The sequence below is a fragment of the Oncorhynchus keta genome, chromosome 35 (genome assembly GCF_023373465.1).
Source record: "Oncorhynchus keta strain PuntledgeMale-10-30-2019 chromosome 35, Oket_V2, whole genome shotgun sequence".
In the NCBI taxonomy this organism is placed as follows: domain Eukaryota; kingdom Metazoa; phylum Chordata; class Actinopteri; order Salmoniformes; family Salmonidae; genus Oncorhynchus; species Oncorhynchus keta.
This window is the reverse complement of record NC_068455.1, coordinates 44,196,725-44,268,813: the sequence shown is the minus strand read 5'-3', so window position 1 is coordinate 44,268,813 and position 72,089 is coordinate 44,196,725. Positions and strand designations below refer to the sequence as shown.

At 43.5% G+C, this 72,089-nt stretch overlaps 2 protein-coding genes across 3 annotated transcripts; both read left to right on the top strand.

The window, feature by feature from the left end:
• Positions 1 to 29,188: 29,188 nt before the first annotated feature.
• Positions 29,189 to 45,697, top strand: grhl3 (grainyhead-like transcription factor 3). Of its 2 annotated transcripts, none has more exons than XM_035752716.2 (15): positions 29,189 to 29,353; positions 33,026 to 33,137; positions 33,239 to 33,303; positions 34,143 to 34,419; positions 34,627 to 34,712; positions 34,898 to 35,048; positions 35,702 to 35,813; positions 36,110 to 36,204; positions 37,974 to 38,132; positions 38,311 to 38,392; positions 38,924 to 39,054; positions 40,133 to 40,259; positions 40,455 to 40,540; positions 40,680 to 40,744; positions 44,288 to 45,697. In XM_035752716.2, the coding sequence occupies exons 1-15, from the start codon at positions 29,337 to 29,339 to the stop codon at positions 44,403 to 44,405; spliced, it is 1,683 nt and encodes a 560-aa protein (XP_035608609.1). In that variant the 5' UTR covers positions 29,189 to 29,336; the 3' UTR covers positions 44,406 to 45,697. The 2 variants fall into 2 exon arrangements, with proteins under 2 accessions (XP_035608609.1, XP_035608608.1); XM_035752715.2 differs by having other exon boundaries at positions 34,624 to 34,712.
• Positions 45,698 to 47,298: 1,601 nt separating this feature from the next.
• Positions 47,299 to 67,931, top strand: cldn23l (claudin 23-like). Its single transcript, XM_035753609.2, has 2 exons — positions 47,299 to 47,407; positions 66,162 to 67,931. The coding sequence occupies exon 2, from the start codon at positions 66,380 to 66,382 to the stop codon at positions 67,034 to 67,036; it is 657 nt and encodes a 218-aa protein (XP_035609502.1). The 5' UTR covers positions 47,299 to 47,407; positions 66,162 to 66,379; the 3' UTR covers positions 67,037 to 67,931.
• The last annotated feature ends 4,158 nt before the right edge of the window (positions 67,932 to 72,089 follow it).

The window sequence follows — 72,089 nt, the reverse complement described above, 5'->3', positions numbered from 1 at the left end:
AATGTTTGTGATGATATTACTCTACTGTCCTGTTTATATGTGTAACCTCTGCCTGCAGGCTATATGTGTCTGGTAAGACTATTATTTGTGCCTAGTGGGTCTACTGTGTTTTCTTTGTTTATTGAACCAATCCAAAAAAGAAGTTCCCTAATGGGAAAAGTAACAAGAATCTAATCTAATAAACTTTTCTTTAAAAGGTTTGACTCAAAAGAGAGCTTCCTGTGTCAGCCATGTGTTCAGCAGTTGACAAGAGCAGCTTATGGAAACTATTGGTTCATGTTTGTGACGACTGTGTTTCCATCTGCAGGAGGTCAAAGGTCAAATGTAAGCAGTGGTGGAAAAAGTACCCAATTTGTCATACTTAAGTAAAAGTAAAGATACCTTAATAGAAAATGACTCAAATAAAAGTGAAAGTACTACTTGAGTAAAAGTATAAAAGTATTTGGTTTTAAATATACTTAAGTATCAAAAGTAAATGTTATTGCTAAAAATATACTTAAGTAATCAAAAATAAAAGTATAAATCATCTCAAATTCCTTATATTAAGCGAACCAGATGTCACAATTTTATTTTTTATTTTTATATTACGGATAGCCATGGGTATACTCCAACTGCCATGGGCATACTCAGACATCATTTACTAACGCAGCATTTGTGTTTAGTGAGTTAGCCAGATTATAGGCAGTAGAGATGACCGGGGATGTTCTCTTAATAACTGTGAATTGAACCATTAACCTGTCCTGCTAAGCATTCAAAAAGGTTTTTGGGGGTGTCAGGGAAAATGTAAGAAGTAAAAAGGGAAATATTTTCTTTTGGAATGTAGTAAAGTAAAAGTTGTCAAATATATATACAGTTCCAGTCAAAAGTTTGGACACACCTACTCATTCAAGGGATTTTCTTTATTTGACTATTTTCAACATTGTAGAATAATAGTGAAGACATCAAAACTATGACATAACACATATGGAATCATGTAGTAACCAAAAAAGTGTTAAACAAATGACAATATATTTGAGATTTTTCAAATTAGCCACCTTTTGCCTTGATAACAGCTTTGCACACACTTGGCATTCTCTCAATCAGCTTCATGTGGTAGTCACCTGGAATGCATTTCAATTAACAGGTGTGCCTTGTTAAAAGTTAATTTGTGGAATTTTCTCCCTCCTTAATTGAGCCAGTCAGTTGTGTTGTGACAAGGTAGGGGTGGTATACAGAAGATAACCCTATCTGGGCCAAGTCCATATTATTGCAAGAACAGCTCAAATAAGCAAAGAGAAACAACAGTCCATCATTACTTTAAGAAATGAAGGTCAGTCAATGCGGAACATTTCCAGAAAGTTTTTTCAAGTGCAGTTGCAAAAACCATTAAGCTCTATTATGAAACTGTCTTTCATGAGGACTGCTCCTACTTTGAAAGGAAGACCCAGAGTTACCTCTGCTGCAGAGAATAAGTTCATTAGTGTTAACTACACTTCAGATTGCTGCCCAAATAAATGCTTCACAGAGTTCAAGTAACAGAGACATCTCAACATCAACTGTTCAGAGGAGACTGTGAATCGGGCCTTCATGGTTGAATTGCTACAACGAAACCACAACTAAAAGACACCAATAAGAAGAAGGGACTTGCTTTGAACAAGAAACAAGAACAATGGACATTAAACCAGTGGAAAACTGTCCTTTGGTCTGATGAGTCCAAATTTGAGATGTTTGGTTCCAACCGCTGTGTCTTTGTGAGATGCAGAGTAGGTGAACGGATGATCTCCGCATGTGTGGTTCCCACCGTGAAGCATGGAGGAGGTGGTGTTGCTGGTGACACTTTCTGTGATTTATTTAGAATTCAAGGCACACTTAACCAGCATGGCTACCACAGCATTCTGCAGCGATACACCATCCCATGTGGTCTGTGCAAACTTGTTGGGGCCGTGGTTCCGAGGTGGGAACATAAATCAGCGGAAATTTCAAGTGCACCACGTATAGTTTTTGATAAAACTCAAACTTTCATTTAAATGCACATACAATGTACTGAATTAAAGCTACACTCGTTGTGAATCTATCCACCGAGTTAGATTTGTAAAATGCTTTTCGGCGAAAGCATGAGAAGCTATTATCTGATAGCATGTATCCCCCAAAATACTTCAACGTCACCTCACGACAGATTTTGCGATAGCCGGGGGCTACTCAAAACGCAGAAATAAAATATAAAACATTCATTACCTTTGACGAGCTTCTTTCTTGGCACTCCTAGATGTCCCATAAACATAATTTTGGGTCTTTTTTCGATTAAATCGGTCCATATATAGCCTAGATATCGATCTATGAACACTATGTGAACAACGGAAAAAAATAGCGTTTTCTAACGTAACGTCATTTTTTTAAATTAAAAAAGTTGACAATAAACTTTCACAAAACACTTCGAAATACTTTTGTAATGCAACTTTAGGTATTAGTACACGTTAATAAGCGATAAAATTGATCACGAGGCGATGTCAATTCTATAGGTGTCCGTCTGGAAATGCTGTCCGGATAAATCTCAACAAAATATCCGGTCGGAGACCGGAAGAAATGTTCTGCCTTGCGTCTGTTTGACCAAGAAACAAATAGTTGGCAAATGACAAGACTCTAGACAACGTGTGGAAGCTGTAGGTATTGCAACCTCGACATCATTTAATCAGGTTCACCTTTAACAATCCTTGGAAGTGGCGCATGGATATTTTTTTTCAATTTTCAGTGATCAGATTTTCCTGCACTTTTCGATGAAACGCACGTTCTGTTATAGTCACAGCCGTGATTTAACCAGTTTTAGAAACGTCTGAGTGTTTTCTATCCACACATACTAATCATATGCATATACTATATTCCTGCCATGAATAGCAGGGCGCTGAAATGTTGCGCGATTTTTAACAAAAAGCTGCGAATTTCCGCAGCTTCCTAAGAGGTTTTAGCCAAATGGGTATACCATTTGACTACCAATAGCCCTTACACACTTCCAGGCTGTGTAAGGGCTATTTGACCAAGAAGAAGAGTGATGGATCAGATGACCTGCATCAGATGACCTGGCCTCCACAATCACCCGACCTCAACCCAATTGAGATGGTTTGGGATGAGTTGACTGCAGAATAAAGGAAAAGCCGCCAACAAGTGCTCAGCATATCATTTAACATTACATTTAAGTCATTTAGCAGACGCTCTTATCCAGAGCGACTTACAAATTGGATATGAGGGAACTCCTTCAATACTGTTGGAAAATCCTACTCCCCCCTCCTCCCTCTCTGCAGATGACTTCGTCAACCATTTTGAAAAGAAGGTCGACGACATCCGATCCTCGTTTGCTAAGTCAAACGACACCGCTGGTTCTGCTCACACTGCCCTACCCGGTGCTCTGACCTCTTTCTCCCCTCTCTCTCCAGATGAAATCTCGCGTCTTGTGACGGCCGGCCGCCCAACAACCTGCCCGCTCGACCCTATCCCCTCCTCTCTTCTCCAGACTATTTCCGGAGACCTTCTCCCTTACCTCACCTCGCTCATCAACTCATCCCTGACCGCTGGCTACGTCCCTTCCGTCTTCAAGAGAGCGAGAGTTGCACCCCTTCTGAAAAAACCTACACTCGATCCCTCCGATGTCAACAACTACAGACCAGTATCCCTTCTTTCTTTTCTCTCCAAAACTCTTGAACGTGCCATCCTTGGCCAGCTCTCCCGCTATCTCTCTCAGAATGACCTTCTTGATCCAAATCAGTCAGGTTTCAAGACTAGTCATTCAACTGAGACTGCTCTTCTCTGTATCACGGAGGCGCTCCGCACCGCTAAAGCTAACTCTCTCTCCTCTGCTCTCATCCTTCTAGACCTATCGGCTGCCTTCGATACTGTGAACCATCAGATCCTCCTCTCCACCCTCTCCGAGTTGGGCATCTCCGGCGCGGCCCACACTTGGATTGCGTCCTACCTGACAGGTCGCTCCTACCAGGTGGCGTGGCGAGAATCTGTCTCCACCACGCGCTCTCACCACTGGTGTCCCCCAGGGCTCTGTTCTAGGCCCTCTCCTATTCTCGCTATACACCAAGTCACTTGGCTCTGTCATAACCTCACATGGTCTCTCCTATCATTGCTATGCAGACGACACACAATTAATCTTCTCCTTTCCTCCTTCTGATGACCAGGTGGTGAATCGCATCTCTGCATGTCTGGCAGACATATCAGTGTGGATGACGGATCACCACCTCAAGCTGAACCTCGGCAAGACGGAGCTGCTCTTCCTCCCGGGGAAGGACTGCCCGTTCCATGATCTCGCCATCACGGTTGACAACTCCATTGTGTCCTCCTCCCAGAGCGCTAAGAACCTTGGCGTGATCCTGGACAACACCCTGTCGTTCTCAACTAACATCAAGGCGGTGGCCCGTTCCTGTAGGTTCATGCTCTACAACATCCGCAGAGTACGACCCTGCCTCACACAGGAAGCGGCGCAGGTCCTAATCCAGGCACTTGTCATCTCCCGTCTGGATTACTGCAACTCGCTGTTGGCTGGGCTCCCTGCCTGTGCCATTAAACCCCTACAACTCATCCAGAACGCCGCAGCCCGTCTGGTGTTCAACCTTCCCAAGTTCTCTCACGTCACCCCGCTCCTCCGCTCTCTCCACTGGCTTCCAGTTGAAGCTCGCATCCGCTACAAGACCATGGTGCTTGCCTACGGAGCTGTGAGGGGAACGGCACCTCAGTACCTCCAGGCTCTGATCAGACCCTACACCCAAACAAGGGCACTGCGTTCATCCACCTCTGGCCTGCTCGCCTCCCTACCACTGAGGAAGTACAGTTCCCGCTCAGCCCAGTCAAAACTGTTCGCTGCTCTGGCTCCCCAATGGTGGAACACACTCCCTCACGACGCCAAGACAGCGGAGTCAATCACCACCTTCCGGAGACACCTGAAACCCCACCTCTTTAAGGAATACCTAGGATAGGATAAAGTAATCCTTCTCACCCCCCTTAAAAGATTTAGATGCACTATTGTAAAGTGGCTGTTCCACTGGATGTCATAAGGTGAATGCACCAATTTGTAAGTCGCTCTGGATAAGAGCGTCTGCTAAATGACTTAAATGTAAATGTAATGTAAATGTAAAAGCATTCCTCATGAAGCTGGTTGAGAGAATGCCAAGAGTGTGCAAAGCTGTTATCAAGGCAATGGGTGGCTACTTTGAAGAATCTATCATCTAAAATATATTTTGACTTGTTTAAGCCCCTTTTTTTCCATTTTCGCCTAAAATGACATACCCAAATCTAACTGCCCTGAAGCAAGGATATGCATATTATTGGTGCCATTTGAAAGGAAACACTTTGAAGTTTGTGGAAATGTGAATGGAATGTAGGAGAATATAACACAATAGATCTGGTAATAGATAATACAAAGGAAAAAAAAACGTTATTTTGTATTTTTTTGTTCCATCCTCTTTGAAATGCAAGAGACAGGCCATCATGTATTATTCCAGCCCAGGTGCAATTTAGATTTTGGCCACTATATGGCAGCTGCAACGTTTTAGACTAATCCAATGAACCGTTGCATTTCTGTTTAAAATATTGTATCAATACTGCCCAAATGTGCATAATTTGTTTATTAATAACTTCATGTTCAAAATTGTGCACTCTCCTCCAACAATAGCATGGCATTATTTCACTGTAATAGCTACTGTAAATTGGATAGTGCAGTTAGATTAACCTCTCTGGGATATGTGGGACGCCACTTGGCCAAAAGCCAGTGAAAATGCAGAGCGCCAAATTCAAATAAATTACTATAAAAATCTTTCATAAAATCACACATGTAAGATACCAAATTAAAGCTACACGTGTTGTGAATCCAGCCAATGTGTCAGATTTCAAAAAAGCTTTTCGGCGAAAGCAAACAATGCTATTATCTGAGGGTAGCACCTCCGTAAACAAAGAGAAAACATTTCAACCCTGCAGGCGCGACACAAAACGCAGAAATATAAATATAAATCATGCCTTACCTTTGACAAGCTTCTTTTGTTGGCACTCCAATATGTCCCATAAACAACACAAATGGTATTTTCTTCAATTAATTCCGTCGATATATATCCAAAATGTCCATTTATTTGGTGAGTTTGATCCAGAAATCACCGGTTCCAACTCGCGCAACGTGACTACAAAATATCTCAAAGGTTACCTGTAAGCTTTGCCAAAACATTCCAAACTACTTTTGTAATACAACTTTAGGTATTTTTAAAAGTAAATAATTGATCAAATTGAAGACGGGATGATCTGTGTTAAATACAGGAAGAAAACAAACTGACGTTACCTTTCTTGTCACATGCCTCTATCTAACAGTACACTTGAAGTGACCCTCGTTTTGAACAGGGCTATTTCTTCATTACACAAAGGAAAAACCTCAAACAATTTCTAAAGACTGGTGACATCCAGTGGAAGCGGTAGGAACTGCAAGAAGGTCCCTTAGAAATCTAGATTCCCAATGAAACCCATTGAAAAGAGGGTGACCTAAAAAAGAAATCTGAATGGTTTTTCCTCTGGGTTTCGCCTGCTACATAAGTTCTGTTATACTCACAGATATCATTCAAACAGTTTTAGAAACTTCGACGTGTTTTCTATCCAAATCTACTACTGATATGCATATCTTATCTTCTGGCGGTGAGTAGCAGGCAGTTGAATTTGGGCATGCATTTCATCCGGTCGTGAAAATACAGCGCCTTCACCAAAAGGTTAACACAATAATTTAAGCTTTCTGACAATATCAGATATGTCTATGTCCTGGGAAATTGTCTTGTTGTCTTGTACAACCTCATGCTAATTGCATAAGCCTACGTTAGCTCAACCGTCCCATGGAAGGAACAGCGATCCCGAAGAAGTTTATCACTTTTTTGGTTACTACATGATTCCATATGTGTTATTACATAGTGTTGATGTCTTCACTATTATTCTACAATGTAGAAAATAGTAAATAATGACATCAGTTTTTGTGAATGAACAATGAAGATGTCACGCCCCACTGTGGCCCAGGAGTACGATTAACATGCACACACACGTACACACAGATTTATTTAACAAGATTGAGAAGAAAGGGAGTGTGTTTCTCATTCGACATCAGGACAAGACGAGACACGTAGACTGAAACTGGGTGCGAGCATCTCGAAAGAAGCCCTCGCGATAGAGCGAAAGAGAGAGAGTATAAAGTGTCTGTTTGAGGAGGAGGAGGGGATCACCTGTGTCCCACGGCCAGGTAAGGGCCCGGTTTCGAGCAGTGATACTGTACTATTCCAGATGGTGAGGTGGTCTGACTGAACATGTTCCCTGCAGGTGATTTGGGATGAGGCAACAACGAGGCCATGGAAAGCCTGGAAAGCACTCTGGCCTCACTATCCCACGGGAATATCGCAAGTCATCCATAAAGAAAGTGGAGGGGTGGAGGGAGGGAAGGGGGGAAGAAGAAGAGAAGGAGGAGGGTGATGGTTATCGTAAGAGGGAGAGAAGGAAGAGCAGAGTACTGCACGCTATGTCTGAATCAGTGGGTCTTGCTTTTGGTCCATTTGACAGTGTGATAAGGAGTTTCACACAGCACTCACACCCACACGCCTGATTTACAGCCATTTCCCAGAAAGATGATTACACTGTCTATTCCATAACACATCTGGTCATTTGTAAAGTTTTTGTTTATTTCCCTTTCTGTGCACAAACATGTAAATACACATGTACTCACACACACAATGCATGTTTTTTTTAAACTCATAACAGGAAACAAATGCACGGACAATTCATTTCCATATCCTTTAACGCTTCAAACATGCCAACTGTCAAAAAGGTCATTTCACCAAATTCCTGCATGTAGTTGGAATTTTATATTTTTTCTCAGTGGAGTGTGTGTCGAAACACCAGCTGTCCCTCTCACATTTCACTTAGAGAACAATATATTTTAAGTATCTGCTGCTGCAAAACCAAGCAGAAAATTGGTAGTAATTGTTGTAGCTAGTTGTCTGTGCTATCACAGCATTTTGCCCTCAGGGTTGCCAGATTGGGCCTGTGGCTGCAGGCTGTTGACTTGGATCATGTTAACTACTGCAGCCTGGAGCCAAGTTCCTTTAGGGCTGTAATAGGGAGGGCTCTATGGCTCTGCACTGGACTGAAACCAGCCAGAGAGATTAATCAAGCTTCGCTCTCTGGGTGTGACCGACTCAAACGCTCCCGAAGCTGTTAAAAAGTGTGTGTTTTCTGAAATATTCAGAGATTAGGGGTGTTAAGTCTAAATCCCATTGATTAGGTTTGCAGGCGGGTTTGGTAAAGGTCTAATGAATTCACTGGAGAATGTTTACTTTGAACAAGCATGTTGTAATTAATAAAACCAAAAGCTTACCTTGACTTGGAAGAGTTCCAGTGTTGTGTTGAATAGTCATAGCCAGCTAGCTAACATAGCATCCCTCTGTTTGAGCCGGGTGTTTGAGTAGGCTAAACTAGCCAGCTGCATTTGCTAGCTACTGTAAATAAGTGAAAATGAAAGTGATAATAAAAATGACACTCTTTTTCTCTCTTGCTTCTCTTTCATTTTTGAAGAAATACATTTTTTGAAAACTGTTCAAATATTGTCTTACTCTCTCTTTGAGTCAACTACTCACTCCATTTTGTGCACTGCAGTGCTAGTTAGCTGTAGCTCATGTTTCCCGTACTTGATTCATTGTCTGATCCTTGATTGGGTGGACAACATGTCAGTTCATGCTGCAAAAGCTCTGATAGGTTGGAGAATTTCCTCTGGAAGTTGTCATAATTACTGTTTAAGTCTATGGAAGGGGCTGAGAACCAAGAGCCTCCTAGGTTTTGTAGTGAAGTCAATGTAAGCTAGCTGTCCACTGGCTACACCATGGTGGTACCCTACAGAGTGCTTTTGACGCTACTATAGACCTTCATTGTAAAACAGTGTGTTTTAATTAATTATTTGGTGACTTGAATATATTTAGTATAGTTTTATCTTTTTCAATGTTTTACCATTTTTATTTTTTATGAAATTCAGTGAGGAGGATGGTCCTCCCCTTCTTCCTCCGAGGAGCCTCCACTGTTGGACATGAAAGACTGTTAGAGCACCAGGAAATCAGCTCAAAGTGATTTTAATTCAGGGAGGCATATGTGATCATATCACAATGTAATTGGGGTTTGAAATTATTCTGTGTTTGTCAAATATTATATCTGTTTGGGGTTCTTGCTTTGTGGCTAATTATCAATTTCTTTGTGGATTTTGATGTGTGCTTAGGGTTGTCTTGCTGGAAGGTCCACTTGTAGCCAAGTTTCAGCCTCCACCCTTGAGTTGACTTGAGAATACATTCTCATTTACAGTAACAACCCCTGGGGAAAATTAAAAAATATAGTAAAAGTATATAGTAAGCCTACAAAATACACTACCAGTCAAACGTTTTAGACCACCTACTCATTCAAGGGGTTTTCTTTATTTTTACTATTTTCTACATTGTAGAATAATAGTGAAGACATCAAAACTATTAAATAACATGTGGAATCATGTAATAACCAAAAATGTGTCAAACAAATCAAAATATATTTTATATTTCAGATATTTCAGAGAGCCACCCTTTGTCTTGATGACAGCTTTACAAACACTTGGAATTCTCTCAACCAGCTTCATGAGGTAGTCTCCTGGAATGCATTTCAATTAACAGGTGTGCCTTCTTAAATGTTAATTTGTGGAATTTCTTTCCTTCTTATCGCATTTGAGGCAATCAGTTGTGATGTGACAAGGTAGGGGTGGTATACAGAAGATAGCCCTATTTGGTAAAATACCAAGTCCATGGCAAGAACAGCTCAAATAAGCAAAGAGAAACGCTTCACAGAGTTCAAGTTACAGACACATCTCAACATCAACTGTTCAGAGGAGACTGTGTGAATCAGACCTTCATGATCGAATTGCTGCAAAGAAACCACTACTGAAGGACACCAGTCGTGAAGAGGGCACGACAAAACCTTATCCCCCTCAGGAGACTGTAAAGATTTGGCATGGGTCCCCAGGTCCTCAAAAGGCTCTACAGCTGCACCATCGAGAGCATCCTGATCGGTTGCATCACCGCCTGTTATGGCAACTGCTCGGCATCTGACCGTAAGGGTATTGTGAACGGCCCAGTACATCACAGGGGCCAAGCATCCTGCCATCCAGGACCTATATACTAGGTGGTGTCAGTGGAAAGCCCATAAAATTGTCAGAGACTCCAGTCACCCAAGTTACAGAATGTTTTCTCTGCTACCGCATGGAAAGCAGTACCGGAACGCTAAGTCTAGGACCAAAAGGCTCCTCAACAACTTCTACCCCCAAGCCATAAGACTGCTGAACAATTCATAAAATCACCACTGGACAATTTACATTGACCACCCCCCACCTCCCCCTTCTGTACACTGCTGCTACTCGGTGTTTGTTACCTCTGCATAGTCACTTCGCCCCCACTCACATGTACAGATTACCTCAACTGGCCTGTACACCCTCACACTGACCCAGTACCGGTGCCCACTGTATATTGCCTGGTTATTGTTATTCTTGTGTTACTTTTCATTTTAGTCTACTTGGTAAATATTTTCTTCTTCTTGAACTGCACTGTTGGTTAAGGGCTTGTAAGTAAGCATTTCACGGTAAAGTCTACACTTGTTGTATTCGGCGCATGTGACAAATGAAGTGTGATTTGATTTGATTTCAATAAGAAGAAGAGACTTTCTTGGGCCAAGAAACACGAGCAATGGATATTAGACCGGTGGAAATTTGTCCTTTGGTCTGGAGTCCAAATTGGAGATTTTTGGTTCCAATCTCCATGTCTTTGTGAGATGATCTCCACATGTGTATTTCCCAACATAAAGCATGGAGGAGGAGGTGTTATAAACAAGGCAATTAACCCACTGTTCCTAGGCCATCATTGAAAATAAGAATTTGTTCTTAAATTATTTGCCTAGTTAAATAAAGATGAAATAATCAAATCAAATAAAATATGATGTGGGGGTGCTTTGCTGGTGACACTGTCTGTGATTAATTTAGAATTCAAGGCACACTCAACCAGCATGGCTACCACAGCATTCTGCAGCGATACACCTTCCCATCTGGTTTAGGTTTAGTGGGACTATAATTTGTTTTTCAACAGGACAATGACCCAACACACCTACAGGCTGTGTAAGGGCTATTTTACCAAGAAGGAGGGTGATGGAGTTCTGCATCAGATAACCTGGCCTCCACAATCCTCTGACCTCAACCAAATAGAGATGGTTTGGGATGAGTTGGACCACAGAGTGAAGGAAAGCTGCCAACGAGTGCTCAGCATATGAGGGAACTCCTTCAAGACTGTTGGAAAAGCATTCCAGGTGAAGGTGGTTGAGAGAATGCAAAGGGTGGCTATTTGAAGAATCTCAAATATAAAATATATTTGGATTTGTTTAACACTTTTTTGGTTACTACATGATTCCATATGTGTTATTTCATAGTTTTGATGTCTTCACTATTATTCTACAATGTAGAAAATAGTAAAAATAAAGAAAAACCCTTGAATGAGTAGGTGTTGTAAAACTTTTGACCGGTAGTGTATATAAGCAGGCAAAACACAGAAACATTATATTTAAAAAACATCATATCAAGCATAGAATAAAAAGAAACAAACAAATCAATTTGTATAACAAAAAAAGTGTATAACGGGTGTGCGTGGCCAAAGTGCTCTATCGTCACGTCATCCAACAAATGTAAATGCCTGGAGTTTGTTAAATGGCATTGGCAATTGGATTGGAACCAGTGCTTTAGTCAGATGACATTAAAATAGTGCTCTGGCCATCCATACCAGTGGTGGGTTTGGCATCGAAAAGAGAATGCATAAGCAGAAAAGAACCCCTTACCTAGTGTAAAAAATGGTGGTGCATCTTATGATCTTATCTTATGCGTCTTATGTTATGAGGTTATTTTGCTTCCACTGTTCCTAGAGCCCTTGTTAAAGTCAACGGCATCATTAACTTCATCCAGTACCAGGACGTTGTAGCCCAAATCTTGTTGCCTCTGCCAGGAGGCTGAAACCTGACCGCAAATGGATCTTCCAGCAAGACAGTAACTCCAAGCACACATCAAAATCCACAAAGAAATGGTTCATTTGCCACAAAATCAACATTTTGCAATGGCCATCTCAGTCTCCGGACATGAAACCCATTGAAAACCTGTGGATTGAATTGCAGAGGGCAGTCCATAAGCACAGACAAAGGATATCAAGGATCTGGAAGGATTCTGTATGGACGACTGTTCTACGATCCCTCGCAATTTATTCTCCAACTCATAAAACATTTTAGAAAAAGGCTTGGTGCCATAATTTTCACTACCGAGTTCCAAATTGCCTCTGGAAGCCACGTCACAAGAACGGTTCGTCGGAATGGTCTGGGGCTGTTTTTCATGGTTCGGGCTGGGCCCCTTAGTTCTAGTGAAGAGAAATCTTAACGCTACAACATACAATGACATTCTTGACGATTTTGTGCTTCCAACTTTGGGGAAGGCCCTTTCCCCTCTTTCAGCATGACAATGCCCCCATGCACAAGGCGAGGTCCAGACAGAAATGGTTTGTCGAGACTGGTGCGGAAGAACTTGACTTACCTGCACAGAGCTCTGACCTCAAACCCATCGAACACCTTCGGGATGAATTGGAACGCCAACTGCGAGCCAGGCCTAATCACCCAACATCAGTGCCCGACCTCACTAATGCTCTTGTGGCTGAATGGAAGCAAGTCCCTGAAGAAATGTCCCAACATCTAGTGAAAAGCCTTCCCAGAAGAGTGGAGGCTGTTATAGCAGCAAAGGGGGGGACCAACTCCATATTAATGCCCATGATTTTGGAATGAGACTGTCAACGAGCAGGTGTCCACATCCTTTTGGTCATGGACTGTATTTCTAGCACTGTCACAGAATGGTTGGTTCGAGAGGCCTGCTGGGCATGGCTAAGCCTATCCTGTGCTAACGCTAAGGTGAGTCATAGGCCCTTTTCTCCATTGATTTTCAATGAGTCTAATAGAAATGCATGTGGCAGTATTGGGCAACACCAACAACTGTATTTAAACTACATACATTCCCCATGGATACATTTACATTTACATTTAAGTCATTTAGCAGACGCTCTTATCCAGAGCGACTTACAAATTGGTGCATACACCTTATGACAACCAGTGGAACAGCCACTTGCATCTAAATCTTGTTGGGGGAGAAGGGGGAGAAGGATTACTTACCCTTACTTACCCTATCCTAGGTATTCCTTGAAGAGGTGGGGTTTCAGGTGTCTCCGGAAGGTGGTGATTGACTCCGCTGTCCTGGCGTCGTGAGGGAGTTTGTTCCACCATTGGGGGCCAGAGCAGCGAACAGTTTTGACTAGGCTGAGCGGGAACTGTACTTCCTCAGTGGTAGGGAGGCGAGCAGGCCAGAGGTGGATGAACGCAGTGCCCTTGTTTGGGTGTAGGTCCTGATCAGAGCCTGGAGGTACTGAGGTGCCGTTCCCCTCACAGCTCCGTGGCGAGCACCATGGTCTTGTAGCGGATGCGAGCTTCAACTGGAAGCCAGTGGAGAGAGCGGAGGAGTGGGGTGACGTGAGAGAACTTGGGAAGGTTGAACACCAGACGGGCTGCGGCGTTCTGGATGAGTTGTAGGGGTTTAATGGCACAGGCAGGGAGCCCAGCCAACAGCGAGTTGCAGTAATCAAGACGGGAGATGACAAGTGCCTGGATTAGGACCTGCGCCGCTTCCTGTGTGAGGCAGGGTCGTACTCTGCGGATGTTGTAGAGCATGAACCTACAGGAACGGGACACCGCCTTGATGTTAGTTGAGAACGTCAGGGTGTTGTCCAGGATCACGCCAAGGTTCTTAGCGCTCTGGGAGGAGGACACAATGGAGTTGTCAACCGTGATGGCGAGATCATGGAACGGGCAGTCCTTCCCGGGAGGAAGAGGAGCTCCGTCTTGCTGAGGTTCAGCTTGAGGTGGTGATCCGTCATCCACACTGATATGTCTGCCAGACATGCAGAGATGCGATTCGCCACCTGGTCATCAGAAGGGGAAAGGAGAAGATTAATTGTGTGTCGTCTGCATAGCAATGATAGGAGAGACCATGTGAGGTTATGACAGAGCCAAGTGACTTGGTGTATAGCGAGAATAAGAGAGGGCCTAGAACAGAGCCCTGGGGGACACCAGTGGTGAGAGCGCGTGGTGAGGAGACAGATTCTCGCCACGCCACCTGGTAGGAGCGACCTGTCAGGTAGGACGCAATCAAGCGTGGGCCGCGCCGGAGATGCCCAACTCGGAGAGGGTGGAGAGGAGGATCTGATGGTTCACAGTATCGAAGGCAGCCGATAGGTCTAGAAGGATGAGAGCAGAGGAGAGAGAGTTAGCTTTAGCAGTGCGGAGCGCCTCCGTGATACAGAGAAGAGCAGTCTCAGTTGAATGACTAGTCTTGAAACCTGACTGATTTGGATCAAGAAGGTCATTCTGAGAGAGATAGCGGTAGAGCTGGCCAAGGACGGCACGCTCAAGAGTTTTGGAGAGAAAAGAGAGAAGGGATACTGGTCTGTAGTTGTTGACATCGGAGGGATCGAGTGTAGGTTTTTTCAGAAGGGGTGCAACTCTCGCTCTCTTGAAGACGGGAGGGACGTAGCCAGCGGTCAGGGATGAGTTGATGAGCGAGGTGAGGTAAGGGGAGAAGGTCTACTCAACAGGATACTCAACAGCCATAATGTGTTGCAATGGTTGGGGAGTTGAAGTGGTAAGTGGCAGTCCCCCCCCATCCATCCATCCATCCATCCATCCATCCATCCATCCTTCATCCTTCATCCTTCCCCCAACTCTCTGGAGCCCATGTGGGGTTGCTGGGAGCCTGGGAGGGAGAGCAGGGGTTGGAGAGGGGTGCTAGTAGGGTCTGTCGTGTCTTCTCTCTCAGGACTCTGTGCTTGGCTAAAGCAAATACATTGACAAGACAGCTCTCTACCTGAGAGTGCATGCACACAATCACACACACCGTAGCACCAAAAGCACCTGCCAGGGGTCATGATAGCAGAACCCCTGTCTTCTCCATACACACACACACCCCCCGTGGGTGGCCCCAAAGTCCACCGGGGTGCAGCGGGGTTCAGCATTCAGGGCGGTGGCGTTTTTTGGATTACCACTGTCTTGTAAGCGAGGCTCGAATAGATACAGGGACTGATAACCACAGATCTGCTGATAACCAAGAAAAGGGCAGAGAAGAAAGGAGAGAGGGAAAGAAGGAGTTTTGGTATTCAGGTCAATTCCTTTAGCTTAAGGTAACAGGTGCACACATTGTCCTCACCAGAGGGAATGACATGCTCCAGGGTTCTAGTGTCGTACACGACTATCTGCACAAATGCCTCCTTGACAAGCTGCCCTTTAAAATTGATTGAGAGGTAGGGTTGGATTCAATCCGTATCGCAGAAGTGTTGTTGAAGATCTGCATTATAGCTGGATTGAAATTTAAAGGCAATGTTCCCGTGTTCGTGGAGACCTCATTCACGCTAAACGGTGCATATGTCGGCTCAAAAGGAAATGACCTTTACATTTTAACACAGATCTTACGCGATACGGATTGATTCCAGCCCCTTAGATAGCTTAAGGCAGCATAGCCTGGTGGTTAGAGCGTTGGACTAGTAACCGAAAGGTTGCAAGTTTGAATCCCCGAGCTGACAAGGTACAAATCTGTCGTTCTGCCCCTGAACAGGCAGTTAACCCACTTAGGCTGTCATTGAAAATAAGAATTTGTTCTTAACTGACTTGCCTAGTTAAATAAAGGTATAAAATAAAAATGCCACATGTGAATGTCACTCTTTTAACCTTTGCAAAGGCTTTTCTTTCAGTTATTTGTATATTATTGTGTTTCATATTCGCATATACAATACCTAATTTGTTAGAAAAAATATGAGTTCTGTTCTAAAAGAAGTTATAGGCCTCTGTACAACTTTCCACAAAATATCATAAAATGTAAAAAAAATACTCAAAACTAAACTAAAGTAAAAAATGTAATTCATATGAAAATGGTACAGGGTTAGAGGTTAGCTCTACATTTCAGACAAGGCTTAGTGGGAGAGTAGGTGCTTGTTGTCTTTAGCAGTGGAAGGACTGAAGAAAGGAAGAGAAAGGAAGAGTTACTGAGAGAGGGGAAGATAGAGCGGGAGGGAAAGGCGATGAGAGAGCCCCTTCTCAGCGGAAGTGGGGCGTAGAGACACCCCCTGACATGTCTGTTTGCTTGTACTCATGCATGACTGCACTCACACACACACACACACACACACACATAAATACGCATGTGTGTGCACACATACGCCAGACAGACACACAGACAGGCAAGTAAAGCAGGCAGGTCGGACAGACAGATAGACAGATGGCGCCGAACAGTTGGTAGTGCAGTTTCAAGGCGTGAAAGGGGAGCACACCTTTTCTATTCACACCCTGTAGTGGAGCTGAGCTGCAGACTTGATCTGTGTCTTGATTGGGGCCGTTAACACCTCCACACTCACAGAATAACACCACCACTCATTCGTTTTTAAGCGGGTTGGGATGATGGACAGTCACTGTGGAGCACTTTCAAATGTTCCTACCGCTTTATCTCAGAGCACTCAAGTCTCCTAAGATTCTTCTGAACTCTAATCGTCATCGAACAGAGTGTGTAACAGGTTGAATTGTTGAACAAATATCTGTAGGTCCGCCAGAGGCCTGTTCAACACCTCAACCTGTAACAAGAGAAAGGGAACACTCTCTCTCTATTCAATTCAAGGGCTGTATTGGCATGGGAAGCATATTTTAACATCGCCAAAGCAAGTCAAATAAATAATAAACAAAAGTGAAATAAACAATAACAAATGAACAGTAAACATTAAAGTCACAGACGTTCCAAAAGAATAAAGACATTTCAAATGTCATATTATGTCTTTATACAGTGTTGTAGCGATGTGCAAATAGTTCAAGTACAAAAGGGGAAATAAATAAACATAAATATGGGTTGTATTTACAATTGTTCTGCACTGGTTGCCCTCGTGGCAACAGGTCACAAATCGTGCTGCTGTGATGGCACACTGTGGTATTTCACCCAGTAGATATGGAAGTTTGTCAAAATTGGGTTTGTTTTCAAATTCTTTGTGGATCTGTGTAATCTGAGGGAAATGTGTGTCTCTAATATGGTCATACATTTGGCAGGAGGTTAGGAAGTGCATCTCAGTTTCCACCTCATTTTGTGGGCAGTGTGCACATAGCCTGTCTTCTCTTGAGAGCCAGGTCTGACTACGGCGGCCTTTCTCAATAGCAAGGCTATGCTCACTGAGTCTGTACATAGTCAAAGTTTTCCTTAAGTTTGGGTCAGTCACAGTGGTCAGGTATTCTGCCACTGTGTACTCTCTGTTTAAGGCCAAATAGCATTCTAGATTGCTCAGTTTCTTTCCAATGTGTCAAGTAATTATCTTTTTGTTTCTCATGATTTGGTTGGGTCTAAATGTGTTGCTGTCCTGGGGCTCTGTGGGTCTGTTTGTGTTTGTGAACAGAGCCCCAGGACTAGCTTGCTTAGGGGACTCTTCTTCAGGTTCATCTCTCTGTAGGTGATGGCTTGGTTATCGAAGGTTTTGGAATCGCGTCCTTTTAGGTGATTGTAGAATTTAACGTCTCTTTTCTGGATTTTGATCATTAGCGGGTATCGGCCTAATTCTGCTCTGCATGCATTATTTGGTGTTTTACGTTGTACACTGAGGATATTTTTGCAGAATTCTGCATGCAGAGTATCAATTTGGTGTTTGTCCCATTTTGTGAATTCTTGGTTGGTGAGCGAACCCCAGACCTCACAAACCCCAAAGGCAATTGGTTCTATAACAGATTCAAGTATTTTTTAGTCAGATTTATGTTGAAGTTTATGTTCCTTTTGATTGAATAGAAGGCCCTTCTTGCCTTGTCTCTCAACTCGTTCACAGCTTTGTGGAAGTTACCTGTGGCGCTGATGTTTAGGCCGAGTTATGTATAGTTTTTTTGTGTGCTCAAGGGCAACGGTGTCTAGATGGAATTTGTATTTGTGGTCCTGGCGACTGGACCTTTTTTGAACACCATTATTTTTGTCTTACTGAGATTTACTGTCAGGGCCCAGGTCTGGATGAATCTGTGCAGAAGATCTATGCGCTGCTGTAGGCCCTCTTTGGTTGGTGACAGATGCACCAGATCATCAGCAAACAGTAGACATTTTACAACAGATTCTAGTAGGGTGAGGCCGGGTGCTGCGGACTGTTCTAGTGCCCTCCCAAATTTGTTGATATATATGGTGAAGAGGATGGGGCTTAGTCCAAATCCCTGTCTCACCCCACGACCCTGTGAAAAGAAATGTGTGTTTTTTGCCAATTTTAACCGCACACTTGTTGTTTGTGTACATGGATTTTATAATGTTGTATGTTTTTTCCCCAACACCACTTTCCATCAATTTGTATGGCAGACCCTCATGCCAAATTGATTCAAAGTCGTTTTTGAAATCAAAAAAGCATGAGAAGACTTTAGCTTTGTTTTGGTTTGTTTGTTTGTCAACTAGGGTGTGCAGGGTGAATACGTGGTCTGTCGTACGGTAATTTGGAAAAAACACAATTAAACATGTTTGTTGTTTTATTAAACGTTTTTTGCCCTTTTTCTCGTGATATCCAATTGGTAGTTACAGTCTTGTCTCATCGCTGCAACTTCCGTACAGACTCGGTAGATGCGAAGACCGAGAGCCGTGCGTCCTCCTAAACGCAACTCAACCAAGCCGCACTGCTCCTTAACATAATGCTCGCTTAACCCGGAAGCCAGCCACACCAATGTGTCGGAGGAAACACCGTACACCTGGCGACCGTGTCACCGTGCATGGGCCTGGCCCGCCACAGGAGTCGCTAGTGCGCGATGGGACAAGGACATCCCTGCCGGCCAAATCTTCCAATAATCCGGACGACGCTGGGCCAATTGTATGCCACCCCATGGGTCTCCCGGTCATGGCCAGCTGCAACAGAGCCTGGACTCCAACCAGGACCTCACAGCTAGCACTACGATGCAGTCCCTTAGACCACTGTGCCACTCGGGAGGCCCCACAGCGTCAGTGTTATACCACTTTTGTTGATTGGGGTGATCAGTCCTTGCTTCCAAATATTGGGGAAGATGCCAGAGCTAAGGATGATGTTAAAGAGTTTAACTATAGCCAATTGGAATTTGTTGTCTGAATATTTTATGATTTTATGAGGATACCATCAACACCACAGGCCTTTTTGGGTTGGAGGGTTTGTATTTTGTTCTGTAGTTCATTTAATGTAATTGGAGAATCCAGTGGGTTCTGGTAGTCTTTAATAGTTGATTCTAAGATTTGTATTTGATCATTTTTTTGCTGTTTGTTCCTTGTTATAGGGCCAAAAAGATTGGAGATGTGGTTTTACCCATACATCTCCATTTTGGATAGATTACTATTTGTGTTGTTTGTTTTCCAATTTTCACAGAAGTGGTTAGTCTATGGATTCTTCAATTACTGAAGAATGTCTCATTTCTGACATGCTGTTCCTCCTTTTTCCGTAGCATATTTCTGTATTGTTTTAGTGATTCACAATAGTGAAGGAGTAGACTTCTCTATGTTTCAATGTTTTTGATTGGATAGGTTTCTCAATTTCTTTCTTAGATTTTTACATTCTTCATCAAACCATTTGTCATTGTTCATTTTTTAAAAAGTTTTCTGTTTGACATTTTTAGAATTTGATAGGGAAGGTGAGAGGTCAAATATACTGTTGAGATTTTCTACTGCCAAGTCTACACCTTCACTATTACAGTGGAATCTTTTGTCCAGGAAGTTGTCTAAAAGGGATTGAATTTGTTGTTGACTAATTGTTTTTTTGGTAGGTTTCCACACTACATTCCTTCCATCTATAGCATTGCTTAATATTTTTTAGTTCCTTTGGCTTTGATGCCTCATGATTGAGTAATGCTCTGTTCAAGTAGACTGTGATTTTGCTGTGATTTGATAGGGGTGTCAGTGGGCTGACTGTGAACGCTCTGAGAGACTCTGGGTTGGTGTCAATGATAAAGTAGTCTACAGTTCTACTACCAAGAGATGAGCTATAGGTGTACCTACCATAGGAGTCCCCTCAAAGCCTACCATTGACTATGTACACACCCAGCGTGCGACAGAGCTGCAGGAGTTTTTGTTGGTTATGTTGTCGTAGTTGTGCCTAGAGGGGCATATGGGGGAGGGAATAGCTGTCACCTCCAGGCAGGTGTTTTCCCCCCTGTGTGCTGAGGGTGTCAGGTTCTTTATCTGGTTCTGGCATTTAGGTCGCCACAGACTAGTACATGTCCATGGGCCTGGAAATGATTGATTTCCTCCTACCGGATTGAGAAGCTGTCTTCATTAAAGTATGGAGATTCTAGTGAGAGGATATAGGTAGCACCCATGAGGATATTTTTCTCTGTTAAGATCATTTCCTTTTGAATGTCTAGCCAAATGTAAAAGGTTCCTGTTTTGATTAATTTAATAGAGCGAGTTAGGTCGGCTCCAAAATTAGCATACCCCCTGAGTCCCTTCCCTGTTTCACACCTGGTAGTTTGGTGGATAGGACTACCAGCTCTCTGTAACCTAATAACTAATATGTTAATATCACTTCCATAAATAGAGAGAGAGGGACAGAGCGAGAGTGTTCCACACCTGAAAGGAGAGGCCGCTCACGCCCAGGGAGAGGTGATGAAAGGTGAACGAATAGCTGTCAGGGGCTGTATTGTGCAAAGGCCCTCTCTTTCAACCCCTCATTCTTCTTGGTACTATCTCCCTTTGTCTCTCCCTTTGTCTCTCCCATTCTCCATCGTCCCATTCCCTCTCTCTTGCTCTTTTGTTCTACTTCGCCCACTTGACTCTCTCCTTCCTCTCTCTTTCTCTCTCTGAGGTTGTTGCAGATGCCAACACTCCTATATTTGTTTCTATTTCCTGGAAAAGCTTCTTACTTCTCTACTCTCTCTAGATGATCTTCCCTGTACTGCTTCAACACTAAACGGGCAGGTTTAATTGACATTTATTTGCTTCTCAAATCAATCTAACCATCGGAAGAAAAGAAAATGTCAAACTCGCCATCTCTTCTCATCAGAAGTTTCAAAAAAGATTTAGGATTGAGACAACAGTGGGAAAGTGTTGAGGCTAAAGGGTGATGGGTGTCTGACAGTATGCAAGGTTGTATTGACAGTAAGTTGTTTTTGCTCTTTGACTCGTTCCAGCTTGCATACCTGATTTCATATTTTATGCTTCATCTCCACTACTCCTTTGGACAAGTAACTGTAAAGGATCCTGCTAACATCCCATAATGTTTTTGGACATTTTTAATTGTATTATTATTTACATATTTTTTTTACCCCTTCTTCTCCCCCAATTTCGTGGTATCCAATCGATTGTTACAGTCTTGTCCCATCGCTGCAACTCCCGTACGGACTCGGGAGAGGCAAAGGTCAAGAGCCGTGTGTCCCCCGAAACACAACCCAGCCAAGCCGCACGGCTTCTTGACAATGTCTGCTTAACCCGGAAGCCAGCCGCACGGAAGCCAGCCGTGCATTGTGCCCGGCCCGCCACAGGAGTCACTAGTGTGCGATTGGACAAAAACATCACTGCCGGCCAAACCCTCCCCCTAAGACAGACGACGCTGGGCCAATTGTGCACCGCCCCATGAGTCTCCCGGTCGTGGCCGGCTGCGACAGAGCCTGGACTCGAACCAGGATCTCTAGTTGCAGGATCTTTAGACCACTGCGCCACTTGGGAGACCCAACATCCCATAATTAAGGAAAACGGCTTAGTGAAAGATAGACACACCATACAATAATGTCTAGCTCAATAACAGGCCCTGTAGAAACATCAATTCAGTAGTAGGCAAAGTGATTGAACGGAACCCAGATCACTAGTTGGCTGAATAATTGCACACAGATCTGTGGAGAATGCTCCGTGAACAATCTGCCACTAGCAAATATTCTGCTATATAGAGAGCCCTGTCGCGCCATACATTTAAAGATGCTACAGTATCTAATTCAAATTAGTGTCTGCAAACAAATAGAAGATGCATTTAATGATCCTACAGTGCAGTGGAGACTGGTGACTTGGAGAATTGAGGAGGATTGGAGACCTACGGTATAGTTGCGGACCACCTAGACGACAAAGCGTGTTTCAAAAATCGCCAAAGGCTAATTATCTTAACCTAAATAATTGAATAAAGACATTAGTAGTACAATATTATGGGGAATGAGAATGAGAGGGCTTCTTACACAGTGTTGGAAAGGGGTCACAGCAGTGATTGAATGAGGGTATGAGGCTCGAGTTGAGGTGTTCACAGGCTTGACTTCAATGCAGGACCGGGTTTGAGGTGTTCATTGGCTTCAGTGCAGGACAGGCTCATCGTGGATGGATGGTGTTGAAGAAGAGCTCAACTTCCACTGAGGACAGGACAGGATTTGACTGGGAAGACAAAAAAAACAATAACACAACACACTACACAGTTAGACAAAAGAGCTAAGAATGAGTTAGTCCAAGCAAGGAGTAAAATCATTGATGTGTAATAATGTGATTGTGTTTGTGAATGTGATTGACTACATACAGTAATGAGAGAAAATTACATTTACATTTAAGTCATTTAGCAGACGCTCTTATCCAGAGCGACTTACAAATTGGTGCATTCACCTTATGACATCCAGTAGAATAGTCACTTTACAATAGTGCATCTAAATCTTAAAGGGGGGGGGGTGAGAAGGATTACTTATCCTATCCTAGGTATTCCTTAAAGAGGTGGGGTTTCAGGTGTCTCCGGAAGGTGGTGATTGACTCCGCTGTCCTGGCGTCGTGAGGGAGTTTGTTCCACCATTGGGGGGCCAGAGCAGAGAACAGTTTTGACTGGGCTGAGCGGGAACTGTACTTCCTCAGTGGTAGGGAGGCGAGCAGGCCAGAGGTGGATGAACGCAGTGCCCTTGTTTGGGTGTAGGGCCTGATCAGAGCCTGGAGGTACTGAGGTGCTGTTCCCCTCACAGCTCCGTAGGCAAGCACCATGGTCTTGACAGGTCTACTCACATTCAATGTGCCAGTGGATGAGCAGGTACATGAGACATGGCTTCAGTTCATGTCAGGAGAGAGTTGACACTGGTAGTGGAGTGAAGTGGTCATCACCTCTTAAATCAGGAAACAGGAGGAGACTTAGCTTTCAATACAAATAGCAGATACATTCCATTAAAGCAAATCAAATCAGTACCCTAATAGGTTTGGGCAACAAGTTTCTCCATGAGGTTAAACTCAGACATCTCAGATTTCACAACGTCAAATACAGACTGCACAGCTCACCCACTTGACAGATCAAAGTAGCCCAAGAATCGTTCCTGAATAAAGCCATGATCATCCACATACAGTGCCTTGCGAAAGTATTCGGCCCCCTTGAACTTTGCGACCTTTTGCCATATTTCAGGCTTCAAACATAAAGATATAAAGCTGTACTTTTTTGTGAAGAATCAACAACAAGTGGGACACAATCATGAAGTAGAACGACATTTATTGGTTATTTCAAACTTTTTTAACAAATCAAAAACTGAAAAATTGGGCGTGCAAAATTATTCAGCCCTCCTAAGTTAATACTTTGTAGCGCCACTTTTTGCTGTGATTACAGCTGTAAGTCGCTTGGGGTATGTCTCTATCAGTTTTGCACATCGAGAGACTGAATTTTTTTTCCATTCCTCCTTGCAAAACAGCTCGAGCTCAGTGAGGTTGGATGGAGAGCATTTGTGAACAGCAGTTTTCAGTTCTTTCCACAGATTCTCGATTGGATTCAGGTCTGGACTTTGACTTGGCCATTCTAACACCTGGATATGTTTATTTTTGAACCATTCCATTGTAGATTTTGCTTTATGTTTTGGATCATTGTCTTGTTGGAAGACAAATCTCCATCCCAGTCTCAGACTCCATCAGGTTTTCTTCCAGAATGGTCCTGTATTTGGCTCCATCCATCTTCCCATCAATTTTAACCATCTTCCCTGTCCCTGCTGAAGAAAAGCAGGCCCAAACCATGATGCTGCCACCACCATGTTTGACAGTGGGGGTGGTGTGTTCAGGGTAATGAGCTGTGTTGCTTTTACGCCAAACATAACGTTTTGCATTGTTGCCAAAAAGTTCAATTTTGGTTTCATCTGACCAGAGCACCTTCTTCCACATGTTTGGTGTGTCTCCCAGGTGGCTTGTGGCAAACTTTAAACAACACTTTTTATGGATATCTTTAAGAAATGGCTTTCTTCTTGCCACTCGTCCATAAAGGCCAGATTTGTGCAATATACGACTGATTGTTGTCCTATGGACAGAGTCTCCCACCTCAGCTGTAGATCTCTGCAGTTCATCCAGAGTGATCATGGGCCTCTTGGCTGCATCTCTGATCAGTCTTCTCCTTGTATGTGCTGAAAGTTTAGAGATACGGCCAGGTATTGGTAGATTTGCAGTGGTCTGATACTCCTTCCATTTCAATATTATCGCTTGCACAGTGCTCCTTGGGATGTTTAAAGCTTGGGAAATATTTTTGTATCCAAATCCGGCTTTAAACTTCTTCACAACAGTATCTCGGACCTGCCTGGTGTGTTCCTTGTTCTTCATGATGCTCTCTGCGCTTTTAACGGACCTCTGAGACTATCACAGTGCAGGTGCATTTATACGGAGACTTGATTACACACAGGTGGATTGTATTTATCACCATTAGTCATTTAGGTCAACATTGGATCATTCAGAGATCCTCACTGAACTTCTGGAGAGAGTTTGCTGCACTGAAAGTAAAGGGGCTGAATAATTTTGCACGCCCAATTTTTCAGTTTTTGATTTGTTAAAAACGTTTGAAATATCCAATAAATGTTGTTCCAGTTCATGATTGTGTCCCACTTGTTGTTGATTATTCACAAAAAAATACAGTTTTATATATTTATGTTTGAAGCCTGAAATGTGGCAAAAGGTCGCAAAGTTCAAGGGGGCCGAATACTTTCGCAAGGCATCGTACCTGACAATAACTGACAACTGTGAGCAGACTGGTGGCACCATTGGTCCCAGAGAGGTAGGGCAATTTTTTCCCCCTTTTTCTTTATCTGGTAACCTAACCAGGAAAACTCTGGACCCTATAGGGTATTACATTGATTAATTTGTTGTTAAACGGTTTTATATGTGTGCTGATAGGACCAGTTTTCTAAATCAGGTCACATGGTTTAAAAAACTCCTGGGAAAACTACTGGCCCTGGGGAGGATGAAAACCTGTCAAACTGCAGCAACCTTATACTTGTTCATATAAATTATATTTAGACTAGACTAAGAGGGGGTTTCCTCTACCCAGACAGAGAGACAACAACGGATAGACAATTTAACTCACAGGGCTGAGCTTGCTTTATGCATGTTTGCATCATGCTGGCCTATGCGATAATACAAACTCACTATTATCACTATTATGTTGATTAATTCCAGGTAATCATTTTGGATTGAAAAGGTATAGGTAGCCTAGGCAGCCCAAGTTTAAATGTAAACCTAAATGTATCACATTCACATTTTCTCCTGACAAATAAATGGACTATAAATACATAGGGTTACCAATTTGTTTACTCTGACCAGATGGACAGGATGCATAGGCTGTATGCATCTGCTCTTATTAGTAGCCTATAATTGATCAGACTGAACAATTGTCTTGTTTTCAGCCAACACAGCATGTCAGATCTCTATTGTTTAAGTGTAGCCTCGGCTGCTGCAAAATTTATGAGATGAGTTTTTTGCTTGTGTCCATCTGGAGTGATTATGCGCTGTCACCTTTGCTAAATAAATACCTTTGCTAAATAAATAGGAAAAATCGCACTTTAATCGCACTTTTAATCATTCTGAATTGATTTCACCGTCCCAAAAGAAGACAGGAGAAATGTCCATATGCTCAGCATGTAAAGCATATGGTAAAACGCAATTACATCTGCAAGTTCCTTGGAGTAAAGTGGTAAAAGCCAACTCTTGCCGATAAGCTGCTTGTGACCGTTTCTTCTTACCTTCTTGTTGTGTTGCGCAGTTTGAATATGCAGACATTCGTCCATTACATGATCGATGCAGCTTTTTTCCAAGAAGCTTGAATCTGACGTGGGCAATGAATGGGGTTCTTCAACAAGCAAATCCCCTACATTGTTCTTAGCGTTGGATAGCCATTCTGGCTGAGAAAACCACACTCTGGTAGCTAGCTAACATTAGCAATTGCTACTAAAGTTAGCAAGGCAACTTGAAATAAATTGCACTAAAAATAAAAGTTCTAAAATCAAGAAAACAACATATAATCTACCTCCTACATCTCCTGTAGTGTGAAAAAACTCATTTGAATTGAATAATATCCTAAAAATGCTAAACTATCACTCTTCATTCTCTATCCAATATGTCACCAACTCACAAAGCTTCTCAACACATATAACCCCCATAATGCTCTGTGGTACAACCCCAATACACCACACTAGGTTCGTTCATCCAATCCCATGATTGGATGGACAACATGTCAGTTCATATCACAAAATATTTGATTGGTTGGAGGATGTCCTCCGAAAGTGGTCATAATTACCATGTAGGTCTATGGAAGGGGGTAAGGCTTACGAGCCTCCTAGGTTTTGTATTGAAGTCAATGTAGCCAGAGGAGGATAGGGAATAGCTGTCCTCCGGCTACACCATGTTGCTAGCCTAAAGTGGGTTGTTGAGACTACTGTAAACCTTCATTGCAAAACAATGTTTTAATCAGGCATTTGGTGAAATGTGAATATATTGAGTATAGTTTTATCTTAAAAGGATAACTTTTTTAAATGTTTCACCATTTTTTATTTTACTGAAATTCACTGAGGTAGATGGTCCTCTCCTTCCTCCTCTGAGGAGCCTCCACTAATACAGTGAGAATTTCAATTAGTACAGAAACCTCACATAAGTCACTTCTAAAAATCGTACCGTTATTAGCCAGTGCTTCGACGTCATTACACAGTCGGTTACTGGATTTAATTTGCCTGTTGCTATGACCATGATATAATTATAATATTGTTTGTAACTCATTGGGCTGTAGCTCAAGTGATCAAAACCAAACTTGGCTGAAATCTAATCTAATACAAACAATGAGAGTGATTAAAAAGTGTGACCTCACTGAGTTCAACTAATAACACTTCCTGAGGATTACATTAATATAGGGAAAGTAGATACCTACTTAGTTGCAGATCTGAATGCATTCAACCGAAATGTGTCTTCCGTATTTAACCCAGAGGTGTGTCACTCAGTGCATTTTCTCTCTTTCTCTTTATATCTGATTTACATCCAACTTGCCCTCAGGCCTCGGTGTGTGTGAGGGTGTGTGTCTCTGTGGGTGAGAGGGTTTGTGTGTGTGGGGGGTGGGGGGGAGGCGCAAGTGTCAGAGCACACACCCTTATGTGTCTCCACTCCAGATACCCTGAGGTCCCAGGAACAGAAAACACACACACACACACACACACACACACACACACACACACACACACACACACACACACACACACACACACACACACACACACACACACACACACACACACACACACACACACACACACACACACACACACAATAGATCAATGGATCAATTCCATTTTAATTCCATCCATCCATCCATTAATCATATTTATTACAATCTAAAAGGCACAACTGATCCTAAATCTCTAATCTGAGATGCCCATGTGTTGTTGTTTTTGGTTCTTCAGAAGGGAACGGAAAATGTGTGGGTGGATGAGGCCAGTGCACGTTTGCCTGGAGGAGCCTTATCATTGTAACAATCTAAGAAGATCCTTATAGGAACACAGATTTCTGTTGGTAACTCAATTCATAATTCATTGTGAAATAATTGTGAAGAAAGTAAGGTATCATGTAATTTGTATATTGTGGTCTGTGCTTGATGGGCTGACCCCCCTTTCCTATTCATCTGTCATTTAGTTTCCTCTGTAATCACATGGTAATAAGCCTAAAGAAATAAACTACATTCAAAATACAATAATATACAGTACCAGTCAAAATTTTGGACACGTACACATTCAAGGGCTTTTTCTTTATTTATTTTTACTGTTTTCTACATTGTAGAATAATAGTGAAGACATCAAAACTATGAAATAACACACATGGAAACATGTATTAATCAAAAAAGTGTTAAACAAATCTAAATATATTTTTGATTTTTGATTCTTCAATGTAGCCACCATTTTTTGGTTACTACATGATTCCATATGTGTTATTTCATAGTTTTGATGTCGTCACTATTATTCTACAATGTAGAAACTTTTGACTGGTACTGTTTGTGATGTTTGTGATATTTCCTTTTATATGTGAAATATTTTTTATTTTGATTTATTTCACCTTTATTTAACCAGGTAGGCAAGTTGAGAACAAGTTCTCATTGACAATTGCGACCTGGCCAAGTAAAGATGTAATGCTTTTGAGAGTTATGAACTCTCAACTCGGATTTCTTTCCAGATTTGAAATAATACGTATTTCCGGTTTATTGAAATGCAAAATTCAAACCAGAAAAAAATCATAACCTAATTGTAAAAAATGTAAATCAGCAAATGTTTTTTCTAAACTATTGCAGAAATTCACTCAGCACATGAAAAGGAGCTTCTTTATAGGGAACATATTCTAATGTTTATCATGTGCCTCTTGTGGATAATTCAATATGCAATGTAACACATCCTTACAAATCCTAACCAAATATAAAGTATTGAACCACTACTCCCAACTACTCCCATCAAATAGTTTTGCAAGTGATAATTACAAACACAAGGGCACCAAAACCACCAGTTGAAATTTCACAACACCGTAGACTCAGAGAGAGAAAGTAATGATACTGAATTAACGTTACCATTTTAAAGCCTAGTTCCTGCAAAAACTATTTGGTTTACCACTCTAAATAAGAAGCCATTCACACCTTGGAGAAGCCAATCTCACTATTTTCTTTAACTCTCAATGAGATGCGTGAAACTCTGCCCAGCATTGTCCTGCTAAGTACCCACCACTCACGCCTGGTTTCTCACCAGCACTGAAACAGTTAACCCATCTACACCTGTCCTATCAGGCACCTGTCTCCAGAGCCCTCGGCCAATCAGGAGTGAGTGAGAAAAGCTACCTGTCGGCATGAAATAAATGTTGGGAGCCAATGTGGACAGGAATCAAACAAGCTCACTCAGCGGGACAAGTCTGCTTCTCTCTGCTAAGACTGACTGACAGCCTTTCACAAGAACACACAAACACACTAGAGGAGACTTTACCTAAAGAAGCCTGAGATCTACTGTCTTGGAAAGGAGTCATGACCAAAGAGATTGAGTAAGTTGACAATTGTTTCTGTGACATGCTATGTTTCATGGGGTTGGAGTTGGAGTTTCATGCTAGAATGTGTTATTTAAGGGAAATGTGTTTGGACTTGTAATAATTCATTTTATTTAAACGCTTTTAACAAAACCCAAAGTCACTTTATATACACAAGAAAATCAGCCGGATAAAAATAGTTAAAATCCCACGTTAAAATACGTAAGTATATAAAAGAACACTAAACATGATGACAGACTAACCAGGGAGAACACTAAACAGGAGGACAGACTAACCAGGGAGAACACTAAACAGGATGACAGACTAACCAGGGAGAACAATAAACAGGATGACAGACTAACCAGGGAGAACACTAAACAGGATGACAGACTAACCAGGGAGAACACTAAACAGGAGGACAGACTAACCATGGAGAACACTAAACAGGATGACAGACTAACCTGGGAGAACACTAAACAGGATGACAGACGAACCAGGGAGAACACGAAACATGATGACAGAGTAACCAGGGAGAACACTAAACAGGAGGACAGACTAACCAGGGAGAACACTAAACATGATGACAGACTAACCAGGGAGAACACTAAACAGGAGGACAGACTAACCAGGGAGAACACTAAACAGGAGGACAGACTAACCAGGGAGAACACTAAACAGGATGACAGACTAACCAGGGAGAACACTAAACATGATGACAGACTAACCAGGGAGAACACTAAACAGGAGGACAGACTAACCAGGGAGAACACTAAACAGGATGACAGACTAACCAGGGAGAACACTAAACAGGATGACAGACTAACCATGGAGAACACTAAACAGGATGACAGACTAACCAGGGAGAACACTAAACAGGAGGACAGACTAACCATGGAGAACACTAAACAGGATGACAGACTAACCTGGGAGAACACTAAACAGGATGACAGACTAACCAGGGAGAACACTAAACAGGATGACAGACGAACCAGGGAGAACACGAAACATGATGACAGACTAACCAGGGAGAACACTAAACAGGATGACAGACTAACCAGGGAGAACACTAAACAGGATGACAGACTAACCAGGGAGAACACTAAACAGGATGACAGACGAACCAGGGAGAACACGAAACATGATGACAGAGTAACCAGGGAGAACACTAAACAGGAGGACAGACTAACCAGGGAGAACACTAAACATGATGACAGAAAGTGAACTAGATAGAGGATGTGTGAAGAGCTGTGTCTTTTAGTGTGGACTTGAATTTATGTATGCATTGCGAGGTTCTGACATGGAGAGGGAGGGACTTCCAGAGTTGCACTGCTAAAAGCCCAGTCTTCCATGGAGCGGAGACTGGCATGACGGATGGTGACAAGACCAGTGTCAGAGGAGCGCAGTGAACAGGTGGTAGTGTAGGGGTGCAGGAGGTCAGTAAGGTATGTGGGCGCCAGTCCATTAAGTGCTTTGTAGGTGAGCATGAGCAATTTGTTGAGGGCGATGTGGTCCCAAGGTTTGGTTTTGTGTGAGGTCCCGTGCAGCGGAATTTTGATATGTTGAAGTCTGTCCCGTGTTTTGGCGGGGAGCCTGTAGAGAATGGCGTGGCAGGAATCCAAGTGTGATAAAAAAATCTAAAAAAGTGTGTATGAAGGTTGGGGTCAGTGAGAGAGGGGTCGTGAGAGGTTCTTGAGTTGGAAGAAGTCTGATGTTTGTGATGTTCCAGGATGTGGGGTTGAATAAAACACTGAGGTTCCTGACTGTGGAGTTGGAGTGGATGGTGCAGTCATCGATTCTCATGTTGACTCCATTTCCTGATGAGGGAGTTGGGGGGCCCATGAGCATGACCTCTTTTTTTTTTTTTTTTTTTTTTTGTCGTTTAATTTTAAAAACCATCCACATTTTAATTTCAGATAGTCCCCAAGAGAGGGGGAGATGTAGTGGAGTTAGTTTTTCATCTGGCCCCAATCTGACTTGTCTTGTGGTTTAACTTCCAAGGTGAAATGCAACCAGTCATATAGTCAAGTGTATTGGTTGGTTAGAATGACAGATGTAAGGCCTTTGGCTGAAACTGCTGTTGATTCTGCAACATTCTCCCCTCTTATAATTTTCATCTAAACTTTTCTGCCGAGGGCCAGAATAGAAAATTATGCAAGCGTTGACTTGTTCATTCATCTTCTGTTGTACAGTAGTTTGAGCCACTTAGACTTCCAGAGAGAGGGTGAGAAATCAGGCACTCGGGCCCCCCTTCTCTTTCTCTCTTTACATTGTGTAATGAGACCCCCATGTGAAAGGTGTGTTTTTAGAAAAGTGTGTGTCAGGTTTCTCCATTTTATATTTGACATTCTCTCTCTCCCCGCTATGTTGTGAATTTAAGCCGGCTCATGATTTAAACTGGCCTGTCCATAAGCCGTGTTGACACTAACCCAGGGGGTACAACACACAATGGGGGAGAGAGAAACGGGTATCCCCCGAATGTGTTAGAGGGGCTGGTTAATGACAATGTGTAATGAGTTGAATTACATAACAGTGTAGTAGTGAAACTCTAGACCGGGATTCTCTATTGTAACATCTGTATTGAGCATTATTTAGGGAAAGGAGAGTAGCTAATGAGATATTGTGGTGTTATAGTGTACTGAGGTGAGTGAGCGTACAGGGAGAGACAGCTGTGTCTTAGAACAGTGGTGGGTTGCAGTTTTGAGATGAAGCATTTTAGTAAACAGTTGAATGGAATTTATATAAGACGTATAGGTGATCACACAGTCTTACTTGATGCTAATATACCTTATTGTGACAGTCATTAAGAGTTTGGGTTGTAATCGTAACATCTTAGGTATTTTTCTTGCCATTCTCCCTCTCTCCTAATCAAACATAGTCGGCTGTCAATGCCTGGAGTCTTCCTCTGTTGTTAGCACATGATGTGGTAGCCCATAGGTAAATCTGCACTGTGCACTGCATGCTGGCCATTTCAGGACCACTTTACAGGAGAAGGCTTATTCCCATTCCCAGTAGCCAGGAAATTCCCAAAACAAATCCTACTTTTCTCTCTGTTTATCCTGGTCTGAGGAGTAACTCATCCTTCCCCCAAATCCCTTGTTTTGTTTCTGGCCTTTTGGCAATATTGAAACCCAGGGACTCCCAGGTGAGCGCTCCGGTCCGTAAATGTTTACTTTAGAAATCGTTATATGTTCCTAGGAAGGGAAAGGCTCAAATCAAAAAAGTTGTTTCTTTCTTTCCTGAAAAAACAAACACCATACAGTTCTGAGGTAACTTGATCATTTTGAGGTCATTACAAGGCATGTTTGTGTGTACATGAGCTCTTGGCCCCTGGCATGTTGAACTTCTCTGACACTTGCAGCCAAATATGATTAAGATCTGTGGTTTTGCAATCGAAACCCTCCAGAGGCAGGTATGTGCAGTGCTTAAGGTTGTTATTAGCATGCAGATGATCACACCATAAAGCCCTTGCATTTCTAATACACCAGTAAAGAGGCACTTCTATGGCCAAAACATGCTCATTGTTGCCTTTCTAATATATTATTGTATTATTTAAAAAAAGAAGAGGAATTTAATAACTAAATCCTTCACTGTAATGCCACATTCTGAATGGGAAGCCTACCATTTTGACCTGTAATAAAACTATAATGTAAGTTTATTCATGTGATGTTTCTCCTGGCCTGTTTGCTGCAGGACTCTGGGACTGGTCCTTCAGAACGAGAGCTTCAACTACCAGCGCTACAATAACTACAGCATGGACTCCTGGGCCTACACAGACGGCCTACTCGCATACGACCAGTGCAAGGTAACTGTGTGTCTGTGTGTTATACCACCTGTTCAACTTTGAGTCCTGTGTATAGATATTGTGCTGTATCAGTACTCACGGTTGTTGTTTCACTTTCACAGACACCCAAAGAGCAGAAGATGGTTGCATGCAGCCGAGGCAGTAGTATGTACAAGCCATCAGAGAGGTAAGATTGACTTCTGAGCAATTATTAACACTACCAAGAGTATGGACTTGATTGAGAGAGCCACCTGTCAATCTAGGGAGAGAGGCACTAGAGGGGTGTGCTTATGGCACAGATAAGGGGGTAAAGGGATTTTAAGTGGTTGCCGGGTGGTATTAGGAGTTCCCATGTCATGAAGTCAAGCCCATTGACATGGAGTCAAGCGGTAGAGGCAGGGCAGGGCTTTGGTGAGGTTAGAGTTGGGTGAGCTGGTGGCTAATCCCCATGTCAAACAGAGCCCCAAGGGATTATGGGCCGTGGTACACCTCCTTCTCATCATTCTCCTCCCTCCCCCGAACAACACTCTGACTCACAAAGGAGGAGAAGCAGCCCCAGCTCTGCAGCTCTCTCACCCTCTCTTTTGTCTGGGTTGAAAAATGGCCATCGGTGGGGCACGCTGTTGTCCCGTCAAACACACCCGTCAGTCCCACAGAGAAACTTATAGAAAGAGAGAAAACATTCCAGGATTAGGCTGTAAACAGTTCCTGCCCAGCTCTGTTTAGTTCACTTTCAGTAGCATTGTGTGCTTAGTGGACTCTGAGAACTAAACTGGCTTTATTCATGTTTTATGGACTTTGCCGCCTATTTTTACAGTCTGTAATTGTGTGCATGTGTGCTGTGTATCTGCTACTGTATAAAAGAGCTGGAGTTTATTCGAAGGAAGGAAGTACTTTTGACAATCAGTGTTTTGCGCGAGAGTACTATTTGTCAAACAACCCCATTGATTTCATTGAGTGTCAATCGAAGGGGTGGCGAATTGGGTTGGTCCTGTATCTAAACTCCTCCCCCTTCCCCCAATCCAGGACTATGATTGGCTCCTCCCCCGAGCTGGTCTCCCTGGAGACGCCAGCAAACATTATGAAGCTGCTGTCCGAGAACATTTCCTCCAACCATCCCCAGGAGGCACTGGAGCTGAACAGCAAGCTGTCATCCCTCTGTCCCCCCTCTGTCCCCCAAAACCCTCTCCCTCTCACTCCCAGTGCCGACACCTACCACAAGCAGGTCATAAACAACATCTTCGACTCCTTGCTCTCCCAGAAGTGGCCCACAGAGACAGCCTTCCCTGAGGCCACCACTGAGGTAAGCTTACAAGCACCAACAAGAGTAGCCATCTTGTTTTTTTTGTCTAAATCACAACTGGTGTTGTCCTTTGTACATTTTCATCTCTGGCAATGTCTCATCTTCCCCTTCACTTCTAGTTACCCTCCCTCCCTCCATCTCTCTCTTTCTTTTTGTCCTTTTCATATTCCCTCTTCTCACATTTTGTCTTGTGTCGCCCTGAAGCAGACTCTACCCTACAGCGATCCCTTTGCCGAGCAGCACAGCCCAGTTTACTCGGACTCTTACAGCAAATCCCCTCCAGAGAGATACAGGTAGCTATTTGCCCCCCGAGAATCAGATCAAATTATGACACCTGTGTGATGACTTCAAAGTCATCACGTCAGCTTGAACACTGAACTATTGTACGCCTAGTATCGGGGGCAATGGGGGGTAGAATTCCAATAGCAAAGCATAATGCTGTGCACTAACATTCTTCTCTGTTCTTTTCTGTCTCCAGGAACACTTTCCAGTTCATTCTGGGAGCCCCTCAAGCCATGCAGCACAAGTCGTCCGAGCTGCCCATGGTTTACCTCAACAAGGGCCAGTTCTACCCCATCTCCCTTCAGGGGGTGGACAGCTCAGCCAGTCTGATCCCCAACAAAGTCAAGGTGAGTCGAGCTTTGATGACATCACCCAGGAACATTTCCTCTATCCATAGGATGTTCTGTCTGACACAACCCCAGTGAAAGTATGTTCCTTAGGAATCTCCTGACAGAAGAAAATATATATATCTAGGTTCAACATTGTTGACTGTCTGAAACAAGTCGTGGTGAATTGGGGTGGGAAACCTTTTTCTCTCTTTCTGTGATGAGTGATTTCGGGTTTGGAGTTCCGCCAGGCACAGTACTTGGGCCATTGCATATTTCGTCTGGCGGGGCCAAACCCAATGCATGTCAGCCAGTTAGTCAGGCCCAAGTTCTTTGTGACTAAGTCAGAAGGAGAACAGGGGGAGAGGTGTGGTGCCAACGACCTGGGTGACAACCCTCTCTTTTGTCAAGTAAAAAGAGAGCACACACAAGCCCTGCTAATAGTTGGTGACAATACCAGGAGAGAATTGAGGATTTTGAATTATGATAACAGGGCCTGATGTCTGAATAAATCGTGCCCAGTTGTGCCTTTCTCAAAGTCGACGATGCACCAACAAAGATGTATAACCTACACAAAATGTACCTTGTCTGATGGCTCTCGCTCTCTCTCTCTCTCTCGGTCTTTCCCTCTTTCCCTATTTTCTCTCTCTTTGTTTGTGCCTCTCTTTCTCCAGACGGTGGTCATGGCGGTGTTTGAGAACGACAAGAGTGCAGAGATTCAGCTGAGGTGCTGGAATCACTGGCATGCACGGCAGCCGACCGTTAAGCAGAGAGTCATTGACATCGGTATGGCACCGCAACTTTGACCGTCTACACACAAACACATGTATAGTACAGAAACAGACAGTTACAAGGCTTTCCCCGTTGTCTTCTCTGAAGAATGTCATGGATACATGCCATAGGTCAACGTCTACAACAACAAATGCCACTGACTGGAAGATTTTTGCATGTTGTTTTTGTTGCTTTTTGTAAAGCCTGTATCTATTCTGAGCAGATAACCACTTCAATGAAAGACAATAACAATTCCAATGGTTCCAGAAATTTCTCTGAACTAAATCAATATCTTTCTATTGATCTTCTAGCTGACTACAAAGAGGTATTCAGTGGCATCAGCCACGTGGAAGAGGTGGCCTTCAACGCTTTGTCCTTCATCTGGAACCCCAATGAGGAAGCTAAGGTAAAAGCAGCGAGGAAACTGGAGCAACAGTGGAAAACGCACACACTGGCACTCACACAGATGATGTCGTAACGCTTGGCGCACCCCTATTATGTACCTAGCCACGCTACCCATTGAGCTGAAATGGGGCGATGAAGGAGCGCTGAGGGTTGGGAGGGGAGGAATCCCTGGCATGCGGCTGCCCCGGTGCAAGGGAAGAGCGTCACGTCGAGAGCGCTTACTGCAATCTGCTCACTGCCCCCCAGGGCATAAGGGTGGGGCAATAAAACTCACTGCGGGAGAGGGAATGAGAATGAGAAAGAGAAGGGAAAGGACGGGTTGGAAGGAATGAGAGAGAAACTCCTTTTAATAAACACGGAAGGCACTTGTTGTCACAACCATCCCTTTCCACTCCTGGCCCCTCACAATAGTATGTTCAAATCAATGCCTCTCATATCCTAAAATCTTACCAAGACCCAACCAGTGTGGAAACATTCTAGACTTTTCTGCTATACTGTACCTCTGTACATTTGTCCACATTGGAGGGTATTTACAATCCAATAAAGGTGTCATTACACCATGTGTCCATAGACTTCTAGTGTTTGTTTGGTAAAAAAAAAAAAACGAATTGTGCCAACGCCACCAATGTTCCTTATAGGAAACATCGCTGCACTCTATACTCCTCTGTAAACTGGTTATCTCTGTATACCCGTTGCAAGGCCCACCGGTTGATGCTTATTTACATTTTAGGCCTCACTCCCCCCTATCTGAGATATCTACTGCAGCCCTCATCCTCCACATACAACACCCGTTCTGCCAGTCACATTCTGTTAAAGGTCCCCAAAGCACACACATCCCTGGGTCGCTCCTTCGCTGCAGCTAGCGACTGGAACGAGCTGTAACAAACACTCAAACTGGACAGTTTTATCTTAATCTCTTCATTCATAGACTCAATCATGGACACTCTTACTGACAGTTGTGGCTGCTTTGTGTGACATATTGTTGTCTCTAGCTTCTTGCCCTTTGTGCTGTTGTTTGTGCCCAATTTTGTCTGTACCATGTTTTGTGCTGCTACCATATTGTGTTGCTACCATGTTGTTGTTATGTTGTGTTGCTACCATGCTGTGTTGTCATGTGTCACTGCCTTGCTATGTTGTTGTCTCTTGTCGTGACGTGTGTTTTGTCCTATATTTTATTTATTTTATTTTTAATCCTAGCCCCCGTCCCCACAGATGACTTTTTACCTTTTGGTAGGCCGTCACTGTAAATAAGAATTTGTTCTTAACTGACTTGCTTAGTTAAATGAAGGTTCATTTTTAAAAAATGGTTTAATGATTTTAAAGGTTCCAATAGCTGTGCAAGGACCTTTAACCTTTTACGGCAGTGGGCTAAATCAGGGTCACAGAGTGTTTCTTGGTAGTCTTAAACAAATCTACAGTGAAACAAAATATACACCTCTCACACATGGTTCTGGGCCTACAAAAAAAGAAAACTGTACCATGTCAGATATAGAGTTGAAATGTATTCAATTTTGAGTTTGCATCCCAATATTACACTTTACACACAACAGAGAAGACTGAAATATAGCAAAACCGTTTGACATCGATACACCGTATTTTCTGCGGCTTTTAAAAAATAATGTTCATTCATTATGAATAACATTTCACCCATGAGGCCACTAGGTCATTTGACGACAGGAAAGTGCTACAGGGCAGCAAAACTGTTCTAGAAAGTTCCAATTCAACTGTTGTCTGACATCCTGTGTAACCCTCTTCTTCTCTCTCCTCCAGGTGTACATTGGCATTAACTCTCTGAGCACAGACTTCTCCTCTCAGAAGGGAGTGAAGGGGCTTCCTCTCAACCTCCAGATCGACACATATGACTTCAGCAGCGGCACCAACCGCCTTATCCACAGAGCAGCCTGCCAGGTCAAAATCTTCTGCGATAAGGTCAGTGAAGATCTCTCTCCACTGTGCTAGCTATGCTCATCCATGACAGACATTTTCTTTTGTGTGTTTTGTTGTTGTTTGTTTTTAAAGAAATGCACCTGTTGTACGGCTGACTCATTTGTTAAATGAGGAGTAAAAGTGTCAGAGTTGAGCTTTGACCGTCTGTCTTTTTCCTCAGGGTGCAGAGAGGAAGATGAGGGATGAAGAGAGGAAAAGGAGCAAGAGGAGGGTCAAGACAATCATTGACTCAAGCAACAACAGTAAGTCTACCTCAGGCTCTTATTACTAATATAATGACAGCCTACTACATCCACCAACAAAATAATCCACCTATACATCATGTTGTGTGCCAGAACATGCAAATAAGGAATTTAATTATAGTTTGGGTATCTTTCATCAGTTTGTTTTTATCGTGAAGCTTGGCCTTCCCAAGTCCAATTCAACTCCATTGCGTGAATGAAAATGTACTCTGACTAGATCAGCAGTGGAGCAAGACACCAACCCAAGCAAGAAATACATCCTGTATTTTAAGTCTGTGATTGTAATTTAACACCTCATGGGTTTCTAATTTTTTTTTTGAATTTGGGGATTTAGCCCCATTTTGTATGAATAGCATCCAACTCTTTCTGAAAGAGAATAACTAGTGGTGCATTACAATATCATAGAGCCAGTTTCCGACACTCAGGTAAACCTTACTCATAGACTAAAGAGCACCGGGTAAACCAGTCCTTTATACCTTAGGCCAGTCTGTAACGCCAATTCTAAACCAGTGTTCTCCTCTGCCTCCTCAGCCAACAAGTCAGTAGTGTCCAGCTCAATGGGAAGTGGCAGCACCTTCTTCAAGACCCTGGAGGACCACGTCACCAACCCTGTCCTCTTCATCCCAGAGATGCACCTCTCCAACATGCAGCGATGCGGCCTGGTAGGTTCCCTCCCCCCATCCCTTATCCACTCCCCCTTTATTTTCCTGTCTTCTCCTTTCTCTCTCTCTCTCTTTCTGGGATTGAGGGATCTTGGAGTTCACCACCACAAGAGTGAGTTGAGTCATGTTCCCTGCTATCCCTGGACTGTAGCTCCAGGCTGACGGCACACAGAGGGGGGGATAGTGTGGGAAAAAAAATGTTGTGGGAAAAGTGGGTTGGGATGGGAGAGTGAGGAGAGACAGACGCCGAGATCAGACAATCTAATTGGTGGGTCGTTCAGTTTCCTCGACTCGAAACTCTACTCAAGTGTGACTGAAACACGGATTAACCTGCGGGGGCTTAGACAAAGACGCACACACACACACAAGTCCCCCTTTTCAGTGTTGTTGACACAAGCCAGTGGAGGTGGAAGGGCTGCTGTCCTGACAGGCCTTTAGTTCCCACAGTCTGAGCTTTAGAGAGTGGGGAAGGAGAGTGTGTATGTGCTCAGTATGCCTAGTAAGGTCTGCATGCCAGCCCCTTTCCAGCATTACTTCCCTAGTGTTAATGAACACACACTTATTAGACAGTACGTAGATTATATACATCTTCACAGCTTTAAGAGAGGAAAGCAAGGTAGAGATGTGACCTAATTCAGGCTAAAGGTGAAAGGGGGTACCTTGCATTTTGGAGGGGGGGGGTGGGGGTTTCAAGACTTGAGTATCGTAAATCATTCCATCGCTCAAAGAAAATGTCTTCGATAACTTTCTTAGAAAAGGTCAGCTTCTTTAGAGGGGAGCGACATCAACATGACTCGTGAAAGAGTCTGGAAATGTTCTGTTCTATTATATACAATGTGACTCGCTGACCGGTTGTGAGACAAACATCTCTGAACGTCAGACAAACGTCTTGTCTGGAACCTTTTATCTGTCTGCATCTGCGTCACCATTCATGTGCGTATCGACAGATTCGTGACAATAACATTCATACTCATGACTGTTACAACCATGCAATGACTGGGGATGGGAAATGAAGCAATAATATTCTACGGAGGAGTTGGACCTAATCGTTTTACATATCTCCTATTTCTCCGTGTAGGCACCCCCCACAACACTGGAGGAGGTTGAAAAGAGCTCACTGAAGAGACTTTACCCTAATCGACTGGAACAAAGCAATGGTAGCCCACCACCAAGCAAGCAGGCCAAATGCGAGGAGCAGCAGCGAGGTAAAGAAGAATTTCTGAATTGAAAGTAATGTACTTCCTGTATTGAAATGGAATTGGCTCAAACCCAAACCTGTTGTACAGACAATACATATAGTATGAGGCAAAGAATAAGTGGTCAATATGCAAAGCAAAGCCCTGCTGTGGTCCTTGTCTGGCACACACAACCTGAAGTATTCTGTTACCTTGTTTTTGCAGTACTCCTGTACGTGAGAACCGAGTCAGAGGAAGTGTTCGATGCTCTCATGCTCAGCAGCCCAACCCTGAAAGGCCTAAGACAAGCGGTAGGTAGTACACTCATGATACTTGTTCCTTCCTTACCCAACCTTGTTGTCATGCTCCAAGCATCTCATCCAGCAACCAGGAGAAGATACCGTGGGAGTTGAGACCGTGACACTCATCTTTCGTTTGTTCCTTTCTCAGATTTCTGAAAAGTACGCCATGCAACAGGAGACCATTGGGAACATCTACAAGAAATGCAAAAAAGGGTAAGTTACTTTTTAAACCAAGGCCCTGCATTGATCTGTGTTTTTATTTTATTTTGGGGGGGGGGGGTTTACATCAGGAGGAATAAGTGTTAGCATTAGCTATGCTACATAATTACCAATAGTATTAGCATGTAACATTAGCAAGATAGGAAAATTAGGGAAATTGTTTGGATTTGATTCAAGGAAAACTCCTCCCAAAAATAATTAGTCTATTGTTGAAACGTTTTACTTTCAAGATGCACTATACATGCAAAAGTATGTGGACACCCCTTCAAATTAGTGGATTTGGCTTTTTCAGCCACACCTGTTGCTGACAGGTGTATACAATCGAGCACACAGCCATACAATCTCCATAGACAAATATTGGCAGTAAAATGGCCTTACTGAAGAGCTCAGTGACTTTCAATGTGGCACCGTCATAGGATGCCACATTTCCAACAAGTCAGTTAATCAAATTTCTGCCCTGCTAGAGCTTCCTCGGTCAACTGTAAGTGCTGTTATTGGGAAGTGGAAACGTCTAAGAGCAACAACGTTTCAGCCGTGAATTGGTAGGCCGCACAAGCTCACAGTACGGGACTGCCGAGTGCTGAAGCGCGTAAAAATCGTCTGTCCTTGGTGCAACACCTCAGTACCAAGTTCCCAACTGCCTCTGGAAGTGACATCAGCACAAGAACTGTTCTTCGGGAGCTTCATGAAATGGGTTTCCATAAGATCACCATGCGTAAAGCCACGTGTCGGCTTGAGTGGTGTAAAGCTTGCGACCATTAGACTCTGGAGCAGTGGAAACGCGCTCTCTAGAGGGATAAATCAGGCTTCAGCATCTGGCAGTCTGAAGGACGAATATGGGTTTGGCGGATGCCAGGAGAACGCTACCTGCCCGACTGCATAGTGCCAACTGTAAAGTTTGGTGGAGGAGGAATAATCGTCTGGGGCTGTTTTTCAATGTTTGGGCTTAGTTCCAGTGAAAGGAAATCGTAATGCTACAGCATACAATGACATTCTAGATGATTTTGTGCTTTCAACTTTGGCAACAGTTTGAGGAAATCGCTTTCCTGTTTCAGCATGACAATGACCCCCTTGCACAAAGTGAGATCCATAGAGAAATGGTTTGTCGAGACTGGTGTGGAAGAACTTGACTGGCCTGCACAGAACCCTGACCTCAACCCCATCGAACACCTTTGGGATGAATTGGAACACCGACTCCGAGCCAGACCTAATAGCCCAACATCCCGACCTCAATGATGCTCTTGTGGTTGAATGGAAGCAAGTCCCCGCAGCAATGTTCCAACATCTAGTGGACAGCCTTCCCAGAAGAATGGAGGCTGTTATAGCAGCAAAGGGGGACCAACTCCATATTAATGCCTATAATTTTGGAATGAGATGTTCGACGAGCATACTTTTGGTCATGCAGCATATAACTTTCAAAATACTGAAATCATCCCTGTATAATGCTGCAAAATGCATCATACGGGATGATTTCTGTATTTTGAAAGTTACATATCTTGGTAGGTTGAATCTAAGTTGAATCTTGCTTGAATTTTGGTCTTTCCTCAGTAAGGAAGGCAACTAAAGTTGACAGACCGGCTAGGTGAGCTAGCTAGCTCTGTCTCCTGGAATGTGATAATTGCAGCTCTTCCAAAAAACACAGGATGGAAAGATTTTAAAACTAGGCTGGATGCGTCACCCTATTCTTTTACTTTACAGTATTTATGTTCCTCTAATCTGATCTAACCATCCCATAGCTACACCAAGAAGTGTTCTGGTCTATTTACTTCAGAGAGTGAAAAGAGGGTGGCACCTTATTGAGCAACAATGTGGAGTCCAGGTGGTTGACATTAAATAGGACTAGCCTTTGAAAAAGAGCTGGTCTCCCTATTGGCAGTATGTCAACTATGAAATTAAATAATGGTGGCCATTTTGTTTTCAATGTTTGCGCCAAAGGCTGTGTCCGAAATCGGTCTTGCCAAATACTTACTAAAATGTCCTATGTACTAATTCTACTACATACTATTTAGAACATACTGTTTAGTAAAAACGAATGCAGTTATCAACAAATATCAACATACTAGGCTCACCCATCCTGAGAACCTGTCATCTAGTGTGCAATTGATTCCCGCCATTCGTTCTTTTGGTCACAGTGCGTCCGCTTATTTCATTATCGAAGGTCTTTATCAAACACATGCAAGTCTGGAAAGACAATTCTCTTCCTTAATAATGTGCAGCAAGTTCTACTAGATGAAAAGCAGTAATGAGTACAGCATCCTGGCATTTAAATCTGCAATATGTAACTTTTTGGGCAACCTGATCAAATTCACATAGAAATGTGAGGTATATTGATCTGTCATTCTCATTGAAAGCAAGTCTAAGAAGTAGTAGATCTGTTCTATGTGCACTATTTCTATGGTTCCCGTTCTTAAGTTTAGTTTTTGCATCTTTTATATTTGGTTTTGTACACCAGCTTCAAAAAGCTGAAAATACAATAGATATTTCACAGTACTTTAGATGGTACAATGATTCTCTACACTTGCTTGTTTTGTCACATTAACTATTTGAATTTTAGCAACCAGAAAATGGCAGAACTGTTTGTGCATATTGCACATACTCGATTTTAGACATTTCACATTTTTAGACATTAGACATTTCACATACTATAAAACGTACTCTTTTCGCATAACTAAAATGCCTTCTATTTAGAATGCAAGTATATGTATGCATATTTGGATGTCACCATAGTCTCTGGGGAAAAATTCTGTACTATTCTAATTTTATAGTGTACATCGAAGGTCTTTGTTTACTGAATAGGTGACATTTCCATAAGCTTCAGATCTACCACTAGTAGTAAAGTAGGCCTGTTGTAGGTGTCTTCACACAAGCATTCATACCAATGAAGATTTTTTATTTTTTTTATTTTACTAGGTAAGTCAGTTAAGAACAAATTCTTATTTTCAATGACGGCCTAGGAACAGTGGGTTAACTGTCTGTTCAGGGGCAGAACGACAGATTTGTCAGCTCGGGGATTCGAACTTGCAACCTTTCGGTCAGCAATTTTTGTCCAACGCTCTAACCACTAGGCTACGCTGCCGCCCCATGTAACTAACATGTTCCGAGGAAGTAATCTGTTGAAGCTGACTTGATGGAGTAGATCACTGTCACCTAGAATGTTGTGTGGTTATTCTGTCACACTGCCTGAAAGGCTTTAATAACTTTGACTGAAGTTGAGTTTGCCCTGGGGTTTGAATGGAGAAGCCAACAGGTTATGTCTCATTCCGCTTATAGTGTTCAATCAGTCCCTTCCCTCCGGGTAGCGTGAGCAGGCAGTTCGCTTGATTATCAACAGAGCTTTACTTACCGTAAAGACGGGTTGCCCTATGGGAAAAGGAGTCTGGCCTGATAAATTGTCTGCAGTGTTGAGGGAATTGTAGGCTTCTCACTCTTGTTTCGTGACTACAAAATGTATCAGCCAGACAGCAGAAAACTGGTAATTTACATAGCATATTCCCCCCTACAAGACATTAATCTGTTATTTGTCTGTTTATTTTGCAGGATTTTCGTCAACATGGATGACAACATCATTGAACACTACAGCAACCACTCAGCATTCCTCATAGAGATCTCTGAAATCATGTGCGGTCAGTTCCAGGTCACTCTCATGGAGTTATGAAGAGAGGGGGCGGACATTTTTGATGTTCGGCCCACCCCATTGCAAAGTGTGGCCAATCAAACTGCCTGCCGATTTCAACTTTTTAAGCACTACTCTGTGAGAGACTCTTGGCTAGCCCAAGATGGCAAAGACCAATGAGGCCAAAGAAGACAAGCTACACCCACCATTAGTTCAACCATCGAACCGACTTCAGACCAAGAGCTTTATACCAATGCCAGTCACTGCCTTTGTAAATGCAATTTAACCCCCTTATGACTTTTTACTGTAGTATATATTTTATAACAGAGCGATTCTGATTAATTATGCTGTAAATATTTTATGTAAATAGAAATTAATATGACATATGAGTGATAGTATAACCCATTTTCCACAAACATCCAAAGCTATGTATTTCCATTTCAGGAGACATACCGTCCATGCATGTTGTCAACTTTTCCAAAGACTGCCATTCTTGCTGCTTTTCATGTACTTATCATTTCTTCCAAGGGATCTCAAGTAATGGGAATGATGCCATTGTGTTGGATTATATATGTTTTTCACTATATTACAGATGTGGGATCTTAATTTGTGCCAGTTTGCTACAGCAGGAAAATAATCCTGCAGCAATAGGGAATGTGAAGTATTATGTGGATTATAATAAATTTACATTTTTGTAGGGGTTGATATATTTTGCATAAGGGAAAATCAAGTGACATTTCTAAGTGGAAGCAAACTTTAAAACCCCTTTTTAAACCTCAAATACACTACGAGTTAAACATTTCCTGCATCCTTATCCTGATCAATTAAGATCCTACATCTGTGTATTTCTCTGACCATAATGTTTGCTATTATAGTGCTACCAATAGTATAATGCATGTAGCCTGTTAGTTTCACACCCCAGAATTCTCCAACCAGGGACTTTTTTTAGAACCAAAGTCACACATTTCCCACTTCGGCGAGTATTGTAAGTCGCTCTGGATAAGAGCGTCTGCTAAATGACTTAAATGTAATGTAAATGTATTGCCTTCACAAAAACCTGAGTGGCCTTCTTTCATAGAGGACTGTACACATTTCTAGGTTGTATTGTAACCATCACATTTTTCCCCTAAGGACCTGTGCCTGAACAACTTGATACCTTATCAACCCCTGTCAAAATCTTTCAGTTGAGTTTACTTGTATGTTTTTGCAACATTTCAATTCTCTATCTATATCCCTGTAATGTAATATGATTTTAGCATGGCAATCCTTTTGTATTGATACTCTTCTTAGTTTTTGTTGTTTTTGAAAGAATATAAAAAATATACAAAATAAAATATGTCTTTTAGTGGTTTTAGTATGCTAAAGTTTGAAGATGACTTAAAATGAATTCACTTCAACTCAAATCTTACTGAATGATGACATGATAAGAATACCCTAGACCAGTACAGGCCTATAGCCTATAGCACAGGCCCTTTCCATCTAGCACGTAACGTTCTGAGAACTATATGTTTCTTCCAGGTTGGTGAGAGCGTGGTTGTCCTATGTTTATTTTGAATACAACCTCCCCACAACATTCTGGGAACCATATGTTTCTTCTGTGGAATATTTCAGTTAGCAGTGTTAAGTCTTCTTGAAACATGTTCTCAGAACGTTATTTAATTACCTTCAAATAACCAATAATTTCTGTTCTCAGAACCTCCCTGCAACCAAAAAATGAACGTTCCCAGAACAGGCAGAATTTTCACTTATGGTCTCAGAAAATAAAATAAAAACGTTCAATTTTGCCAGTCAGGAAATGTATCACTTAGTTCCCAGAACCAATGGGAAACCAAAAACATACGTCCCCACAACTTCCAATGAACCAAATGTGCTAGCTGGGTTAATACCAGACAGATTGCTCAAAAGTGACTTAAAAATTGGATGTCTATCCATGTCCTCAGGACGTTGGGAATGCCTTCAAAACTGGCTACTAGGGGCAACAGTGAGCTCTATTGCCATCAAGTAGGCTTGGGTTTTGCCAATAATCCCATGACTCTCGATCATAAGGTTGAGTGTTCACTCACTCCATGCTTTTTTGTTTTAGACCTATCCCAAACATTAACCCTTAACCTTACAAATTTGACATTTGGAGCAACTTCAAAATTTGATGTTTTGAGAAACGGAATGATACTGAGCAGGAGGACTCTGAAGGAGTCAACTCAGAGTGTCAAATACTCTTCGAAATTTGACGTTTGGAGAAACATCTTATTCTGCAGTGAGACTGTGAGAGCTTGTTGCTTAATTCATGTACACGTGTGTGTCTAGTCCTGTCTGCTTATTTTATATCAGACATCACAAACCAAATTCTTATTCTGTTATATAAGGTTAAGTATCTCTATCATCTTGAGTGTGTGTGTATACATGAGTGTACTGTATGCATGAGTCTGTGTCTATGTGCACGTTTGTGCCTGTCTGTCTGTTTAGCCAGTTTATTGGATGAACCCTCTTGCCTCTTCCTTATCCTTACCCGTTTGTTCCAGCATGCGAGCTGCTTCTAGTGCGGACACAACTTATATAGCAGGCAGCACACGTACCTATGTGGAGTGTTTGGGCATCCTTCACTGGGTACCAAAGAGGAGACAGAGAGCGGGAGAGGGGGAGAGAGAGGGAGATGGAGAGAAAGTGAAGAGAGAAGAATAAAAGAGAAGTGAAAGACAGCAAGAGAGGGTTTGTGAATCCAGTGGATACCAGAGATGAGAGAGACAGAAGGAAAGAGAGAGCGAGAGAAATAGAAGTGAGAGAGAGAGAGAGAGAGAGAGAGAGAGAGAGAGAGAGCAAGAGAGAGAGAGAGAGAAGCTGAATGCACACTCGGCTACATCTGAAATCTAACACAGCCATCCTCTCGTGACCCGTGATCGAGACAAGAGAAAGAGGGGAGGAGAGAGAAAGGGTAAGAGATGCACAGGGCAAGCAGAGGATCCTACTAGAAGGAATAACGTAAGGAGTACAGACGGACAGAGGATGAGCAGGCAAGACGTGGAGCCCGCTACTACCTCACCTGAATGGTACGTGTGTCCTTCTAATTCGGTTTGGCTTACAGTGCAATCAATATGACAGCTAATGAGGGCAAGAGTGTGTGTGGATGTAGGATGTCTGTGAATCATAGAACATTTTGTGAGAAACTAAACACGCTTAGAGAGAGTATTGAGTCGTCACAATGATACGTATATAATGACGAGATGGTCAAGTCTCATGTCTAACAATGGGATTTGCTGTCCTCGGAGAGGAAGAGGCAGGAGAGATGAAGTGAATACCATGTGGGACCATTCTAGCCAATGAGAAGGAAGATAGTGTGAAAAACAGGCACAACACCATATAAAATAGTTTTTCTAAAAGTTGCCGGTATGCCACGTGTGTGTACTTATATTAGTACATTCGTAACAACCTACACATCACGACACTTCTATTCAATCAAATAAGCCTCACATAGCAAATAAGCTAATTACAGTTTCTGGGGACCAAATTCGACATTCTCTCATGGACCTCCATACAAAAACGACTCGCTTGGTGGGCAATTTTCTTTTTTTAAATGCCACCTTCTGGAGGAGACCGATTGTGGACCGAGTTACCCTTTTCGCTTCACCTCTTCCTCTCTGGTCCTCATCTTTCAATTCAAACCTTAATCGCATCTCTAATAGTTTCCCCTGATTATTATTCTGAAAGTTGCTATGCCAACTTCTGTATCTTTTGTAAAATGTGTCCTGCTGCTCAATGTCTTAGGCTGCATTTACACAGACAGCATTTACACAGACAGCCCAACTCTGATCTTTTGGCAGAATATCCAAATGGGGCTGCCTGTTTAAACACAGCCTTAGAGACACAGGTGTCGTCAGGGGCCGCATTTGCTCATTTGTACTTGATCATCTTTGAGTAGCCATGAAGGTGAGCATGTCAAAAGAATGAGAGGGAAAATGAAAGAAATTACTTTTAAAAGTTTGGAACTTTCTATGATTCAAAATAGTAAATTACAGTGCCTTGCAAAAGTTTTCATCCTCCTTGGCATTTGTCCAATATTGTGGCATTACAACCTGTCATTTAAATTGATTTTTATTTGGATTTCATGTAATGGACATACACAAAATAGTCCAAATTGGTGAAGTGAAATGAGAAAAAATAACTAAATAAGATCTGGTGCGACCAACTACCTTCAGAAGTCATGTAATTAGTTAAATAATGCTTAAAGAAAAAAATAAGCAAACACGTTTGGTGTTCACCAAAAGGCATGTGGGAGATTCCTCAAACATATGGAAGAAGGGATTCTGGTCAGATGAGACAAAAATTGAGCTTTTTGGACATCAAGGAAAACTCTATGTCTGGCGCAAACCCAACACCTCTCATCACTCCGAGAACCCCATCCCCACAGTGAAGCATGGTGGTGGCAGCATCATGCTGTGGTGATGTTTTTCATCAGCAGGGACTGGGAAACTGGTCAGAATTTAGCAGCTAGTAGCTTTTAGCAGTACCCTTATCCTACTCCTCCTCTGTTCCTCTGGTGATGTAGAGGTGAATCCAGGCCCTGCAGTGCCTAGCTCTACTCCCCAGGCGCTCTTTTTGATTACTTCTGTAACCGTAATAGCCTTGGGTTCATGAATGTTAACATTAGAAGCCTCCTCCCTAAGTTTGTTTTATTCACTGCTTTAGCACACTCTGCCAACCCAGATGTCCTAGCCGTGTCTGAATTCGGGCTTAGGAAGACCACCAAAAACTCTGAAATCTCCATCCCTAACTACAACATTTTCAGACAAGATAGAACGGCCAAAGGGGGCGGTGTTGCAATCTACTGCAGAGAAAGCCTGCAGAGTTCTGTCCTACTATCCAGGTCTGTACCAAAAGAAATTGAACTTCTACTTTTAAAAAACCACCTCTCTAAAAACAAGTCTCTCACCGTTGCTGCCTGCTATAGAGCACCCTCTTCCCCCAGCTGTGCTCTGGACACCATATGTGAACTGATTGCCCCCCATCTATCTTCAGAGCTCGTGCTGCTAGGTGACCTAAACTGGAACATGCTTGACTCTGAACCACCCATACCGGATCTGGGATAATTGTCATCAGCAACGCTGAATAGCATAGCGTCACAGTCAAATAATATTACTAGAAAATATTAATATTCATGAAATCACAAGTGCAATATTGCGAAACACAGCTTAGCCTTTTGTTAATCCACCTGTCATCTCAGATTTTGAAATTATGCTTTACAGCGAAAGCAATACAAGCGTTTGTGTTTGTGGTCCTTCTGTAGCTCAGTTGGTAGAGCATGGCGCTTGTAACGCCAGGGTAGTGGGTTCGATTCCCGGGACCACCCATACGTAGAATGTATGCACACATGACTGTAAGTCGCTTTGGATAAAAGCGTCTGCTAAATGGCATATATTATTATTATTATTTATCGATCCCTTGAACAAAACATAAGTACACTTAGCATCAGGTAACTTGGTCACGAAAATCAGAAAAGCAATGAAATTAATCGTTTACCTTTGATATTCTTCGGATGTTTTCACTCACAAGACTCCCAGTTAGACAACAAATGTTCCTTTTGTTCCATAAAGATATTTTTTATATCCAAATACCTCCGTTAGTTTGGTGCGTTATGCCCAGGAATCCAAAGAGCGGTCACGACAACGCAGACAAAATTTCCAAATTATATCCAAAATGTCCACAGAAACATGTCAGACGTTTTTTATAATCATTCCTCAGGGTGTTTTTCAAATATATATTCGATAATATATCAGCCGGGACAGTTGGCTTTTCACTAGGACCGGGAGTAACAATGGCCGCCTTTCTCTTTTGTGCACAATTCACTCTGAGAGCCCCCACCTATCCACTTACGCAATGTGGTCGTTCACGCTCATTCTTCAAAATGAAAGCCTGAAACTATGTCTGAAGACTGTTGACACCTTGAGGAAGCGATAGGAAAATGAATCTGGTTGATATCCCTTTAAATGGAGCAATGGGAGGCTATGGAACATGGAGTTTTCAAAATAGAAGCCACTAGATTTTAGATTAGATTAGATTTTTCTCAGGGTTTCGCCTGCAATATCAGTTCTATTATACTCACAGACAATATTTTGACAGTTTTTGAAACTGTTTTCTATCCTAATCTGTCAATTATATGCATATTCTAGCATCTGGTCCTGAGAAATAGGCCGTTTACTTTGGGAATGTTATTTTTCCAAACATAAAAATAGTGCCCCCTAGCTTCAAGAGGTTAACACCCTAGCCATCCTACAATCTAAGCTTGATGCCCTTAATCTCACACAAATGATCAATGAACCTACCAGGTACCACCCCAAAGCCGTAAACATGGGCACCCTCATAGATATCATCCTAACCAACTTGCCCTCTAAATACACCTCTGCTGTCTTCAACCAAGATCTCAGCGATCACTGCCTCATTGCCTCCGTAATGAGCCAGTGGTCAAACGACCTCCACTCATCACTGTCAAACGCTCCCTGAAACACTTCAGCGGGCAGGCCTTTCTAATCGACCTGGCCCGGGTATCCTGGAAGGATATTGACCTCATCCCGTCAGTAAGGGACGCCTGTTTTTTAAATGCCTTCCTCACCATCTTAAACAAGCATGCCCCATTCAAGAAATTTAGAACCAGGAAGAGATATAGCCCTTGGTTCTCTCCATACCTGACTGCCCTTAACCAACATAAAAACATTCTATGGCTTTCTGCATTAGCATCGAACAGCCCCTGTGATATACAACTTTTCAGGGAAGCAAGAAACCAATGTACACAGGCAGTTAGAAAAGCCAAGGCTAGCTTTTTCAAGCAGAAATTTGCTTCCTGCAACACAAACTCAAAACAGTTCTGGGACACTGTAAAGTCCATGGAGAATAAGAACACCTCCTCCCAGCTGCCCACTGCACTGAGGATAGGAAGCTCTGTCACCACCGATAAATCCACTATAATTGAGAATTTCAACAAGCATTTTTCTACGGCTGGCCATGCTTTCCACCTGGCTACCCCTACCCCGGTCAACAGCACTGCACCCCCCACAGCAACTCGCCCAAGCCTTCCCCAATTATCCTTCTCCCAAATCCAGGCAGCTGATGTTCTGAAAGAGCTGCAAAATCTGGACCCCTACAAATCAGCCGGGCTAGACAATCTGGACCCTTTCTTTCTAAATAATTATCTGCCGAAATTGTTGCAACCCCTAATACTAGCCTGTTCAACCTCTCCTTTGTGTCGTCTGAGATTCCCAAAGATTGGAAAGCAGCTGCGGTCATCCCCTCTTCAAATGGGGGACAATCTTGACCAAAACTGCTACAGACCTACAGTGGGGAGAACAAGTATTTGATACACTGCCGATTTTGCAGGTTTTCCTACTTACAAAGAATGTAGAGGTCTGTAATTTTTATCATGGGTACATGAGAGACGGAATCTAAAACAAAAATCCAGAAAATCACATTGTATGATTTTTAAGTAATTCATTTGCATTTTATTGCATGACATAAGCATTTGATCACCTACCAACCAGTAAGAATTCCGGCTCTCACAGAGCTGTTAGTTTTTCTTTAAGAAGCCCTCCTGTTCTCCACTGATTACCTGTATTAACTGCACCTGTTTGAACTCATTACCTGTATAAAAGACACCCATCCATCCACACACTCAATCAAACAGACTCCAACCTCTCCACAATGGCCAAGACCAGAGAGCTGTGTAAGGATATCAGGGATAAAATTGTAGACCTGCACAGGGCAGGGATGGGCTTCAGGACAGTAGACAAGCAGCTTGGTGAGAAGGCAACAACTGTTGGCACAATTATTAGAAAATGGAAGAAGTTCAAGATGACGGTCAATCACCCTTGGTCTGGGGCTCCATGCAAGATCTCACCTCGTGGGGCATCAATGATCATGAGGAAGGTGAGGGATCAGCCCAGAACTACACGGCAGGACCTGGTCAATGACCTGAAGAGAGCTGGGACCACAGTCTCAAAGAAAACCATTAGTAAAAACACTACGGCGTCATGGATTAAAATTCTGCAGTGCACGCAAGGTCCCCCTGCTGAAACCAGTGCATGCATGTCCAGGCCCGTCTGAAGTTTGCCAATGACCATCTGGATGATCCAGAGCAGGAATGGGAGGAGGTCGTGTGGTCTGATGAGACAAAAATAGAGCTTTTTGGTCTGAACTCCACTCGCCGTGTTTGGAGGAAGAAGAAGGATGAGTACAACCCCAAGGATTCCATCCCAACCGTGAAGCATGGAGGTGGAAACATCATTCTATGGGGATGCTTTTCTGCAAAGGGGACAGGACGACTGCACCGTATTGAGGGGAGGATGGATGGGGCCATGTACCGCGAGTACTTGGCCAATAACCTCCTTCCCTCAGTAAGAGCATTGAAGATGGGTTGTGGCTGGGTCTTCCAGCATGACACCGACCCGAAACACACAGCCAGGGCAACTAAGGAGTGGCTCCGTAAGAAGCATCTCAAGGTCCTGGAGAGGCCTAGCCACTCTCCAGACCTGAACCCAATAGAAAATCTTTGGAGGGAGCTGAAGGTCCGTTTTGCCCAACGACAGCCCCAAAACCTGAAGGATCTGGAGAAGGTCTGTATGGAGGAGTGGGCCAAAATCCCTGCTGCAGTGTGTCTGGTCAAGAACTACAGGAAACGTATGATCTCTGTAATTGCAAACAAAGGTTTCTGTACCAAATATTAAGTTCTGCTTTTCTGATGTATCAAATACTTATGTAATGCAATAAAATGCAAATGAATTACTTAAAAATCATACAATGTGATTTCCTGGATTTTTGTTTTAGATTCCGTCTCTCACAGTGTCCCTATGATACAAATTACAGACCTCTACATGCTTTTTAAGTAGGAAAACCTGCACAATCGACAGTGTATCAAATACTTGTTCTGAAAGAGCTGCAAAATCTGGACCCCTACAAATCAGCCGGGCTAGACAATCTGGACCCTCTCTTTCTTAAATTATCTCCCGAAATTGTTGCAACCCCTATTACTAGCCTGTTCAACCTCTCTTTCATGTCATCTGAGATTCCCAAAGATTGGAAAGCTGCCGCAGTCATCCCCCTCTTCAAAGGGGGAGACACTCTAGACCAAAACTGCTACAGACCTATATCTATCCTACCCTGCATCTCTAAGGTCTTCAAAAGCCAAGTCAACAAAAAGATTACCGATCTTACCGATTAAGATCACCACATTCTCATCGGCAAACTCGATAGCCTTGGTTTCTTAAATGATTGCCTCGCCTGGTTCACCAACTACTTCTCTGATAGAATTCAGTGTGTCAAATCGGAGGACATGTTGTCCAGTCCTCTGGCAGTCTCTATGGGGGTACCACAGGGTTCAATTCTCGGGCCAACTCTTTTCTCTGTATATATCAATGATGTTGCTCTTGCTGCGGGCGATTCCCTGATCCACCTCTACGCAGACGACACCGTTCTGTATACTTCTGACCCTTCCTTGGACACTGTGCTATCTAACCTCTAAACGAGCTTCAATGCCATACAACACTCCTTCCGTGGCCTCCAACTGCTCTTAAATCCAAGTAAAACTAAATGCATGCTCTTCAACCGATCGCTGCCTGCAACTGCCTGCCCTTCCAGCATCACTACTCTGGATGGTTCTGACTTAGAAGATGTGGACAACTACAAATACCTAGGTGTCTGGTTAGACTGTAAACTCTCGTTCCAGACTCACATCAAACATCTCCAATCCAAAGTTAAATCTAGAATTGGCTTCCTATTTCGCAACAAAGCATCCTTCACTCATGCTGCCACACATACCCTCATAAAACTGACCATCCTACCGATCCTCGACTTCAGCGATGTCATTTACAAAATAGCCTCCAATACCCTACTGAATAAATTGGATGCAGTCTATCACAGTGCCATCCGTTTTGTCACCAAAGCCCCATATACTACCCACCACTGCGACCTGTACGCTCTCGTTGGCTGGCCCTCGCTTCAAACTCGGCGCCAAACCCACTGGCTCCAGGTCATCTACAAGACCCTGCTAGGTAAAGTCCCCCCTTATCTCAGCTCGCTGGTCACCATAGCAGCACCCACCTGTAGCATGAGCTCCAGCTCTCTGGTCACCCCCAAAACAAATTCTTCCAGTTCTCTGCTGCCAATGACTGGAACGAACTACAATAATCTCTGAAACTGGAAACACTTATCTCCCTCACTAGCTTTGAGCACCAGCTGTCAGAGCAGCTCCCAGATTACTGCACCTGTACATAGCCCATCTATAATTTAGCCCAAACAACTTCCTCATTCCCTACTGTATTTATTTATTTATTTATTTATTTAGATCCTTTGCCCCCCATTATTTATATCTCTACTTTGCACATTCCTCTACTGCAAATCTACCATTCCAGTGTTTTACTTGCTATATTGTATTTTCTACGCCACCATGGCCTTTTTTTGCCTTTACCTCCCTTCTCACCTCATTTGCTCACATTGTATATAGACTTATTTTTCTACTGTATTATTGACTGTATGTTTGTTTTACTCCATGTGTAACTCTGTGTTGTTGTATGTGTCGACCTGCTTTGCTTTATCTTGGCCAGGTCGCAACTTGTTCTCAACTTGCCTACCTGGTTAAATAAATGTGAAATAAAAAAAATAAAAAATAAAAAAAATTAATTTTGAGACTGGGATGGAGGTTCACCTTCCAGCATATTGCTAAAGCAACACTTGAGTGGTTTAAGGGGAAACATTTAAATGTCTTGGAATGGCCTAGTCAAAGCTCAGACCTCAATCCAATTGAGAATCTGTGCTATGACTCAAAGATTGCAGTACACCAGCGGAACCCATCCAACTTGAAGGAGCTGGAGCAGTTTTGCCTTGAAGAATGGGCAAAAATCCCAGTGGCTAGATGTGCCAAGCTTATAGAGACATACCTCAAGAGACTTGCAGCTGTAATTGCTGCAAAAGGTGGCTCTACAAAGTATTGACTTTGGGGGGTGAATAGTTATGCACGCTCAAGTTCTGTTTTTTTGTCTTATTTCTTGTTTGTTTCACAATAAAAACTATTTTGCATATTAAAAGTGGTGGGCATGTTGTGTAAATCAAATGATAAAAAAATATTTTAATTCCAGGTTGTAAGGCAACAAAATAGGAAAAATACTTTCGCAAGCCATTGTAATAACATTTCTGGTGAATATGTCACAGTTTCCAATACCTGCCAGAGTGAAAGTGTAAAGTAGGTTAAAGTAACTGTCCCAAGAAATCTAATTTTTAAAAGCTCATTCTGTTAACTCATACCCAAATAAAGTTGCTGACTCGTCCTTTACTTGCAGAAAAAACACTGTTTCAAAAAATGCTTGAAATCTGCTTGCAACATGACATCATGTTCTTTGTTTAGAAGCAGTTAGCTAGAATGGTGGCAAACTTAGCTATACCGAACAAAAATATAAATGCAACATGTAAAGTGTTGGTGCCATGTTCAATGAGCTGAACAAAAATAAATAAATGTTTTTTTTCTTATGCACTAAAAGCTTATTTCTCTCAAATGTTGAGCACAAATTTGTTTACTACATCCCTGTTAGTTAGCATTTCTCCACGTGTAACCACACCAGCCCAGAACCTCCACATCCAGCATCTTCACATGGCAAAGACCAGCCACCTGGACAGCTGATGAAAGTGTGGGTTTGCACAATCAAATAATTTCTGCACAAACTCTGTCAGAAACTGTCTCAGGGAAGCTTATCTGCGTGCTCGTTGTCCTCACCAGGGTCGTGGCCTGACTGCAGTTCAGCGACGTAACCGACTTCAGTGGGCAAATGCTCACCTTTGATGGCCACTGGCACACTGGAAACGTGTGCTCTTCACGAATGAATCCTGGTTTCAACTGTATCGGGGCAGATGGCAGACGTATGGCGTGGTGTCGGCGAGCGGTTTGCTCGTGTCAACGTTGTGAACAGAGTACCCCATGGTGGCAGTGGGGTTATGACATGGGCAAGGCATAAGCTACGGCCAATGAACAAAATTGCATTTTATCGATGGCAATTTGAATGCACAGAGATACCGTGACGAGATCCTGAGGCCCATTGTTGTGCCATTCATCTCATGTTACAGCATGATAATTCAAGGCCCCATGTTGCAAGGATCTGTACACAATTCCTGGAAGCTGATAATGTCCCAGTTCTTCCATGGCCTGTATACCAGACATGTCACCCATTGGGCACGTTTGGGATGCTCTGATTCAATGTGTACAACAATGTGTTCCAGTTCCCGCCAATATCCAGCAACTTCGCACAGCCATTGAAGAGGAGTGGTACAACATTCCACAGGCCACAATCAACAGTCTGATGAAGCCCATGCGAAGGAAATGTGTCATTCTGCATGAGGGAGGTACTGACAGGTTCTGATCCACGCCCCTACCTTTTTATTTTAGGTATCTGTGACCAACAGATGCATATCTGTATTCCCACTCATGTGATATCTATATATTAGGGCCTAATGAATTTATTTAAATTGACTGATTTCCTTGCATGACTCACAAAAATATTTTTAAATTGTCGCATGTTGAGTTGATATTTTTGTTCAGTGTAGCTGGCTAGCCAACAAGAAAGCAAGTCGAGGCATATCCTCCACACAGCCATCTCGCCATTCCCTTCTATTTCAAATCCTGTGGTTTGTAGCTAAAAGTTGGATGTCAAGATGAAACCTATTTAGCTGTTGTTGACTGCCAAAATAAAAGAAACACTTGAGTAAGTGAGGGATACAAAGTCTATTGAAAGCAGCTGCTTCCACACAGGTGTGGTTCCTGAGTTAATTTAGAAATTCAAACAAACCATCATGCTTAGGGTCATGTATAATCATGCCCAGTTGCCCATTATTTTGGATGGCATGGCTAGCACTTGTAGAATTTATGCCAAGGCGCATTGAAGCTGTTCTGGAAAATCGACTTAATTAATATTGTAATTCATTTTAAAGACCCAGTGCAGTCAAAATTCAATTTTCCTGTGTTTTGTATCATATTGTACAAAAGCTGATGATACGAACACTGTAAATGTTCGATGTTTTTTTAAGAGTGATATTTCCTGATAGTTGCTCATTGAAAATACAATCTACACAAGCCATTCTAAATTGGCAGTTTCGGTTTTTGTGAGATTATCATGCGGTAAATAGACCACTAACAAAGAGATTTCCAACTCTCTCTGCCAATAACAGCTAGTTTTACATTTCCCCCTTCCCACCACTCCCAAACAGTCCTAGCAAAATTCTTGATACATTTTAGCAAAAAAAAATGTTTTTATTGGAAATATATTATTCCATTGTTACCCAGAAATTATTTGATGTTGATATAAAAACCGCTGCATTGGGCCTTTAAGTCATATTTCACAGATATCTGGAACACTGGACAGCTACTTTAATTGGTCAACAGCGGTCATACTGTATGTGCTGAATTTGTGGTATATCATCCATTATTCAGTGATAATGCCAGGATCAAAAAATAAACGACAACGATAAAGCCAGATGCTGATAGTGAAAATGTCACTGCCCAAGTGCCCATGTTCACTCAGGGCTAGATTCTATCAGATCCGGTCTAGCCGACACCCGCGTAGGAGTTGTTTTGGCCATGTCTGAGTTGGACCTAGATTTAGAGCTGTCAAATCCACAAGCGGCTCCTTTCGCTAGTTTACCGCGGACACGGCTATTGGATGCAAAAAAAAACACTGACTTTATAATCCGACAAATCTCATGCAGCCTCATTAGAATTTCATGCAGCCTCATTAGAATTTCATGCAGCCTCATTAGAATCTCATGCAGCCTCATTAGAATCTCATGCAGCCTCATTAGAATCTCATGCAGCCTCATTAGAATCTCATGCAGCCTCATTAGAATCTCATGCAGCCTCATTAGAATCTCATGCAGCCTCATTAGAATCTCATGCAGCTGCGCTACAAGTTCAAACACTTACAAGCGCGATGCTCTATTGTTTAAGACAGATAAGACTGATAGGCTGTAAATCCCCCATCAACTAAACATGAAAACATGCATTAGCCTACACTTTCTATCGCCATTTCAAACTTCTAACTTTGTAGGAATAATAAGGGAGTGTCTTGACACCAGAGCAGCCGCTATTATCATTGCGTTTACATGATAGCTACCTACACAAATAGCTAGCTAGAACAAAGTGTTAATAAGATAAATTCATTTAAAAAGATTAAAAGCAATACAAATAAGTTATCCAGTAGGCATCTACTGAGGGAGCTAAGAGCTGTGTTGTCAGTCATTTGTCACTATTTGTCTGCTCATACCACAGTTACACCTCCAACCCCACCAAAACATCCACTATGCAGACGAATGCCAATGCAGTTTAACGCTCAATCTGATGGAATCGAAGCCAGTCACAAGCAGGCTAAAAATTAATATTTTTCATTGGTATCACTGGTGCTCCGCATTTAAAGTTTGGAGCACTCAAGAGTTATGAACACCACAAAATATTTAAGTGCCTTTGAACGGGGTATGGTAGTTTGTGCCTGTCCAGAACTGCAATTCTGCTGGGGTTTTCCACACTTAACAGTTTCCCGTGTGTATCAAGAATGGTCCACCACCCAAGGACATCCAGCCAACTTGACACAACTGTAGGAAGCATTGGAGTCAACATGGGCCAGCATCCCTGTGGAACGCTTTCGACACCTCATAGAGTCCATACCGACAAATTTAGTCTTCTGAGGGCAACAGGGAGTGCAACGCAATATTAGTAATGTTTTGTACACTCAGTGTAGAGCAACACACTTCGGTCAAAAGTTGGAATCTGTAACGGAGATGCTGGGAAACGAGAAGCAGGTGCGTAATAATACAAGAAACATGTAACGATACAAAACAAGAGTAGCGCCTGGACATGACACACAACCAATACTCCCTGGGGAATGGAACGAAGGGAGTGACAGATAATCAGTGAAATGGTGGAGTCCAGGTGTGTCTCATGAGGTGCAGGTGCGCATAACGATGGTGCCAGGTGTGCGTAATGAAGGTTGCCAGTGATTAGTAAACTGTCGAAAGGGGGAGCAGAAGTAGATGTGACAGTAACCCCCCCCACTCTGGCCAGGGGGATGACCTCGAGGGCAAGGAGCGGGCGGCGAAGATAACGGATGTTGGCACCCAGAATGTCCTCCGCCGGAACCCAACACCGCTCCTCTGGACTGTGCCCCACCCAGTCCACCAGGTATTGGAGCCGACCCCCACAGCGTCGAGAGTCCAGTATGGATCTGATGGCATAGGCGGGACCTCCCTCAATGTCCAAAGGGGTGTCGTGGGGGACAGCCTCGGCCAGGGGACTAGGAACCACTGGCCTAAGAAGGGAGACATGAAAGGAAGGTGATAAACAGTAGTCACTATTGAGTTGTAATCTATACATCACCTTGTTGACCCTCCGGAGAACCTTGAACTGTCCCACAAACAGGAGGCTCAGCTTCTTGCAGGGCAGGCGGAGTGGGAGGTTCCTGGTAGAGGACCAGACGTGGTCACCAGGATGGAACACAGCAGCCTCCGTGCGGAGGGCATCGCTCCACACTTCTGCGTGTCTTAACCACTCATCCACCGCAGGAGCTTTGGTCAGGCCCGGGGTCCACGGAGCCAGGGCTGGCTGATAGAACAGACTGGAAGGGAGTCAGCCCGTTGGAGGAGTGACATAATGAATTCTGGGCATACTCCGCCCAGGGAAGGAATCGGGCCCACTCCCCCTGCTGGTCCTGGCAGTGGCTCCTCAGGAACCTTCCCAGCTCCTGGTTCATCCTCTCCACTTGCCCATTAGACTGAGGCCTATCCCTGGACGTGAGGCTGACCGTGACCCCGATCATCTCCATGAAGGTTCTCCATACACGTGATGTGAATTGGGGGCCACGGTCGAAGACGATGTCCTCCGGAAGGCCTTAATGCCGAAAGACCTGCTGGAACAGTGCCTCAGTGACCTGGAGAGCAGAGAGAGGGATAAAACAGGATTTGTAGAATCTAGCCACAACCACCAAAATGGTGGTGAATCCATCAGAGGGGAGATCAGTGACAAAATCAATGGATAGATAAGACCAGGTGTCACGTTCGTCATATTGATGAGACCAAGGCGCAGCGTGATAGGCGTAAATACTACTTTAATAAATAACAAACACTGAACAAAACTATATAAAACACGAATGTGAAGCTACATAACAAGAGTGCTTACAGGCAACTACACATAGAAAATAACCCACAATACCTAAATGGAAAATGGCAACCTAAATAGGATCCCCAATCAGAGACAACGATAAACAGCTGTCTCTGATTGGGAACCAATTCAGACCACCATAGACCTACATATACCTAGAATACCAAAACCCCATAGAATACAAAAAACCCTAGACAAAGCAAAAACACACACCACCATTGTCACCCCCTGACCTAACCAAAATAACAAAGAAAACAAAGATAACTAAGGTCAGGGCATGAGATCAGGGACGCTGAGGCACGGGAAGGAGTTTCCCTGCTGGAGCATGCCAGGGGGATTTAGTTTGTCACCCATAGAACAGGGTCAAGGTGGGCCACCAATACTTTTCGGGGGGGTATGAATAGTATGGGTGATCCCTGGATGGCCAGCAACAACAGCTGTGTGCACCCAGGTCAGCAACCGATCCCTTGTCCCTGTGGAAATGTAGATACGCTCAGGAGGTCAGGTAGTGGGTGCGTGTTCCCTCTCCAGAGCCTGTACCAGACCACATGGACTATGACTCGAGAGGGGATGGGAAAGCAGGTCCTCCGGCATTCAGTTGCCCAGGCCATGATTCTCATCCTCAACATTGAGATGGTGAGATTATGGTGTCAGAGCCATGGGAGGCCAATGATGATCTTGTGAGCTGGTGCAATAATGAGGAAGGGAATGTTTTCATGATTAATGGACTCCACGGTGAGTGGTGTGTGATGGTGCCGGATCCTAGTGGCCAATTATCAAGGGCTGAAACAGGAAACGGAGAGGGGGTATGAGGTGATGTTCAGAGGGGCAAGGGTCTGGTCAATAAAGTTCCCCAGGGCACCAGAATCCACTAACGCTGTAGAAACAGTACATGAGGGACAGCTAGCTAATGTGAGCGACACTAAAAAGGGTTTGGCAGAAAATTATGAAGGATACTCACACCTGCCCCAGGAGGTGGAAGATCACAAGACTATCCTTCTGCTCTTGTGTATCCCGAGTTGTGACGTACCAGACACTGCTGAAGCTGGTGCCCCCCTTGACCACAATAGGGACAGAGCCCCAGCTGTTTCCACCTGCGTCGCTCAGCTGCGAGGAGGCGTGTGACCCCTACCTCCATGGGTTCAGGCTCTGATCCTGAGGGAGGGAGAGAAGCGATGAGGGTACAGACGCTCCTGAAGTAGGTTATCCAGACGGCTGGCCATCGCAATGAGTGCCATCCAAGGAGAGGTTGTCATCACGACACGCTGGCTCATTCCATCCGCTGGATGCTGCTACTGTCCCAAAGGAGAGCGCGTACTCGGCAGCGGTCTGGTCATCCTGCCGTAGTTGGAATAAGTGCTCAACCCCCTCTCTGCCCTCCGGTGGATGATCAAAGATACCTCTGAACAGAGCCATGAACCCCTCCTCTTTCCCAGATGGCCGTAGCCCACTCCAAGGCATGCCCAGCCAGCAGAGAAATAACCTTGGAAACCTTGGGAGCTCCCACCACCGAGAGGTCTGTCTGGTGTGTAAAATAGAGGGAGGACTGGAGTAGGAAGCCACAGCATTTAGATAGGGTTCCGTCATTTGTCCAGGAGGTACAAACGGGCATTGCTAACCTGGGCTGACTGCTGAATGGACTGGTGTCCTGGCTTGCTGGTTTGACTGGTGGTAGAGTATCTTCCGGTAGTTGAAGGTAACACCTTCTGGGTATGTTTCGAGACGTTGAAGAACGCAAAGGACCTCCATAGCCGCCCCAGTTGTGCCAGCTGGTCGTGGTACAGGCAAAGTAGATATCCCTGTTCGTCGACCGTCTGGGAGATGTTCTGATTCCCTGCTGCTTCCATTTGTTGAGGCAGTAGTCGGTGACAGAGACGCTCGGAGTCGAGAAGCAGGTGGTGAATTTAATAATACATGGACCGATACAAACCAAGAGTAGCATCTGAACATGGAACACATAACCAATACTACCTGGGGAATGGAACTAAGGGAGTGACAGATATAGGGGAGGTAATCAGTGAAATGGTGGAGTCCAGGTGTGTCTCATGATGAGGCGCAGGTGCGCATAATGATGGTGCTCGGTGTGCGTAATGAACGTTGTCAGAGCCAGTGATTAGTAAACCTGCAACGTCGAACGCCAGAGGGGGAGCGGGAGTAGACGTGACAGAATCATAAAAATATAATTATTATTGCCATGATTATTGGCCATATTGGCATGTTATTTGTTATTTGGCATGACAACTAATGAAAAAAAGCCAGGTTGCAGTAATGACAGGGTAGGAACCAAAGTGTTGGTCAATGGTTCCCAGGGGACCCTAATCACATTTGAATAGGTGTTACTTTCAAACAAAGATTTTAAAATAGGCTATTTGATTCAGAACATGCTGTTGCACAAATAGCTAAATAGCATTTAGCTAGCCAGCCATAATAGCGATTAGCATTATGTTTGGATCATGTCACATTTTGCAAAGAAAATATACAGAAACTAATAGCAGCCTATAATAGAGATATTATAGAGCCTATCATAGAGATTTATTTTTGAAAGCAATGTGGAAAGCAACATCATTCTTGTTTTGTAAGAATCTTTTGTGCATGTGTTGACAGCATGCTGAGAGAATAAACAGCATGTAGGAACTGTGCACGGTCGTCACTAGTTACCACAGCCACAAAGTTTTAAACCGTGCCTATTTCTTCAAATTAACCCTAACCTTAACCACAATGCTAACCTTATGCCCAACCCTAACCTTAAATTAACACCAAAAAGTGAATTTTTGTTTTCATGATTTTTTTTATGATACAGCCAATTCTGACTTTTGGCTGTGTTAACTAGTGATAACCCGAGGAGAGAGGCGTATGCAATTGAGTAACAATTTTTTTCATTAACAATTATTATATAATCTCCCCAGAGCATCAATGTACTCGCATCCACCCTGCATCCAAACCCACAGATCAACAATCTGCCTGGGAGGCTGCAGACAAACTCCCATTGCAATCTCCCCATGTTGTCTGTAATTAGTCTGATCCGCATATAGACACACACAGCAGCGTTAGGGGAAATAGAAATACAAAACAAGGTTATTTCAAAGTAGCGGGAGTGAAAAATGCTACAAACACACACATGCGTGAATGCACACACACGTGCACATACGCAATCACAAATTCATAAACACACACCCTACCAGTGGGAAGGGGCTCAGTAGGACTCCTTCAATAAATAAATCACCAGAAACAGTGAAGACTCAAAGAGATACAGACTGAGCAACTGTTTCTAACGCTCTATGCTGCAGCCTAGCAGCATCTGTATCTGCTGTATGGCCATCATAGAAAAATAATTACCAGTCCAACCATTATGGCATAATTGGCTTGAATGGGAATGTCCCTTCTAGTAATTATATTTCTATGATGGCAGCCACTTAGATGCTAATATGATGTTGTCACACACAATGCAATTAATTGATGCCTTGTAGCACTTCACACAATGTATCAAATGTCTAATGAATGCGTGGTAATTGCTATTATGTGGCAAATCATGAAGGGAATACTTTTAGATTGCTATTAACTAAGAGGGTAATTATCTTGGGGTGGATAAAACACTGTCTCAAAACTGGGATCAAACAACTGGGTTGTGTTATCAGGCACCAAGTTGAGAAAAAAAATCTGAAAATAGGGAGGGACTACGTGGACTTGGCGAATAAGAAATGCTCATTTTTATTTTCAATTTCAAAACACTTCAATATGGTGTGCCCTACTGAACATGGCCTTGATGTCTTTGATTAGAACATCCCTTTATAAGGACACGTTTGTCATGCAGCCCTCTGATGGTGACTGATGTTGTTTGTACCCGGGGGATGTTTGTTCCTGGATTTTCCGTGTGTGTGCCTAGGTGTGCCCCCTGAGTATTCTTGTCACTGATCAACTCATTCAGCATTCAGACAGTAGAACAACCCAATTACATCCTAGCCTCAATATAACCAAGGTCACTACTCACTGTTCCTAACTATCCGTACCATAAAGTAACACACACGCACGCACGCACGCACGCACGCACGCACACACACACACACACACACACACACACACACACACACACACACACACACACACACACACACACGCGCGCGCAAAGTCGGAAGTTTACATACACCTTAGACAAATACATTTAAACTCGGTTTTTCACAATTCCTGGGATTTAATCCTAGTAAAAAATCCCTGTTTTAGGTCAGTTAGGACTACTTTATTTTAAGAATGTGAAATGTCAGAATAAGAGTAGAGAGAATTATTTATTTCAGCTTTTATTTCTTTCATCAAATTCCCAGTGGGTCAGAAGTTTACATACACTGAGTTAGTATTTGGTAGCATTGCCTTAAAATGGTTTAACTTGGGTCAAAGCTTTCCACAAGCTTCCCACAATAAATTGTGTGAATTTTGGCCCATTCCTCCTGACCGAGCTGGTGTAACTGAGTCAGGTTTATAGGCCTCCTTGCTCACACACGCTTTTTCAGTTCTGCCCACACATTTTCTGTAGGATTGAGGTCAGGGCTTTGTGATGGCCACTCCAATACCTTGACATTGTTGTCCTTAAGCCATTTTGCCACAACTTTGGAAGTATGCTTGGAGTCATTGTCCATTTTTATGGCGGTTTTGGAGTAGTGGCTTCTTCCTTGCTGAGCAGTCTTTCAGGTTATGTCGCTATAGGACTTGTTTTACTGTGGATATAGATACATTTGTTCCTGTTTCCTCCAGCTTCTTCACAATGTCCTTTACTGTTGTTCTGGGATTTCTTGGCTGATTTCTTTTGATTTTCCCATGATGTAAAGAAAAGAGGCACTGAGTTTGAAGCTAGGCCTTGAAATACATTCACAGATACACCTCCAATTGACTCAAATGATGTAAATTAGCCAAACAGAAGCTTCTAAAGCCATGACACATCGTTTTCTGGAATTTTCCAAGCTGTTTAATTAAGGCACAGTCAACTTAGTATATGTACACTTCTGACCCACTGGAATTGTGATCCAGTGAATTATAAGTGAAATAATCTGTCTGTAAACCATTGTTGGAAAAATTACTTGTGTCATGCACAAAGTAGATGTCCTAACTGACTTTACAAAACTATAGTTTGTTAACAAGAAATTTGTGGAGTGATTGAAAAACGAGTTTTAATGACTCCAACCTAAGTGTATGTAAACTTCCGACTTCAACTGTATGAATATACACGCACTCACACACACTCATTGATGAATGTATCTTTCAATCCGACGATTCCAAGTGTAATAAAGCGGCTGTGAGACTGGCCAGGTTAGTGTATCTTAGCAACAGAGGGGCATCTAGATTATCCTAGCCTCCAGCAGACCACTGAAGCCATATGCTCTCTCACTCTCTCTCGCTTTATTGGCATGACGTAACAATGTACATATTCTCACAGCAACGTGAAGGGAACCATTTAGATCTGTCACGTAGACAGTTACACCATATATAAGACCGTTAGATCTCTCAGAGATGGGGATGAAATCCAGCACATTCCAAATCAGGTCAATTGGAGTTTGTGGTCGGAGGACAGTCAGTCATATTTGCGTCAGTGCAAGGTTTTGTACTGGGTGAGGTAATGTCTTATGTCTCCTCTTTCCTCCTTGTAGCTTGACGGTGTCCTACCCCAAGGTGTGACTGACGTCTACTGTCTGTGACTCACCTGGCCACGATCTCAGATCCACCATCCATCCTTTGTCTCTGAACAAGGTCAACCTACACCACAGGTCGACCTTCATAACCACCATCACTTAGAGTCGAACATTATCCAGAAGCCCATCCAGAACTCCATTACCCATAAATTCCTCCGAAATTACCCTGCAGCAGCATGCAAACCCCGGCCTCCATGGTGATGGGCATCGTGTTCGCCCCTCTGGGCCTGGTGCTGGTCTTCATGGCAGCCATCACACCCCAGTGGAGGGAGGGGCAGACCCAACTAGTGGGTGTGGCCGGGGCCGAGCCCCGCCTCCTCCTGCGCACCGATGGCCTATGGGAGAGCTGCCTACAGGTGGCCCACTCGGAATTGAAGCAGTGCTGGCCAGTAGAAGGCGCCTACCAGAGCGACCCACAGGTGAGGCTGGCGCAAGGCCTTGTGCTCAGCTCCTTGTTCCTGTGTGGTGCCGGCATTGTGCTGGCCAGTGTGGGGGTGAGGTGCTGGACCGACCTGCCTCTGAGAAGCGTGGTGGCGGCGGGAGGCCTGCTAGTGGCGCTGTCAGGCCTGCTGAGTCTAACCGCCCTGGGGGTGTACACACACAACCTTGGAATACTGGGGATGGAGCAGACACCCCCCCACAGACCTCGTCATAGGCTGCCACAGCTCACTCTCCACCCGGCCGGGTCGCTCTACTTCGGCTGGGTGGGGGGATGTGTACAGGTGGTGGGGGGGGTAGCGCTACTGCTCAGCTTCAAGATTCGGCCCAGATGTCCCTCCTGCTCACAGCTGAAGAACAAGCAGGACACAGAGGTGTACGACGTCAGCTGTTAGTGGAGACTGGGGGAGAGTTACTGTGAGTGAAGATGATGAATTGGATTTACCCTTAACACTACAAAGCCAAGCAAAAGCCGAACCAAGCTGTACTGCAATTGCTTGGTATGTTTCCACCATAGTTGCTAGAACAATGCTGGAAAGGGCATTGTGAAAGAACATATCTAAGCCAACACAGTAAGGTTCAGGTCGACATCAGGGGCAGACTGGGACCAGAAATTGGCACTGGCATTTCTAAAATACTGTTTTTCCTCGAGGCCCCCAAACCGGACAATTTTTTCCCCTTGAAGTCCCCATTATTAGCTAAATAATGATCAATTTGTGCAAAAACCCAAGCTAGAAAGGGATACTGGTCTAAAAATGTACCCGAAACGCATTCTGCCCCTGGTTAAGGATGATGAACTTGAACTTTCGTAAAGGAAGCTGTATGGCACTGTGGTGTTTAACTTGGAGATGATAACCTTTAAAAAATAAAGTATTCATGTTGCCTTTAACTGCAAAAAAAAGTATAGAACTGTCACAAAGCAACGTTTTGATGTCAGCCTTGTAGGTAGTTGTAGTAGCCTACTACCCATGCCTTTGCCAACTCTTTGCCCTTTGTCTAATACTTTCTCTTTCTTTCCTGATTTTCATTAAGTCATACAGCAGACCCTACTACTTCTGTGTCAAACTAAATGTATATGATTTAGGGATAATCTTAGATCTAAGGGCATATTTAGGACTTAAGCTTTAGAAGCCGTGTTAGTTGTTGACCATTTTTGACAATACCTCAAAGAATTATATTGCGAATTGTATAGAATTTCAAGTCAGGCATACATTACAGATGCCAAATCATATTGATGACTGTGAAGATTTTATCAAGATGTTTATACTGTTTGTAGTGTAGAGATAATATATGGGGAAAACATATTATTTCTATGTCATTTGGAACTGTATAGTAGTTGTCAGTATGTCATGTATTGTTACTATGATTCTACTGTGAATAAACAGGTTTGATAACTGTGCAAGAAACACTGTCATCGAAGTTTGTAATGATTCTTTAGTGAAACTGTAATATTCACAACTCACACTGTCAACACTGCCGTGGTTGAAAAGCCAACAATAACAGTCTGTGTGAAGACGGAACTGGCGAGCGAGCAGGCACGCACGCCCGCTCGCACACACACACGCACACACACACCTTCCATTCATTCAGAAGCTGGCAGAGGTAGAAGAGAATATATAACAGAATAGAATGCACATCATCTCGGAAGGTCGGAACTAAAATCTTGCATAATTGCATCAGGTGCTCGATTAAGTTCTGGGGGCAGACTGCAGACTTGTTAGAACATTTAAGTGGAAGCAGGGCGGTAGCTCCACCCCCTCTCTTTGCACCTCCCCTTCTGAAATTCCAAAGTTGCAAACCCTTGCGAAATCTTGATTTTTCCAAATGATCGAGAGGGCTCCACCTCATCTCTCAGGCCCCTCATTTCTCAGGCCTCTCTCTATACTGACACCTTCTGGAGACCTCATTTCTCAGGCCCCTCCCCCTCATCTTTCAGGCCCCTCACATCTATCAGGCCCCCTGCCCTCATCTCCCATGCCCCTCTCCCCTTGTCATCATCCAACATAATTTATAATATTTCAATAATACAAAATATGGTTAAAGTCGTTATCTCCCAAATATAATGAAATAAACAAGACAATAAAAACATTGAGATAGTGACAAAAACAGCCTTCCATGAACTAAAAGACTTATAAGCATATAAAGCAGGAACAGTAGGATATTATTATTCAGATAGGCAAATCGAAATTCAGTTTTAAAAAATATGTCTGCTACTGCGACCCATAGAACGAGGCACTTCCGGCGCCGACAGAGATGACCGCCTCGCTTCGCGTTCCTAGGAAATTATGCAGTATTTTGTTTTTTTACGTGTTATTTCTTACATTGGTACCCCAGGTAATCTTAGGTTTCATTACATACAGTCGGTAGGAACTACTGAATATAAGAGCAACGTCAACTCACCATCATTACGACCAGGAATATGACTTTCCCGAAGCGGAACCTGTGTTCTGACTTCCACCCAGGACAATGGATCGGATCCCAGCTGGCGACCCAGAACAACGACGTCGTAAAAGAGGCAAACGAAGCGGTCTTCTGGTCAGGCTCCGGAGACGGGCACATCGCGCGCCACTCCCTAGCATACTACTCGCCAATGTCCAGTCTCTTGACAACAAGGTTGATGAAATCCGAGCAAGGGTAGCATTCCAGAGAGACATCAGAGACTGTAACATTCTTTGCTTCACGGAAACATGGCTCACGCTGGTTTCTTCACGCATCGCACCGACAGAAACAAGCATCTTTCTGGTAAGAAGAGGGGCGGGGAGGTAAGCCTTATGATTAACGAGACGTGGTGTGATCATAACAACATACAGGAACTCAAGTCCTTCTGTTCACCTGACTTAGAATTCCTCACAATCAAATGTCGACCGCATTATCTACCAAGGGAATTCTCTTCGATTTTAATCACAGCCGTATATATTCCCCCCCAAGCAGACACATCGATGGCCCTGAACGAACTTTATTTGACTCTATACAAACTGGAAGCCACATATCCTGAGGCTGCATTCATTGTAGCTGGGGATTTTAACAAGGCTAATCTGAAAACAAGACTCCCTAAATTGTATCAGCATATCGATTGCTCAACCAGGGCTGGTAAAACCCTGGATCATTGTTATTCTAACTTCCGCGATGCATATAAGGCCCTCCCCCGCCCTCCTTTCGGAAAAGCTGACCACGACTCCATTTTGTTGCTCCCAGCCTACAGACAGAGACTAAAACAGGAAGCTCCCGCGCTCAGGTCTGTTCAACCCTGGGTCCAATCTGATTCCACGCTTCAAGACTGCTTCGATCACGTGGATTGGGATATGTTCCGCATTGCGTCCAACAACAATTTTGACAAATACGCTGATTCGGTGAGCGAGTTCATTAAAAAGTGCATTGACGATGTCGTACCCATAGCATCGATTAAAACATTCCCACATCAGAAACCGTGGATTGATGGCAGCATTCGCGTGAAACGGAAAGCGCCAACCACTGCTTTTAACCAGGGCAAGGTGACCGGAAACATGACCGAATACAAACAGTGTGGCTATTCCCTCCGCAAGGCTTTCAAACAAGCTAAGTGTCAGTATAGAGACAAAGTAGAGTCGCAATTCAACGGCTCAGACACAAGAGGTATGTGGCAGGGTCTTCAGTCAATCACGGATTACAAAAAGAAAACCAGCCCCGTCGAGGACCAGGATGTCTTGCTCCCAGACAGACGAAATAACTTTTTTGCCCGCTTTGAGGAGAATACAGTGCCACTGACACCGTCCGCAACCAAAACCTGAGGACTCTCCTTCACTGCAGCCGAGGTGAGTAAGACATTTAAACGTGTTAACCCTCGCAAGGCTGCAGGCCCAGACAGCATCCCCAGTCGCGTCCTCAGAGCATGCACAGACCAGCTGGCTGGTGTGTTCACGGACATATTCAATCAAACCTTATCCCAGTCTGCTGTTCCCACATGCTTCAAGAAAGCTAAGGTAACTGAGCTAAACGACTACCTCCCCGTAGCACTCACTTCCGTCATCATGAAGTGCCTTGAGAGACTAGTCAAGGACCATATCACCTCCACCCTACCGGACACCCTAGATCCACTCTAATTTGCTTACCGCCCAAATAGGTCCACAGACGACGCAATCTCAACCACACTGCACACTGCCCTAACCCATCTGGACAAGAGGAAAACCTATGTGAGAATGCTGTTCATCAACTACAGCTCAGCATTTAACACCATAGTACCCTCCAAACTCGTCATCAAGCTCAAGACCCTGGGTCTCGACCCCACCCTGTGCAACTGGGTACTGGACTTCCTGACGGGCCACCCCCAGGTGGTGAGGATAGGTAACAACATCTCTACCCCGCTGATCCTCAACACTGTGGCCCCACAAGGGTGTGTTCTGAGCCCTCTCCTGTACTCCCTGTTCACCCACGACTGCGTGGCCATGCACGCCTCCAACTCAATCATCAAGTTTGCGGACGACACAACAGTGGTGGGCTTGATTACCAACAACGATGAGACGGCCTACAGGGAGGAGGTGAGGGCCCTCGGAGTGTGGTGTCAGGAAAATAACCTCACACTCAACGTCAACAAAACAAAGGAGATAATTGTGGACTTCAGGAAACAGCAGAGGGAGCACTCCCCTATCCACATCGACGTGACAGTAGTGGAGAGGGTAGTAAGTTTTATGTTCCTCGGCGTACACATCACGGACAAACTGAATTGGTCCACCCACACAGAAGAAGGCGCAGCAGCGCCTCTTCAACCTCAGGAGGCTGAAGAAATTTGGCTTGTTACCAAAAGCACTCACAAACTTCTACAGATGCACAATCAAGAGCATCCTGTCGGGCTGTATCACCGCCTGGTACGGCAACTGCTCTGCCCACAACCGTTAGGCTCTCCAGAGGGTAGTGAGGTCTGCACAATGCATCACCGGGGGCAAACTACCTGCCCTCCAGGACACCTACACCACCCGATGTCACAGGAAGGCCATAAAGATCATCAAGGACAACAACCACCCGAGCCACTGCCTGTTCACCCCACTAACATCCAGAAGGCAAGGTCAGTAGAGGTGCATCAAAGCAGGGACCGAGAGACTGAAAAACAGCTTCTATCTCAAGGCCATCAGACTGTTAAACAGCCACCACTAACATGGAGGGCTGCTTCCAACACACTGACTCAACTCCAGCCACTTTAATAATGGAAATTGATGGAAATTGATGTAAAAATATATCACTAGCCACTTTAAACAATGCTACAATGCTAAATATTTACATATTTACATAAATACATGTTTACATACCCTACATTACTCACCCCATATGTATATGTACAGTGGGGCAAAAAAAGTATTTAGTCAGCCACCAATTGTGCAAGTTCTCCCACTTAAAAAGATGAGAGAGGCCTACAATTTTCATCATACAATGACAGGGTCAACAATGACAGACAAGATGAGAAAAGAAAATCCAGAA

Bases quoted from the DNA above. Each gene is read 5' to 3' on its own strand.
- cldn23l (XM_035753609.2), top strand. From the start codon at position 66,380: ATGCAAACCCCGGCCTCCATGGTGATGGGCATCGTGTTCGCCCCTCTG.
- grhl3 (XM_035752715.2), top strand. The intron at 34,420-34,623 runs GTAAGCTTACAA...GTCGCCCTGAAG, and splicing joins TCCCTGAGGCCACCACTGAG to CAGACTCTACCCTACAGCGA. The intron at 38,133-38,310 runs GTCAGTGAAGAT...CTTTTTCCTCAG, and splicing joins TCAAAATCTTCTGCGATAAG to GGTGCAGAGAGGAAGATGAG.